This window comes from Miniopterus natalensis, chromosome 1 (genome assembly GCF_054644295.1).
Source record: "Miniopterus natalensis isolate mMinNat1 chromosome 1, mMinNat1.hap1, whole genome shotgun sequence".
In the NCBI taxonomy this organism is placed as follows: domain Eukaryota; kingdom Metazoa; phylum Chordata; class Mammalia; order Chiroptera; family Miniopteridae; genus Miniopterus; species Miniopterus natalensis.
The window spans coordinates 201321211-201384644 of record NC_142081.1 but is presented as its reverse complement, the minus strand read 5'-3'; the positions used below and the strand labels follow the sequence as shown (position 1 = coordinate 201384644).

Below are 63434 nucleotides of genomic sequence, written 5' to 3'. Positions count from 1 at the left end.
TCCCGGGGGCATGGGGCTGTGCTCCCTGGAGGGCTGGGGCCATGGGTGCTCCTGGAAGGCGGAGCACGGGTGTCCTGTGGAGCTGAGTCAGGGCAGCTGCAGGACCCAGGGCTGCCCACCACGTGCCTCAGATGTGCCCTCTTCAGCAGCTCCCAGTCCCCTGCGCCAGCCCTACCCCATCAGCCCTGGAACCCCCGGAGCCCCCATATCCTCCAGACCCCTAAATCCTCTCACCCTCCAGGCCGAGCCCCACTCCCAGGGCCTCTGCCTGGGCCCCATGCCCTCTGGCTTCCTCAGGTGGAGGAACCCTCCCCTGCCCCACCCAGCTTTCCTGGGTCAGGGGCTGGCTTTAGGGGGGGCTCCTGGTGGGCTGAGCCTTCCTGGTGTCCTTCCTGAGTCCTGTCCATTGTGGGTGCTGAGAAGAGGGTTCAGCGATGGGCTCACTGAGGAGAGTGGGGTGCTAATTATGACTAGTCCCTCCCCACTCAGCCCACGGGAGCCACGGAAGGAGCTCACAACCAAGCTGGCAGACACGGAACCTGTCCGTGGTCCCGTTCTCATTAAAACCCAGTGACCTGACTTCAGCAAGCAGGGTCGGAAAGACAAGACCCGGCCTGGAAGGTGCTGAGCTGCCAAAGAGGGTGCTGGCCTGGGCGGGGTCCTGGGTGGGGGTGTTCCTGGGTGGGGGTGGCTGGGTGGGGGAGGCAGGGAAAGGGGTCTGGGCGGATGGGGGCCTGTGGCGCCAGCATGAGTGGGCTGCCTCCCACTTGCTTGGTCCTGGGCCTGAATGAACAGGCATCACCTTGTAATTAAAACAAGATGAAAAAAAAACCAAACCCTTGACTAGAGGTAAACTGTTGAGAGTTACGCAGCAGGTGCCAGGTGGATTAGGCGTAAGACACAGGACATCCGTGGGCACATTTGGATAGAATTCGTCCTGCACAGACCGGGACGTGAGCCCCGGGGAGGCACAGGTCAGTCATCACCTTATCCGATACCCAGGCTCTGAGAGGCCCACCTCCTGTATACACCAGGGTGTATACAGAACCGATTGTGAGGCTCCATCAGGGTTACTCAATGTGACATTTCTGGGCCACTGACACCCAAGTGCTGTCCCGGGGCTGCCCATCCACTGGACCCCACTCCACAGAGAACATTCAGGTGCACGGGGGACGCCCACGCCAGCAGTAAACGAAGGGGACACAAGCCAGTCTGCGCTGCAGTCTCTATTCCTTGGGGCTGAACCTCCAAGTTAAGCGCGTCACCAGCTTAACATGGGGGTTTTCTCCTGTGGTCCACAGTCGTGAGACAGACAGACAGACGGGAGCTCAGGAGCTCAGGCAGCTGCCTGCTTCCACAGCAGACTCCACCGTCCGCGGCCAGGTCCAGCGCCCCCTGGCGCCCCAGGGAGGAGCCACGTGGAGGTCTGCAAGACCTAGTTTGAGCCCTGCCTGGAGCCCACAGGCTGTGGCCGGGGTGTGTTGTGACCATCACCTGCTGTACCCAGAGCTCCTCGTTGCCACTTTCCAGGCGTGAACAGCGTGCGGCCATTGTGAGCGATACTTTCCGTTTCCTGCAGTGTGCTGTTATCTTGCGGCCCAGTCCCGCCGTTCTGCAGACGATCTCACTCCCTGGGGCATTCCCTGGAGGCCCACGTGCACCTGTGATGTCTGCTGTCTGTATACACTCACCTTTGTCTCAGAGGGTTTTTCCCTCAAAACTTGGAGGGTGAGTGAAGGAACCACAATTGAAACGTTTATGCTCGGGCAGCTCTGGGGGATTAACAGAAGGCACGCAGGGAACTGCGACGCACGTTCTTATCGGCCCCAGGTCCTGCTCTGCTGGCGGCTGCGCTCAGGCCCTCCCTGCACTGAGTGAGGGCCTTGCCTGTGGGTCCCATGAGGAGATGGGTGGACGTGGGAGCTGAGCTCTGAACCAGCCTGACTCATGACTGCACAGAGGCTGCAGGGAATGCAAAAGCCCAGGAGGTGGCCACTGGTGGTCAGCGTGGGAGCTGCACTGCAGCTGTGTCCAGTCGCCCCCTCACAGTTCTCATGTCAGGCATGTGGTTGGGAAGGTCTCAGAGGAGAAACCAAGGTCCTGAGACTACCAGGGAGAGGCTGCCCTACATGTCCAGGCCCGGCTCTCTCCTCGGTCCTCACTCTTCCACAAGTGTCAGCATCTTGCCTGCCTGCTGAGAAGTCAGGGGAGACAGAGCCACCACGGTCACCTGTGAGTCACAGGCACCATGTGACAGAACCATCACGGGCTCCATGGGCTGCGGACCCCCTCCCATCCTGCACGAGCTGGGATCAGAAACCCTCCCTTGGACAGTGCTTCCTGAGCTCCAGTGCCCAGGGCGAGAGGAGGTTCCTGGGCACCAGGAAGGCAGAGTCTCAAGCATGTTACATACACACTGCCCCCAGAAAATCAGAAATACAGTTTATTCAGAATATTGCACTGCTGGGTGGCTGCATCAGGAAAGCCTCACAAGGGCAGAGGGCTGGCTGGAGTGCTCAGGGCGGGCGGCAGAGGGTCACCCCTGAGAGGGAAGCCCCCGAGTCTGGCAGAGCCTGCGAAGCACAGTCACAGCCACAGCAACGGGTGTGAGCAACACGCGCACGAGCAGCTGACGGAAGCTCAAAAACACAGCCCTCAGGCACACGCAACTCTCATCTGCTTGCCACACGTATGTCGCTCACATGCTCTCCAAGGGGAGCCGCGGGCACTTGCCTAACTGCTGCCTCTGCAGAAGCCCTGAGATGCTGATGGGTGGCCTGGGTGCCAGGGCCGGCGAGCCCCCTCCTCCCACTCTGCCTGCTGCATGGGGGCCTAGACTTTGGGAGGACCCCCGGCAGGGGATCTGCAGAGGTGGAATCCTAGGAGCAAATGCAACAAAGTCACCAACGCCTCAGTGACTTTGGCAAGGCGGTAATTCAAGTGTGAACTATTTTTTAGTTTTAAAGGCCATGTGTTGAGTCAAAAACGCATTCCCAGTGGCCAGGAGGAGTGAGGTCCTGTGCTGTGCTCAGGCTGAGGGGCCCGGGGACAGCAGCACATGCAGCGCCTGCCAGGCGGCCCCTCTCAGGAGGCCCTTCTCTGATGCCCACACGCGGGGCCTGCGAGGCTGGATGCACATCACCAGGGCCCCATGTCTGCTCTATGCTGACCCTCCCACTGGACCCATCCTCTCGGCTCATGCTAACAAAAGCCGCGTGTTACAATCGGCCGATACCCGCAGCGGGCCAGGTCCAGGGTGGTGGGGTGGGGCGAGGAGGGCCATCAGTCCTGTCAGGGGCAGGCTATAGTCAGGCAGTGGGTGGGGACGGCCTTGTGCATCAGAGCGGTGGGCACAGGTGTGGCTCTGGAGAGCTGGGGGAGGAGGCAGGAGGCCTCTGGCTGGATGGTACCCGATGACCAGGTGTGAACATGGCGGACGGCATCGGGAGCCATTACGGGGCTCTAGGTGGGGTGAGGGCCGCTCAGACAGAGCCCTCTACAGACACCTGGGCGTGCCTCCATGGGCGGAGGGAAGTGGGCCCATGTCTCAGACAACAGGCTTGGGTCAGTGGCAGCCCTCGGCCAAGCCAGCTCTGCTTCTTAACTAGCTTTGGGGGGACACAGACATGCCCACTGGCTCCCCGGTAGCCTGTGACCCTGCACAGAATGGCCTGTGGACCCTGCTCTGTCCCTGCGATAAGATGCCGCAGTTTTCACTCACAGGGCTGTGGCTTGAGTTACATTTCAGCTTCAAAAAACCAAACCATAAAGCGGTCTACACAATACAATCACAAACACGTAAAAAGGGGTGAAAGGCAGCCCACTGGGATGCTAGGAGCACTGTCTAGTGAGTCAGGTTACGAGAAGCTTGTTCTCACACCTCCCCCTTTACACATCCTTACAGAGAGGCCCAGGGATCCTACCTGAGAGCCTGGGGCACGCTGGGGCAACCTGGAGTCAGGCTGAGTGGCTGAGGGCTGGGGCGGGAGACGCTACCTGCGGGGAGGGGGAGAGGGGTGAAAACATGAACACTGCGCTGCTCCAGGGAGACAACACACACCCGCGAGGTCCCGCCCACGTCCCCACCACTGCGTCCCTGCACACCGGGTGCTCTGCCCTATGGCAGGAACACCACCCATGCGACAGGCGCATGTGGAGCTCACACCTCAGCCTCCACTCCTGTGCACCAGAAATATGCAAACCACTGACAACCAAGCAGCCTGACGAAAGCCCCAGGCAGTGCTGCTCAGCGGGCCGAGCTTCAGGCTGCCTCCACCTCCACTGCGTGGCTGGCTCAGGCGTGGCCTGTAGACCGGCTGGACTCTCCCCTACTCCCTGAGTCTTGGCTCCTGTCACTCAGTCCAGAGCTCTCAGCTCTGAGGAGAGGGTGGGGTCAGTGGCCAACTAGGGCTAAGGTGTCATCTCCCCCCACCCCCTGCATTCTGGGTTTATAGGGAACTTCTTTTGAATGCAAAGCTCCACTATGGCTTTAGTGACACCAGAGGACACATTTGAAAAGGTTGCTGATTTTAGTACCTGAGTTCCTTTGCAGCCACATTTTGGAGAATCTTAACAGATGAAAGGCAGAGTAAGGAGGGAAGAAAGCAGCTACAGGAGCTAGGTACCATGTGTCCTTTCACAACTGCAGAGCCTGAATCAGAGAGGGTGCGTGCCTTTCCTGAAGCTGCACAGCACTAAGTGGCCCTAGGTTGTGTGGCCGTGGAGGTGACCCAGGGGAGCAGCTGAGAACCAGGAACTCAAGCATCTCCATAGGTTCTGCTCATCCTGTTTTATTTTCTGTATTTTCAGATGGTTGGACACCTTGGGCCTCACTAATCCCAGACACACTGCCCCTCACTGGGCAGCCCAGAGGTTTGCCTGTCAGGACCTGCCTGCCCATAGCCTGTGCTCTAGGCTACCTCCTCCGTCTGGTGTCACTCTCTGCCTTAATCCCCGAGGCTGGGCTGACCCTGAAGGGCAGCCCCTGCACCCCAACACCACTAGCACCATGCAAACCAGCTAGGGCTCAACCTGGCCACTGGTCGCACAGGAACCTGCCTCCTGCTGGCGCTGGTGTCTCCCCACTGGCCTCGTGTGGCTGCCACCTGTTTCCAGGTGGTCATCTCCTGATCTGCTGCCCTCCCCAGCTGGATGAACAAATCCCGGGTGCTTCATGCTCATACACACGTGCTCAAACCATGGAGTCCAGGAAGCAGTGTCTTAGTCACGCTTCACAGTAACTCGTGGGAAAACTGTGGTCAACAGAGACGAGGAACCTGAGATCTCAGCAGGTCAATAACTGTCTGGGTCATGAGAGCAGTTCTGAGGGCCAGGCGGCCCCAGGTTCTCTAACCGCCCAGGGGTCGTGGGGCTCTCTGTCAGGGACTCCCTGGGTTTGGACTGAGCAGTGGGTGCACAGGGTCAGCTGGCGGGCAGAGGGGAGGCAGAAAATCATCCAAGAACCTCTCGAGAGTGCAGGGCCTGACGGAGGGGATGTCCCAGTGCCTCAGCCCCATAGAGACAGAGACCAGAGAGAAGCTCGGACCACAGGACACCCGACCTGCGGCTGCGATTCCTGCTCAGGAAGGCAACACTATTTGACACACTTTAGAAAGATCTCCCTCTGAAGCATTTAAGCTAAAAACACTTGACACCCAAGAAGGTGGTTTTGTCACATGGAACATAGGAGCCTCATCTCCCTGCAGCACCAGGTACATAGGCTCCAAGCACCAGAGCTGGTGGTTGCTGTGTGTCACCTGCTATGTGTCACCCACCAGGGGCAGGGCATCCAGGACAGTGTTAAACAGGGAAAGTGACAGCTGAGGGTGACCCTCGGGTATATCCTGATGTGAACAGACATTCCTTCAGGGATCCGGGAGCAGGGGCTGACTCACCCATGCGTCCACCCTGAGGAGGGCTAATCAGGGAGACTCTGGCTGGGCCAGCTGCTAGCTCAGGCTAAGGAGGGAGAAAGAAAACAGTGGGTATTATTGCAAAGTGCCGTTCAGGATAGGGGGAGCCTCCTCCCCGAGAACACAGCCCCTCCAGCCAGATGTGCCTGGAACGCAGCCCATGAATGCCCCACTGGGCCCCACCGTGGCCCCGGCACCCACAGCAGTGAGTGGGAGAGGGAGTCACTAGGTGCTAAGAATTTCAGAGCAGAGAAAGAGCAAACAGTTTTTGGCTGACATTAGAAATTTTAAAACCTGGAATAAATCCTCATTTTTGGTGCAAAACTGTCACCTGGAAATGCAGGTGTCTATGACCAGCCTGGTGCTGCCATTCACAGGGGCTGTATGTGCTGGGCCCTGCTCCCAACCAAGCACATGCCAGTGTCATGAGGTGCTCCCACCCCTGGGACAGGAGCATCGAGTGACGGAGGCCACTCTGCTCCCAGAGCTTGTCCACTAACCTCACATGGGACCTGGGTGGGGTGTGGACATACAGATGCTGCCCAGAGCAGGGCCAGGTGCCACTTCTGGATGCTGTTTCTTCATTTCCACAGCCCATCCTAGCCTCGTTCCTGTGGCCCTGCACATGACTAACCCTGTCATCTGCCCAGACTCAGCCACCACCACCACCACCTCCACCCATACTCCTGCCAGGATCTCAGTGGCTGTCCTCCTAGCTCCTGTGCCCCGGCACCCCCACCCCAAGGACCCTGAGCTCCACCAGTTCCGAGGCAGCCTCACTCCAGGGCGCCCTCTGAAAACACCTCCACCCCAGTCCTGCCTCCAGCTCCTGCCCGCCATCGAAGCCCTAGCCTTGGAGGACCGAGCTCTCTCTCTTCCCCAGGCTCCCTCTGTGGCCAAGTGTGCCCTGGGATGTCCCTCACAACGCCCACCCGCAGCCTGTTCTACACACACTGCCCTCGTGCCCAGTGCTGGCCAACTCTGAGCAACCGCGACAGCCTATGGAACTCCAGCAGAGAAAACTCTCCACGTGGCAGGGGCCAGAGTCACTACTGTCAGACCAGAACCGGTGTACCATCTGCTCTCACCCTGGCTTCCAGTAAAAAGGACTTGTGTTTACAGAGCCTTTCTCATGTTCTCTGTTTGGGGAGAACCCAATAACAGGTGAAGTGAGCAGAACTCAAAGGCCAGAGCACTCAGGACGGTAGACACGACCCAGAGGCAGTGGCAGACCACCACTGGGAGGAGACAGGCCTGGTAAGATGCTGCAGGAGCACCGGGAGCAAGGTATGCCCAGACTGGGCCACGTGAGGACCACTTTCAGGAGCATGTTTGGGGGCCTCAGTCCAGGCTGCACTTGGGAGTTCAAGGGGTCCACAGATGGCGGCCCACAGCCTGTTTTTGTTAATAGTTTTACTGGATGCAGCTGCGCCCACTGTCCCCCATCAGAGCTAAGTCCTGGGGTGGAGACCCTGGCCCACAGTCTCCACCACCTACTGTCTGCCCTCGACAGAGACACATGTGAACAGCTGCTCAGCACCTCACCGAGGGGTGAGGACAGTTCACTCAATTCCAGTCCCTTGGCCACAATTTCCCAGGGACCTCCCAGTGACATGCAAATCCATCAGCCCCTCAGTTTCTAATCTCCCATCCGAGGCCATGTGTCAGCTGAGGCCATGGTCCCACAATGTGGGATGCCTGGAGCTGTGTGTGTGGGGGGGGTCCCTGAAGAGCTGCTGATGAGGCTGGAAGGCGGGTGGGGCTGGGGCACAGGTGCCGATGCAGAGAGTCTTGGCCACTCTGGCCAACGGGAAACGGGTGCTGTCTGGTAGACCTGGTGGACAGGAGGCAGGGGGACAGGGGGAGATGGGGGGCAGTGCTGTAGGCTGGGCATGGAGAGGAGGGTGAGCTGGCAGCCGCTGCCGAGGACTAGGCCGTCTCCTCTGCATGGCGCTGTGCCCCCACCTTCTCCCTAGGACCCAGGTTCCTCCAAAGTCAGGGACAGACTGCCCCCTTGGAAGGAGCACCCCCTCTCACTAACCAGCACCTCATGTTTACCACAAGACTGTGTTCTTATTTGCAAAGCACCTGCAAGTAGTGAGCCCTACACCATGCGGGTCACAGCAGCCCCTGGTGCTGCCCGAGGCAATGCGCTGTGTCCTGCTGGCGTGGCCCCTGCGCCCTCAACGCTGGTTTCCAGCCCTGCTGTGAGCTGCCCGTGCCCGGGACCATGTGGCCTGAGCTGGTGATGACGGCAGGCCTAGTTGCCCTGCATTTTGGGCCACGTGTCCTGTGGTCTTATTTCTCTCACGGTGAAATTGTCCCCACACTCCTGACCCAACTCCCCCCTTGACAGGCTGTCAGGGGCATCCTGGATTCACCCAGCACTGTGTCCACCACTTGCCCAGACTGTGCCCGAGCCATGGCAGCCATGGTTGAGAATGAATGGCCACGTTTGTTAGCACTGAGAAGCACGAAGCCCTGAATGTCCAGAAAACACACAACATGGGGTAAAAGGCTACTCACCCGTCTCATGGGGGAGGGCATGAGGTCGACCTCCATGGGCTCCACTCTGTAAACCGACAGCAAGACACACTTACTGGGCCTGAGACTCACAGCAACTGACATGCACGGTATGCCTGGGACCTGCCTCCACCTTCCCTGTGCTCACGAGCTACCACTCAGGCCCTGGGCCCTGCCATTGTCAAATCCCTCTCATGCTCTTTACTGGCTGCAGCTGTCTGTCAAACCAAGCACAGCCCCACACAACTGGAGGGGCCATGCCCCGGTGCCAAGGCCCACACGGCCTTCTTGTGCAGGTGGCCCTCCTCTGGCCGCTGTCTCCGGCTCGTCCAAGTCCTGCCAGTCCTGCTAGAGCCACATCTCATTTGCTTTCGTTAGCACTTGCTGCCTGGACCACCCACTATACACAGTTAGTGCTCAATAAATGCTAGCTCCTTAACTTACTGGCCCAAAGGTTGACAGAGAAGCATCGCTTGGGCTTTCCCACAGAGGAAAAGGGAGGGAGGGAGGGAGGGAGGGAGGGAGGGAGGGAAGAGGGCACCAATTGCCGAATCACTCTCTGGCTATGTGCTCAGCACCAGAGCCTGGCTGCCAACAGGACAGGGTGCAGCTGTGACTGGCCAGCCTGACCACACCCGATTGATGAGCAGGAGCTGGGGGACTCCTGGGCCTGTGCAAGGTGTTACTGAGCGTCAGAATTTGGGGACCTGGAGGGATGACGGGATGGCAGGAGGGACGCAGGATGCCCAAGAGGGACCTGTGAACTCATGAATGCCCACGGTGACCTCGAACTCCCGCCCAGCCCTGTGCGCACCTCTCAGAGGCGGAGGAGCTGGGGCACAGGAGCAGCCGTCCGCTGGGCTCTGCTGCAGGAGCTGTGACAAAACACCGGGGTGAGAGTCCGCTCCCACCTCAGCACCATCCGCGTCTCGACCCTCACAGCAGTGACTTCACTTACTTGAAACTGGATTTTTCATTGTGCCGAAGGCTGTGAGTTGGGACGATCTCATACTAAACAGATGGGTAAAAGGTATTAATTAAACCATAAAAATTTACTTCCAACCCATTCATTCCAACTGGAAGGGCAGGTCTGAGACAGCCAAGTGCCCTGCCTGGCCCTGTGCCCCTTCGTCCCTCACCAGCCGCATTCACCCGCCCAACAGGCTCACCTTCCTCCCTGAGGACGAGCACCTGGCTCCGGGAGGACCTGAGGGACTACTGACCACAGCGGCAGTGCTGGGCTTAGCCCCTCTGAAGCACAATTCCCGCGTCCAAACGACCATGAAACTGAGCGTGTGGAGGGGTGTCTCCCCCAAGACAACGGGACAGAAAGCCAGCCGCAGAGAGGCCTGTGCCTCAGGACAAATGCTTGGGCGGGGTGAACAGCAAGAAGGTCGGCCAGCGGCCAGTGGGGCGCACGGGCCTCCCTGCAGGAAAACGCAGGGCCTGGCTGTGGGTGGTGCCTTCCCCTTCAGGGCCCTCACTCTCCAGATGTGGGGTGCTGGCTCTCCTCCCCGGCCCTTCTGCATCTCAGGGGTCACGAGGATCCTACAGGAAGCCACGCGGCTCATCATTGCTGCTGCTTCGCCTCCACTCCTGCCCTGTACTTTCCGCAGCACTCGACTCTGATGGAAGCTTCTGGGAGGCAGGGCTTTCTTTTGCCCCTCCGTCAGAGCCCTGGTCTCTCTCGGGGTGGGGGGGTGGAGTTAGGGCTATGGTCACGGAAGTTAGAACTTCAGTCTAGAATGAGTCCAGCAGACACCCGCTGGGCTCCAAGGGGGACCTACCTTTGCAGCTGCTCTACCCGGAGCATGGACTTCCCGAGGGACTCTTCCAGCCTGGCAATCTAAACACAAAGCAGTGGCTCCTGGTTACAACCGACTGTGCCAAGTGACAGTGCAGAGAAGACACGGGGACCCTCAATTCTTACACCTGAGTCTGAATATGAGTCATGAGGGAGTGGCCTGGGCCATGGGGCAGGGTTCAGGGGGCAGATGGGGCTGTGGCCAGGTGTGAACACTCTTTGATCACTACCCACGGGGCTGGGGATGGGCAGTGACAGCCTCACACCTGCCATGTTGCACTGAGAGGAGGCGGGGCCATAGGACGGACACCAGGCAGCTCCCAGACTCAAGGAGGTGGCTGCAGGATCTGTGGCTTCAAAGCCAGGCCCCTGACCCTAGTGGTCAGAGAGCCGGCCTGCACACGGGAGGACCAAGGGTTCTATTCCTGCACAAGGGCACACACCTGGGATGCAGGTCCAACCCCCAGCCCTAGTCAGGGTGCATGCAGGAGGCAACCAATCGATTCTCTCACATCGATGTTTCTCTTCCCCTTCCTTCCACTTTCCCTAAAGTCAATGGGGAAAAAACACCTTTACTCCTCAGGTGAGAAAAGCAAGCACGATGGTCTGAGTGGATAGAGAAGCGTCTGAACTGCTGAGGCCCTGACAGCACCCCGGGGCCAGGTGAGGAGGTGGCTCTGGGTGTGTCCTGTGGGCGTGACCCATGTCCTACGGGCTGACCTTGCCCCTTTGCCCTGACCGGCTGCTCTCCAGCTGCTCCCGCTCTTCCGCATCCTCTCTGTGTCTGTTGTCAACTGTCCCTCCAGGAGGCCGCATCTGAGTCAGCTGAGGCTGCCATGAGAGACTATTTCCCTGAAGCTTTACTTTACTTAGTTTACAAATCAAGGAAGGATGTTCGTGGGCAAAGGAGCAGGTGCTCCGAGCTTCCTGTGTAAGGACCAGCCAGCACTCATGAGAGTTGCTATTTATGAGAAAGTGCCTGAAGAGTTTGGGGGGACACCATGGGTCAGAAGTGGGCCCCAAGATGAAAGTAGCTGTGACCACAGCTGGCCCCAAACAGAGACCTGGAGGATGAGAACCGTGTAGCAGGCTGAGGGTCTGCAGGACAGATGGCAGATGCCCCTGGCCTGCCACCTGAGACGTGGTGTTTGTCACCAGGGTTGCATGAAGTGAAAAGGTCGCCCCCATGAGGCAGCAAGGTGACAGACTCACCTTTTCTCTGTAGAAGGCTAACAGTCTCTTCCTGTGCTTTTCTTGAAATTCTGAAATCTGAGAAGGTAACACAGGTCAGCTGCTGACAGTGGCACATGGCTACACTGTGCATTCCCTCCAGACACCCCTGATGTGAGCGCTGTCTGTGCCCGCATGAACGCAGTGGGCACATTCACATCCAGGGGAGCATGCCCCACTGAGGGTGGCGGAAACACAAGTGCAATGTCCCCCCCACCCTGCCGGGCGACACGATTCATGTAGGCTGACCACAGGGTGTCAATCCTTTGGCAACAGTGACTAGATCACAATGGCCTCCTGATAAAACTGCATCAACCAGGAACACCCTACGTGGACCAGGGCTGGGTGGGCTGAACGAGCTGAGGCAGAGACACGGAGAGCTTCCGGGAGCCAGTGCCGGAGTTTGGGTTCCCAGCTGCACCTTCCATTCGCGGGAGCCTACCTTGCACATGGCCTGACTAGGCTCCTGAGTTACCAACTGCACTGACCCAGGGAGGGGACGTATTTGATGTCAGGGACATTTTCAGACAGGGAAATGGGAAGGCACCTTGTGAAAAGGGGGACGGCCAGCCCCAGTGGGCCTCCAGTGCCTGCATGGTTGTGGCCATCTCCAGAAGATGGGACTGTGCTCCGAGTCCCCAGCAGCTTCACAGTCTCCAACTTCCTGGTTCCTGCATCTTCCCAGGGGTTTGCAGGGTTGCTCGACACAGGGAAGACCCCAGGCTCACCTTTTGGCCTCGGACAGCCTGTACAGTCTTAAAGTTATTGCAGACCCCAAAGAGCTTTGCTTATGTGGCTTTTATCTGTCAATGTTCCCCCCACTAGAAATTAATACTGAGAGAAATTTAAAATGTTTATTATTCTAAAATAACAGTAAGCCCAACATGTTGACATAAACAGGGAGCCGTGGACCCCTCATGTTGGAGGCCTCTGGAAATCCCACGTGGCTCTGTGACAGAGATGGTGCCCAGAGGCATGGAGCGAGGTCACAGGGCAGCCAGCCACCTCCCCGTCCTCTCTCCACACCAGTGCAGGCACGTGGTCTGAAACAGAGAAGTGTCACCTGCCTTCTTCTGAGGCCTCAAGAGGTTCCCAGGACCGACTGAAATGCTGTGTCCTTGGGGAGCCTGTTCCAGGCACAGCGCTGCCTGGGGTTCTGAGTGTCTTGTGTGAGGGCCTCCCCCCATTCACCAACAGAGGCAGCTGCTGGTCCCAGGGAACCTGGCCTGAGACGGTCTACTGCAAATGCTGCAATGAAATAGGCCCATGTCCCTGCCTGGCTCTCGCCTTGTGCTGACTCTGCGTCCTGGGACATCTATGTGCCCCCTGGGGAGCCTGCAGGGTGAGGGGCAGTCATGATATTGTGGGCACTGAGCCAGAAGCAGTCTCCAGAGGACAGGACAGTCCTGGTGGGCTGGCTGACCACGGCCTCCAGCAGGACAAGCCAATGGCCAAGAATGACAGGCGAGCAGTGCTGCCCCTGAGCCTGGTGCTAAGCCTCTTCAAAGGAGGGGCTGGTGGGAGGCGTCAACAGTGGGGGTTGGGGGACAGCACCATTAACAGAAGGGGTAGGCTGGGTGGGTGGGCAGAGGGAGGGCTCCTCTCCTGGGCAGTTCCTGGTGGACTGCAGGCCATCCAGTGACGTCCAGGAGGCCAGAGGTGCATCAGAACCCAGGAGGGCTTGGATCTACAACCTCAGAGGCTGGGCGGGGAGTGTGCCGCAGCAGAAAGGGCTCGGAAGTCAAATGCTGCACCCCGTGACCCAGGGCCCCCATCCCAACCTGAGAGTCTGAGGTCCTACTCAACTCGTGAGGATCAGCCAGACATCCAGACCACAGGGCATCTCGTTCCCACAGCAGGGCAGGAAAGTGGAGCAGAGCAAATGGTATTGGCACAGTGAGGACAGTGCAGGGGCAGAAAGCACCCACCTCCATGCCTCCAAGTCCCTGGGGTCTGCTCTCTAGGGCGAGATCACTGACTCTGGGTTGTCACAAAACTGGCTCCCACGGCTGACAGCACATGCATGCCCCGAGGAAGGTGCCACGTCCGCACTTACCTGGGAGGTCTCCTTGGAGTATTTGGTGCACAGACCATCTATGCCCATGAAGAGTGCCTGGATGCCTGCGTCTGTCTGGAAAAGAGAGAGACTGTCTCCGTTTGCTGCCCTGACACTTGCTCACAGCACGAGCACAAAGGCAAACTGAAGATCCAGAATGACCTGTGGGGACACCCAGGGTCAGCGCTTCCCTCAGTGTCTCCAAGGGGCACTGGGCTGCCTGCTTCCTGGCTGCCTGGGGCTGTGGGGTGATGGCAGTGCCACCGCCTCCCAGGACAGAAGGGCAGTGAGCCCCGCAGTGGGTGGAACCCCCAAGGCTACACATCCTGATCTGTCAGGCGAGACCCAGAACCAGGGCCAGCAGACCCAGAAGACTCAGAACCTGCCCTCCCTGTTCCTGCCTCTGCTTCAGAACCGTCAGTGTGACAGGCATCAGAATGGGAGTGTGAGCCCATCCACTTAAATTGCTTGTGCTCCCCATGTTCCACAGCAATGACAGTAAAACTGAGATCAGGGAGGAAATTCGGTCAGTGGTAGCAACTAGAAAATGTCCTGGAAGGCAGTGCCTCAGGAACTCCTGGAGCACGGAGCAGAGGGCCTTGGCAGGCCCAGCCTGAGAGCTGTGGCAGGCCAGGGGAAGCAGCTCCAAATCCATGTCTAGACCCTGGAGGGACAGGCCACGCAGGGTGTCCAGACAGCGGGGTCCCTGCGCCCAACCACAGTTAAGTCATAGGCAGTGTGGAACACGGATGGGGCAGGGGCTACAGGTCCCGTTCTGTACTAACTCAACCTGCCACCCTGGCCCATCGCCACACACCTCAGAGCCTGGTTCCTGGGCAGCAGAAACAAAAACAGTGCCTCCCTGAGGGCCTCGGGAGCCCCAGGCACGGTGCCCCTGACAGAGGGTGGTGGGCCTGGTGCTCAGGGGTGGAGAGCAAACGTTTTGTACAGATTTTCACACATACACAGGCGCACCCAAAACAAGAGGAAGAGTGCCACGTCCAGGATAAAAGCAACTGGATATGCTGTCACTGATGAACTCAGATCCACAGTTTCTGTAGCGGTAGAAGTCACTCAACATGTGAGAGACTCGGAGTGGACAGACAGGTGTGGCTTCACTCTACGTGGGCAGGACCCCAAGTGGGCTTGGGTGTAGTGAGTAGAGACACCAAGAGCCTCCACTCCTATAACTGAGTCCCTGACAGGTTGCCGGGTCTCCCTGAAGCTCGGCAGGATATTACACAGGACAACCAAACTGTGAAAAGCCAAAGATAACCAGGGAGCGATGTTATCCAAGACACAGCAAGCATTCATTTCCAGCAAAGAATCTTAACCCAGTGAAAATATGCATCACAATGGAGGCAGCTAGAGTCCCTCTGGAGGACTGTCGCTAACAGGCCTCACTGAAGGAGGAGACAAAAGGAATTCCCTTGGGGTGGAAAGTGACCCTCAGGGGCGGCAGTGAGGCTGGGAACAGGTGAGGAGCTGGAGGAAGCAGACTGTGGGAACCCAGGCAAGGCTGACTGCCTGGGGCAGTGATGTCTATGGGGTTTTCTTTCTCTATAGGAACAATAAGATACCGGAGGAGGCTCTGGCACTGCCGGGGGATCTGAGTCACATTAGACTTTAAAGGCAAGACCACAGGCTGTGGTCTTCAGGCCTCCACACACCAGTGTTCCTGGAGCTGAGGGCTGGTCATGTTCAGATCATGAAGAATTCACTGAGTTATGCACTTTTAATTTTTGCACTTTTCTGCATTTTTCTTCAATAAAAGTTAGTAAAAATGGTAACTGAAATCCCCAAACATTTATAAATTAGTCAACATACATGTGGGTCGCAGGAGCAATCAAGTAGAAGATTGAAACTGTTCTGAAGTGACGCTAATGAAAACGTGCCGCAGTCAGGACAAGCCGAGAGGGACAGGCATGGCCTGTGATGCCCGCAGTAGGAAGGGCTGGACGCTGAGGCTCAGCACCCGTCTTAAAGAGCAAACTACACTGAAGAGGAAAGAGAAGATGACAAGAACTCACAAAATAGAGCATGGGTGTGAAATAAAGATAAACAGAGCCAGGAACCAGTTCTTTGGAAATACAAATAAAAGTCAATAAACGCTTGACAAGACTGTTCAGGAAAAAAGAGAGAAGGCACAGTAACCACCATTAAGATGGAAAACGCGCATCATGACACATCTTAGCGACGCTAAAAATACCGAGGACTGCAAACGTGCTAATGACAGGACATTCGAAATTTTAGACGGCCCGGCTGACGTGGCTCAGCAGTTGAGTGTTGACCTATGAACCAGGAGACCAAGGTCTGATTCCCAGTCAGGGCACATGCCCAGTTGGGGCCGCGCAGAAGGAAGCCGATCAGTCATGTTTCTCTCGTGGATATTTCTTTCTCTATCCTTTCTATCCCTTCCTCTCTCTAAAAAAAACCCCCCAAAAACCCACAAAACTTTAGATGACGTGCACACATTCCCAGAAAAATACAACTTACTTAAGTTGGCCTGAGAAGAATTAGGAACTCTGAAAAGTCACACGCCTAACAAAGACATTACATCCCTACTTAAAAACCTTCCCACCAAATCCCTTCCCAGTTCAGACAGCGTCACCTGTGCATTCTACTACATTTTACGAATTACCCCAATCTCGCAGACAGAAGGAAAAGTACCTGCACCTGCTTTCACGAAGCCCGCCCACCTGATTCACTGAAGCTTGGAAAGGGCACCCAAGAGCAGGGACCACAGGCAGGTCCCACACGGACACGAGTGCACAATGACTAGCTCATCTAAACAGGCGCTTGAGGCTGCCTCACACCAGGTCAGATTTATTCCTGGGAGCTGGTGCGGGTTTCAAGTTCTAACAGCAAACGCAATTCACCACACCAGCAAGACAAAGCAGAGTAACCAAATGATAATCTCAACAGCGACAGGAAAGCCTCTGGTAAAGTTCAGCACCGTTCATGATAAAGAGCCTCAGCCAAGAACCTACGGCAGGCACACACAGTACTTCACGGAAACGGTGGACTTCACCGTCCACCCCGAAATCAGGAGAGGCAAGGGCCACCCGTGGTTGGCACCCAAAGGGTTACCAGTCGGAAATATTAAGAGGTTATGAAGTCATCTTTGAAGATGGTGGGTGTGTCCAAAATATGTCAACTGAGAAAACACCATTTTTGTAAGACTAAATCCCAGTAGCACACACAGCAGGGGCGCCACTCCTGGCTTCTGTCATTGGGAAACAGGATCTGGGGACTTCCACAACCTCCACTGTGATCTTCTGCATCGTTTGCATAATGTGTAATGTTGTTTTATATTTGTAATCAGAAAAAAAGCAATTGTTAGAGATTAACACATCTGATCAAATACACATCTTGGAGCCTAAGTGTAAAGAAAAGATTTCTTGTAACTAAATTTAAACCAAACAAGTTAAAACTGATGTATTTTAGAGAGAACAAAAGGCATTGTTTTAAGTCTACTGCAACAGTGATCAATTTTAAACCCATGTCCTTTCGACTCCTTCTTAACTAGATACAACTCCTGTGAGAAACCAGATTCTATCACCTTCGGGTTTTTTTGTTAATCTTCACCCAAGGATATTTTTTCCATTCACTTTTAGAGGACGGGAGACGTTGATGTGAGAGAGACACGCTGACTGGCTGCCTCCCGCATACACCCCAACCGGGGCCAGGGACAGAGCCTGCAACCACGGTGAGGTACGTACCCTTGGCCAGAGCTGAACCCACGATCCTCGGGCGGGTGGGCGTACGCTCTAACCACTGAGCACACCAGCCAGGGCTCCATCACCTTCCTAGGGAGCTTGTACCGCACTGAAGAAATCTGTGTTCAGCACGTTTTCATTCCCAGGAACACAGCACCATAAATGTACAAACAGGCTTGTCTACAGTTACAGAGGTTGTACGAAGTATTCGAGACCAAGTCCTCATTGTACTTTCACCACTCAGAAATCCCGAAAGATCTTCTAGTTCACCGAACGAAATGAACGAAAAATTTAGACACCACGAAGGGCTCAAACCTGAATCTCAGATTTAAAAGGAAACGTGCACTGGTCAATACTCAAGAGACTACAGACCTCAACTTACGTGTTCTGAAAGTAAAACTGTACGACAGGGAACTTTACAAATCAAGCATTCGTCCTTTGGACCTGTAAAAGAAAAGCCAACGTCACATCCTCGGTAGTGCTTTTAAACACATAGAAATACAGACTTTAAATTAGCCCATTTGAGCCTCAACCTGGGATCCAGGCGATGGGGGTTTGATTCCCCGTCAGGGCACATGCCCGGGTTGTGGGCTCGATCAATGACTGTCTCATCATTGATGTTTCTATCTCTCTCTCCCTCTCCTTTCCTCTCTCTGAGATCAATAAAGATATATTTTAAAAATAAAAATAAAAAATAAATTAGCACACTTCTTCCAAGAAAACCACGCGGGGTGACAGCACGCACATCCCCTCACCGTCAGCCCGGGGGAGCCCGGGTGCGGGTGGAGTTGGGACCTGGCTGGAACGAGCGATCTCTTTTCCTGTTTTCCAAGCAGCGACCCTAAAGATCCGCCGTCAGCCGTCCACCGGGCCTTTCTTAGGACCGGACTCTGCACAGCGTCTCCACGTGCAGACAGCGCCTGCGGCGGGGCCAGCCCGGCTCGACGCCGGGGCGCACAGGCCGGGGGCGGGTCCAGCAGGGGGCGCGCGGGCGGCGGCTCTCCCCACCGGGCTCCCCTCCTCCTCCCCCTCCCCCCGAAATCGATAAAATGCATCTTTTAGAAAAAGAGAAGACAACAGCTCCTCAGACGGGCAGGGCGCTGTGCCGGCCGCCGCTCCCCGGGCCCCCGCGTGCTCTGGTCCGCGGGAAACGCCCTCGGGAGGGCTGAACTAAGGCAGCACGCCCCGCACGCCGGCGGCTCGCGCGTGGGCTCCGTGGTGCGCGCTGCGCGGCGTCCCGGCCCGCGGCCCGCAGCCAGGGCCCAGGCCCAGGCCCCCGGCGTCCCGGCCCCCCGACTGCCGGGCCCCCAGCCCCAGGCCTCCTTCGCCCCAGTCCCCCCACCCCGACTGCCGGGCCCCCAGTCCCAGGCCCCCCGGCCCCCCCACCCCGACTGCCGGGCCCCCTGCCCCAGGCCCCCCGGCGCCCCGACTGCCGGGCCCCCAGCCCCAGGCCCCCCGGCGCCCCGACTGCCGGGCCCCCAGCCCCAGGCCTCCTTCGCCCCAGTCCCCCCACCCCGACTGCCGGGCCCCCTGCCCCAGGCCCCCCGGCGCCCCGACTGCCGGGCCCCCAGCCCCAGGCCCCCCGGCGCCCCGGCCCCCCGGCCCCCCGACTGCCGGGCCCCGGGCGCGAGGCCGCCCGCCCGCACGGCTGAGGGGTCCCGCCCCGGCCCTCCTGGGGGCCCGCCTCCCCGGGGCCCGCACGGCTGCGCCCGCGCCCGCGCCCACCTCTGCGCAGGCAGCCCCCGCAGTACACGTGGCCGCAGCTGGTCAGGCCGAAGCCCGCGGCGCGGCCGGGCGGCCGGAAGCACAGGTTGCAGCGCACCCAGCCGGCCATGCCGCGTGCCGCCCGAGGCCGCGCCTGCGCCCTTCGCCTGCCCCGGCAGCCCCCGCGCCTGCGCCTGCGCCCCGCGCCTGCGCACCAGGGCACCGCGCTCCCGCCAAAACCCCGGCCGGGGCGGGGCGCGCGTCTGAGGGGCCGCGCGGAGGACCTGGCGCCCACGCGCCGCGCGCACCCCGTGACCCTGCGGGCCCGGCGAGGGCGTCGCGTGAGCCACGGCGCGGGAGGCTCCAAAGGGTAGGTGAGGCGGCGCTGCCGGAGGCGGAGGCGGAGGCGGAGGCGGGACGCGGGTGCGCAGGGGGCCAGAAGGGGCGGGGGCGCTGGGCTGAGGCCGGGGCGGCGGGGGCGGCGGGGGCGGCGGGGCCGGGCGGCTGCGCTCCCGCCTGCGGTGCGACCGGCCGTCAGCACGCGGGACGCGGCCGGGCCCTGCCTACCCCGCGAGGCCCGCGGGCCGAGCCTGTGTCAGGGGAGCTCCGGGCGGGGCTGCGCGCAGGACAGTGTGTCTCCCGGGCGTCGGGGAAAAGCAGGGGCGCGCGTGACTCTCACCGAGTGCGGCCCTGCTGCCCTGGCTGCGGCCTCGGACGTGGCTGTGGCCCTGGGACGTGGCTGTGACCCCTGCGATGTGGCTGTGACCTCTGAGACGCGGCTGTGGCCCTGGGACGTGGCTGTGACCCTTGGGACGTGCCTGTGGCCTCTTGGATGTGGCTGTGACCACTGGGACGTGGCTGTGGCCCCTGGGACGTGGCTGTGGCCCCTATGACATGGCTGTGACCCCTGAGACGTGGCTGTGACCCCAGGACATGGTTGTGGCCTCTTGGACATGGCTGTGACCTCTGGGATGTAGCTGTGGCCTCTTGGACGTGGCTGTGACCCGTGAGACGTGGCTGTGGCCTCTTGGATGGGGCCGTGCCCCCCCAGAGACGTGGCTGTGGCCTCTTGGACATGGCTGTGGCCCCTGAGATGTGGCTGTGGCCCCTATGACGTGGCTGTGACCCGCGATGCTCTGTCCAAGCTGAGGTGTGCACTGGGTGTAAAACGGGACCCCGTTCCCAAGACCCCACATGGAAAAAGTAGTGCAGCAGCAATTTGTGCTGGTACATGTTAAAGTGGTGACATTTTTGATATAATGGGTTAGATGTATGTCACCGGGGTTGATTTTTGCCGCCTTTTAAAACCTTTTTTGTGTGGCAGCCAGAAAACTTAAATTTTGCATACGTGGCTGAGACTATTTCTGTGGACAGTGCTGACTCACACCAAGTTTGGAATAAGAACTGAGGACGGGCTTGCCTACCCCACTCGGGAGCTGTGTTGTCAAAGCAGCCTCCTCTGAGTGCTACAGGTCTGCAGCGTCACCTTCCGCCGCTGATGTCTGAAGCTGCAGAGGAACGGTAATCCTCGCCGAGTGTGGTCAGCAGGTTCTTGGAAACTGACGTTAAGCAAAATGACATAACAAAACTAATATCACCGTAGGCTAATTGATACCAACACGAGTTAAGTTCCTGCAGCATGTTTCTGGTCACAAAAACATCATCAAACTTCTAAATAAAGACCCAAAACACTTCTAATATTAAACATTGAGATAAATGTAAGCTATACATTTAAGAAAGATTAATGAAAACAAGTGAGATAATGATTTTCCAACCCGCTTATTCCAGTTCAGGGTCAAGGGTAGCCAGTCTATCCCTACAGCTCAGGGCACAAGGCGGGACCCCACCCTGGACAGGTTGCCCTTCCATCGCAGGGGCGCCCACACCTGCCCACACTCACTCAGACTGGGACAGCAGGACGCGCCATCCACCTCACCTGTAATCTGTGCACATCACTGGGATGTGGGAGGAAACACACACACCGCAGACAGTGGTCCCAGTTGGGAAGTGACTTTTTTCTCATCGTTATAATAAAATGACGAGCAAAATGACATTATTTGAGGACCTGCTGTAATACGTATTTATGAGTGTATTTTGATTTATCAACTCAAACATTATGCAGATTAGCAGGTAGTTATTTGTCTTTATTGACATTTTAGACAAGCTTCTTGGCAATAAAGAAGTCTTTAAGGTACTTCATTTGGAAAATTCCAACTGAGATAAAGATTAATGTTTGTGCAAAAGCCCACCATAAAACATTGCTGTTTGTGTCTTCACTGGTCATTCGAAAATTTTCTTCACGGTCCTAGACATAAGAGAAATAGGCAGGTTTAGTTAAAATACTTAATGCATGAATTTGAAAGGAAGGTTCTGTATGCATTCAAGGTTCTGTATGTATTTAACGTTTCCGTTAGCATCTTACACCAAAGGGTCATCTCTGACTTTCTAAGCCAGGTGTGGTGTTAGCAAAGGCAAGGAGCAAAAATCAACCATGTAAGACATTTTTGTATTTTGGTGTAAAATAGCAAGTATTCGATCTATTGCTTCATACATCTGTCACTCTTAAGCAAAGTGAACATTACCCAGTAGCGGTAGAGTCTCACGGTTTTATTCTTACTGCACTGTAAGCTGGGCACCGTCAGGCACACCTGCCCTCATCCTGTTTTCCAGATGAGGGGACTGGAGCCTGGAGACGATGCGAGGTCAGTGAGTGGTGGGGCATACCTGAGCCCACATCTGACCAGAGTCCACTGAGTGCGGTGACCCAGAAAACACATGATGTTGCAGGAACAAAGCTGTGATTTAGAAAGTGGGCAAATGGAGCCTCTTCCAATACGTGGGTTGTGTTTGGAAGCTCTTATCTATTCATTCTGTAAGCAAGCACCCCAGAGGTGAACGGGCGGCGGCCTCCCGTCCTAGAGGAGCCTGCAGTCCAGAGGGCAGAGCGCAGGGTTGCCCTTTCCCACACCCCATGTGTCCACACAGTCTGGCTCAGAGAGGAAGGCCAAGGAACAAGCAGTTTATTCTTTCCTTGGTTCAGGGACTTTGTCTGCAGAATTACGTTCCTGGCAGGAAGAGAGAAAATGAGCTGAGCAGGCAAACTGACCCTTTGATAGTTTTGCTCTTTGACTATTTGCTCAAGTTGCTCGATTAGATGTTCAAGCTTGAAGCTGACTTCATTCACCTTGTCCTTGGCCTGAGCGATGGCGGCTTCGAGGTCGTGTTCTCCCACACGGATGTCTAAGTGGATCCGCTGTGCAAACAGTGCGAAGGAAGAAGCAGGTTTTTAAAACAGCTCCCTTTTCCCCTCTTTCCTTTCTCTCCTTTTCAAGAGCAAGCAGCCCCTCAGTCTCTGTCTGCCCTTTCCCTCACTGCCACTCCGGTCCCTGTTTTACCCAGCAGTCTTCAGTGTAATAATAATGTACTAAATGGTCACCTACTGACCTCAGGATACTTACAGCCCCCGGAGCGTCAGATTTACTATCAGGCAAATGCATTTGGTCCCGAGAATCTGATTGCTCTCAGCAAAGTCTCTCTTTTTAAAATTATTATTGTTAAATTTATTGAGTCTCTTTACACACAATTGAGTTTCTGATGCTAAAGTACAAATCCTCCTCGTTTGTTCTCAGCACATTTAGGAAATAGCCAATCACCATCTGCCGTGAAGAGTTTTATTTATCGGAATTCCATTATTAATTCACCCTCAGCCCTCACTTGTTTTCAAGCCTGAATAATCACAGTTCTTTTAACCTCCCTCACAGTTCTTATTTTTCAAGCCCTTTAATCAACTTTGTGGCGCTCCTTTGAACCCCGTCCAAGCTCTCCAGCTCCCTCCTTGGTTGCTGCGCTGAAATCTGGGCGCAGGCCTCTAATAGGTTCCTAGCCAGCCTCGGTGTCATGGCTCCGCATACCGATGTCATGCCTGAATAGTGCTGAGGTTGTGTTCATCAGCAGGGACGTGGGGGCCAGTACTTACCAGCTTACTCCCTCCGAATGACACAAGCCTTGTAGAATTAGACTCTAAGCAAATGATGTGTTCGCCAGGTGAATGAGAAGTAAAGTAGAATGTTCCCTGCGGGCCATATAGCTTTGACAGTAGTACCTAGGATTGAGGGTTTCTATAGTTAAGTTTATTATCCTCTAGTTGCCATTCTTAAAAATAAATCTCCCCTAGATATCTAGTAAAAATTGTGCAATTCCTAACGAAGAAACGAAATGGGCAATAAACGTGAAAAATATTCAGATTTACTAGTAATAAAAACTACTGTACAGTCCTGGCCGGTGATTCTCAGTGGTTAGAGCAACGGCCTGAGCACCGGAAGGTCAAGGGTTCGATTCCCGGTCAAGGGCACTGGGGTTGCAGGTTTGATTCCAGGCCCTGGTCAGGACCTGTGCAGGAGGCCACCAGCTGGCACGTCTCTCTCACGTCGCTGTTTCTCTTCCACCCCCCCTTCCACTCTCTCTAAAAATCAATGGAAAAAATGTCCTCGGGTGAAGATTAACAAGGAAAAAAAAAGTGTTTCAGATCACCCAAAGCCATACGCTCATGCTCTTTCTTGATCTTGATTTGACCTGATGTAACCTCTTTGTTTTCTTGATGTTAGTGTTTTACAATTTATGGAGGTGAAACTCCCATAACACAAAATCAGCCATTTCAAAGTAATTCAGTGCTGTGTAGCACATTCACAACGCTGGGCAAGCACCACCTCTATCTAGTTCCAGAACATTTCCATCACCCACAGGAAAACCTTCGTAAGGTTGGTGTCCCCAACCCTCTGTTGGTTGGAGAATGAAATAAACCAATAAAATGTCCTGGCCAACAGCAAGTGCTGTCACTGTGCAGATTCCAGCTATATGACATCCTGGAACAGGAGAAACTATGGAGACAGTAAAAAGCAGTGGCTGCCAGGGTTAGGGAGGAGAGAGGGATGAATAGGTGGAGCACAGACGACTTTTAGGGGGACGAATCTGTAAGATACTATAATGGAAACCCATAGGACATACAGTGCGAGTGAGCTTTGACGTAAACCGTGGGCTTCGGGTGATGATGTGCTAGTGCAGGTTCACTGACTGTAACACCTGCAGCGTCAGTGCTGACAGTGGGGAGGCTGTTTGTGGGGGCAAAGGGCACATGGGAACTCTGTACTTCCCGCCGAATTTTGCTGTGAACCTAAAACTGCTCTAAAAATACTCTATTAATATCATTGAAGCTCATGTATATATTACACATGGGAAAATTCAGCAAGTCTTTTTCTGAGTCAGTTTCAGTTTGCAGAAAACTAAAGGATCTTGCCGTGTACTTAATTCCCTTTAACAGACTGTTGTTTGGGAAATCTTATTAAATAAGACTGCATTCAAGGGTTGGACTTTATCACTGATTTCTAATTTTCAATGAATAACAAAGAACTCTTCTCTGAAAACACATGACTGCTTGCTAGTTATCTGTCACATTCAGTGTCTGGGCTTTAGCTTCATGTCAGGGCTCTGCACAGTCTGCTTCCAGTGGATGTTAAGTCAGCTCACCTGCTCTGAATACCTACTATGTGAGTTTAAATCTCATTGTTGCCATTTGCTGATGGTGAGATCTTGTACGTCATTCAACCTCTCAGAACCACAGTTTTTCTTCTACAAAATGGAACAGGAACATCAGACATGGAATAATGGAAAATGGGGCACAGAATGCATGTGTGTGGGGGACACGTGCGTGGTTGGCATGGCCTGCCCTGCTCATCCTGCCAGCATGCTGTTCTCCTAGGCTGTCAGTCACATGCATAGGAATGGGGCACACGATCGGGGGCGACTTAAAGGACCCCACACCCCCAGAGTCCCTTTGGGGGTGCTGATAAGGACCTTAAACAGGGATCTTAGCTTGTAAGAAATGCTGGAACTGGAGCCATTTCATGTCATCTTCTGAATGGAGAGGGCCTTTCTGAAAATGAGGCCGGTGGGTGAGAGTTTTGTCTCTCCTAGGCCAAGAAGAGGGTGGGGCATATATTAGGCCCATGGTAGGGTGTATTGGATATTTGCAGAATGAATGGAAATATTTCTCCTTCCTCCTAGAAGCCTGGCCCCTGCGGAAGCACTGGGACGCCTTGGCCCTGTAGGTCCCCTCTGCCCAGCAAGCCCAGTAAACCTCAGTTTATATTGTTTTTAAACTTTCTGTGTCCAGGCATCAGCTAGATGAGGCTCACTGGAGGCAGGCACCTTCTGTGTCTTTGTGCAGTGCCTCTGTTCAGGGGTTTGTGCCTTAAAAATTTTAAGTGCTGGCCAATGAGTGCCTACACAGAAATTTAGAAAGTTTGTGGGGGTACAAGGAACGTGAATTTTAGCAAATGAAAAATTTTAGTAACGAAATGTAAAAGAATGTTTTACCTCCTCGTTGTAAGTAGTGACAGTCACAAACAGCCCCAAACCAGGAGCAGATTCAAGGAAGTCCTGTCTGACCATGTCCCATTGCTGTATCTTGAAATTCCCTGTTTCAAAAATATAAGGTAAGACACGTTATAAAACAAATGTAAGAAACATATGATTACTGATACATGAGCTTGTGTTTTTCAATGCACTCAAAGCACAGCACCCTGCTTTTGGACAGTTTACACCTGGGTGAGCAGGTCACATAGCAGTGTTGGGAAAGTGGAATATATCGGAGGATTCGAGCTCCTGGTCCTGTCTCTCTTTCTCGTCTACAGTTACTTCATCACTCTGAACCTGAGTGTCCTGTGCAGTAAAGAGGGGACAGTTCATAGTCCTCTGGAGCCTCACAGCCATGGGGACCGTGGAAGCAGATAACCTACAAAAGCTTTCCACCCAGAATATAACAGCGTGGGTGAGGTGCAGACCCCTTCCCATGCCTCCTCAGTAGTTCTGCCTTCAGTGTCTCCCGCCCGTGACCTATCCTGAACACTCCTGGCGTAATTCCTTCCTGAAGCTCAGGCGTCTTCATGTCAGATTCTTCCACCATCTCCAGAGGCTCCTGCTAAAGGCTAGATTGCTGGAGGGGCCCCCAACCTTCTCCCTGTAGGACTTGATAGGCATCATATGGCTCAACTTTCTTCTTGTAGCCTTCAGACGTACGATAAGAATGAAAAAACACCTAACATTTATTGAAAAATATCTAACGGTACCTTATATACACCAGGTACTTTGTAAAGCATTTAACATTCATAATCTCGTTTATTCTTGTGACATGCTCTTAGGAATGTATTTTTATCCATCCGTTCATTCACCCAGTCGTTTGAGAAGTGTGACGGCACCTTCCTTGGCAGTAGCATGTTTTAGGAGCATGTGCAGAGGTCATGGGGCTGGAGCACACTTGGTGTTTGCAGAAGAGCAGAGTGGCTGGAAGGAAGTTAGCAGAGGAGCGTGGCAGGGGTCAGGCCAGGGAGGGCCTACAGGTCTGTTATGAGGATTTGGGGAAACAGTGGGTTGGAGGAGTGAAATGCTGTGGTTTCGTTTTGAACTTTTTTGGTATGGAGAAAGGAATGAAGAGGGTCAAGAAGTGGGAGCTGGGAGGCCCTGGTCATGACAGGTGGCATGGGCCAGGTGCCTGTGGTGGCGGCTGTAAAACGTGCTGGGTTCTGTATTATTAACCCCACTTTACAAGTTGGGAACTGAGTCTGAGAGAGAGAAAGTCACAGCCAGAGTCACCTAGGAATAAGGGATGGAGGCAGAGGCAGAGGGACCACCGAAGGCATCTACTTCAAAGCCCGGAACGTGTTCCAGCACACACTGGCTCCCTGGGAGGCAGGAGGACAGCCCTGACAGGGACCTGAGATGGGGGCTCACACCCATGCCAGCTGTAGGTAGGGGGCAGCCTCGGAAAGTGGGGCGCTCCAGGGGACACCAAGAGGATATTTCCTGGGATGAACAGCTGCAGCCTGCGCTCTGAGTGACTGCAGCCTCAAGTGTCTTTCGAATAGGCCTGGCCTCTTCCCTTCCGGAGTTTGGTAACAATGTATAATGTACACTCTATACTTTTTAGAATGGTCCACCCCAAGAAGGTCTTTTTAAGAGTACCATTGATGATTCTGGGAAAGATGGAGCAAATCCATCCACCCTATTCCTCCTGCTAGTTACAACTGAAAGCCCTGGGCAGCTGTCGGAAGACTGGAAGGTGGAGAAACAAGCTCACTGGCGAAGGACCTCACAGCTCACAGCACAACTCAGCAATGCACTCCATTTGTTTTCCCCATGCCTATGCGTCCTCACCTGGGAGCTAGAACAATGTGCAACCGCAGACCAAATGTGACAGAGAGAGAGGAGAAAGTGAGAAAGCCCTCTCAGGAAACGTTTCTCTCTAGTCCAAGGATCTGGAATAGGTGATCCTGTAGGGTGAAGCCCCTCCAAGTTTACCTGCCCTGCTCCAGATGAAAGAAATTACACCACTCCCCACTGGAAGCTTCAGATGTGGAGATCTGTGGAGCCTGTCGAGATGCCTGCCCTGCACTGAGAGGACAATAAAGAGGCAGCATCTCTTATCAACCAGAGAGCTGAGGGAGGATCACAGGAAGGAGCCGGAGGAAAGGACCTTTAAGACCATGGCTGAATCCTGCACACACTTCTGAGCAGCCTATGCTGTAACTAGCCAGAATCAGTGTGACAGGAGCTTTGAGAATCCACCTGTGGGGGGGAAATACTGCCCCAAATCCATCACCAGATGCATCATGATAAAACCTCTCAAAATTAAAGAAAAAATATATGTGGAGAGTAGAGCAAAACAGTGCATTGCTGGTAGAACAACCCTTTGAATGACAGCAGATTTCTCATCAGAAACACAGAGGCCAGAAGGAAGTGGCACATTTTTCAAGTGTTGAAAGAATTGTCAAACAGAATTTTATATCCACCAAGCATATCTTTCAGAATAAAGGCAAAATATTTTTAGATCAAGGGAAACTAAGAATTTTACTAGGATACCTGCTTTAAAATAATGGTTAAAAAACATTCATCAAACAGGAAGAAAATTATAAGGAAACATGGAATATCAGAGTGAAGAGAGAACATTGGAAACAGTGCGTATCTTGGAAAACAGTAATAGAGTATTCTCTTTTTTAAAGGTTGTTTGACAGGTGAAACAAAGAAATATAACATCTTCCCTGGCTGGTGTTGCTCAGTGGTTAGAGTGTTGACTCCCAGACTGAAGGGTCCCGGGTTCGATTCCAGCCATGGGCACATACCTCAGTTGCAGGCTCAGTCCCCAGCCCTGGTCAGGGTGGGTGCGGGAGACAACCAGTCGATGTGTTTCTTTCACATCAGTGTTTCCCTCTCTCTCTCCCTCTCGGAAAATAATGGAAAAGGTATCCTGGGATAAGAGTATATATGTGTATGTGTGTATATATACATATGTTTATATGTATATATATATAAATATATGTATAAAACAACATATATATATAGAAAACGTCTGATGTGGCTTTCAGAGTATATAGACAAAGTTAAGACAACTAAATTGTAAAGGGCAGGAGGGCAAAGGGACTTACAGGGTGGGAAGGTTGTACATTCTGCTTGAGATGGTGAAATATCAATCCTCCTAGACTGTGGTAAGTCAGGCATGTGTGTTGTAATCCCAAGAGCAACCACCAGTAACCACTATACAAAGAGAGAGAGTGGAAAATACTGCAGATGATGCAAAATGCAATATTGCAAAACATTCAAGTGACCCAGGGAAGGTGGGGAATGGAAAATGGGAACACAAACCAGACCTACATCCTGGCACATCAGCAATGACATTGCATGTGACTGGTCTAAACAGAGATTGGACAAATGGTAGAATGAATGTTTATTTTATTTTACTTATTTTTTCTATCTCCATTTATCCCCTCTATGCCCTTTTCCACCTCCACCCCCTGCCACCCCTGCTAGAATGGATTTCATTTGTTTTGTTTGTTTGTTTTAAATATGTCTTTATTGATCTCAGAGAGAGGAAGGGAGAGGGGGCGACAGAAACATCCATGATGAGAGTCATTGATCAGCTGCCTCCTGCACGCCCTCTACTGGGGATTGAGGAGCCCGCAACCCGGGCCTGTGTCCTGACTAGGAATCGAATTGCAATCTCCTGGATCCTAGGTTGATGCTCAACCTCTGAGCAACGCTGGCTGAGCAGAATGAATGTTTTTAATGACCCAAAACTATGCAGTCTACACGAAAGTCACTTTGGATATAATGCTACAGGTAGGTTAAAAGTAAAATTATGAAAAGATCCACCATTCTGACCTGAGTCAAAGAAAGCTTGAGACGCTTTACAGATAAAGGAGCAAGGAAATGACCCATGGCAAAGATGATGATCATAATTACATGATGATTCAGTGTCAGTCCACTCAGAAGACGTTACCATCCTAAATGAGTCAAGCAGAGACTTGAACCACATGAAGCAAAACAATGGAGAGGAGGAATGGACAAGTACAGTGGGGATTCCAACACGCCCGTCGTGGGCAGGAACCAGACAGGGCAGCAGGGAAATAGAGACCAGCAGGACCCACCTGCCCTTTGTAGAACATCCCCCAAGGACAGGAGCGCTCACAGCTCACCCTGCATGGCACCTGTGCGGAAGCAGCTGGGCGTCCTGGGGACGGGCTGGAGACTTCCCAAGCTTTACTCTGTGCCCCCCAGCAGCCCACCCCCTGAGATTGTCAGCTGGCCTCCTACAGAGACAGCACGTTTCTACCACTGAGTGTGCTAACCCCTTGCGACTCACTCCCCTTCTGCCTGCCTCTGGTTGGAGTGGTTGGGATGTCCCTGCTTTGCCAAGGGCTACCCTCCACTCCTCTGGGACTTGGCCCCTGTCACTCTTGCACCCTTGCCCACACCAGGCTGCCAGCCCTGTCTGGTCCCTATCCCATGTCGACACTCTGCAAGGTTCTGGAGGACAAGTGACATGCTGTGTCCTCCTGTGGGCCGCTGGGGCCTGGCAATAAGCCGAAGGCACATTTGGCTCTGTGGTAGAAGCTCCGTAAGGATTTGTGGGGTGAGTGGAAATGCCCCCCAGTACGCATTCAATACAGGGTTTTGAATGTGTGTCAATGGCCCATTGTTAAAACCCCAGTGTGCTTGGCACACTGCCTGAGGAATCAGACCGCAGAGAGGTAGTCTCTGTTTGCTTTCACCACCACCCCCAGCCTGGAGCCACCCCCCTTCCGTGGGAGGGGAGCATGAGGAGAGGTGTCATGCCCCTCGGCTACCACCAGATGGTGGAAGAGAAGCACTGCTGGGGCACTGCTGGGAGAGCCAGCTTTGTGGGGTGGATGGAACAGAGCAGCCCAGGTGGCTCAGTGAAAGTACAGCAGGGACAGATTGCCTCCTTGAGCCTCTCACCACATGGTGAGACAGCGGCAGGGGCTTCTGGCTAGAAATGGACACTCGGGCAAGACATTAAACTGCATGCCTCAGTTTCCCCATTGGTAAAACCAGGATAGTAAAGGTGTATGTCTTAGGGTCTGAAGGGTGAGTTAAGCCCTGGCCTGGTAGCTTAGTAGTTTAGAGCCACATCCCTGTGTGTCGAGGTTGTGGGTTCGATCGCTGATCAGGGAACATACAAGAATCAACTAGTGATGCATCAGTAAGTGGAACAACAAATCTGTTTCTCTCTTCTCTGTTTCTCTCTCTTCCTCTCTCTAAAATCAATAATTTTTTTAAAAAGAGTGGCTTAATATTTGTAAGCTGCTTAACACAGAACTTGGCATACTGTAAGCACCATGCAAGCCCTTGACAGGTGATTCCAGACATTATTATGGGCTCTCAATGTGCAGTGTTTTCTGTGTTCCCCGTAAAGCTGGTACAACAGTCCCCACTGCCACAGAGCAGGAACCTGAGGCCCGAGAGGCTGGATGACTTCTCTGAAACCATCTGGACAACAAAAGGCTGAGCAGGATGAAAACTTAGCTTGGTTCCCGAATTGAGGGCCTTGCGCCCTCACCACAAAATACGCTCACCCCACAGCTGGGGACTGTACGCAGCTAGTGGGCCAGCCTTGCTGCCCAGGCGCCCTTCCTCTGGGGTGTCCGTTCAGTGGACACTGGCTGAGAGCTGTGCGCATGCAGACCAGTTACCCCAAGCACACAGACGCCTTTCCCAGCTGCTTGGACATGCCTCTTCTGGTCTCCCTGTATATGGTGTGCGTGCTGTTCAGGCATCGGCCCCGTCCTGTGACCCTGATGTGCTTGTCCCTTCCCCTCCTGACCCTGATTCTTGAGGCTGGAGCCATGGCCACTTGAGTTGGTATTAGAAAAAAAAATGCATTCATTGTAGGAATTTTAGGGAGTAAAAATCCCCTCTAGGAGTTTTCCGTATTCAGCACGATCCTTTCAGACCTTTTTCCTGTAAGTACATAATATATAGTTTATAAAAAATGAGCTCATACTGCACCCACTCACAGTCTGTAACTTGGTTTTTCCACCCAGTTTTTTGTGACCATCCTCCTATGTCCTTAAACATTCCTCTAGAACCTAAATGGAGGTCTGTCCAGAGCTGAAGAAAGCTCGAGAGCTGAGTGCAGAGCTCTGCAGACACGAATTGGGCGTCTGGTGTTTGACAAATGAGTGAAAGAAATGAAGGGGGGGGGCCCTGCAGTGTGGGGGTCAAAGGCCCAGTCTGGTTGACCCCTGGTGCAACCTGGACGTGGGAAGCAATTGCTTTCGAGTAGCTATGAATGCAAAGTTATCCCTTTTAGAATGCTCCGGGTTCCCCAGGGATCCTATGTTTTCCTACAGCCTGTGAACCTTTCTGAGATGCCATGTAGGGGAGGGCAGGGAGGTGCTGCGTGGTGAGAGGCAGTGCATACGCACACATCACACACGCACCATCAGTGTATAGCTCACCAGTTATCACACCTGGATCATCCTGGTCAAAACATGGTCTGCATCCCAAACACCCTGCCACTCACCCCCCAGCCCCCAAAGGCAACCACTGCTCGACTTCTAAAGACAGGTGATTTCTGTCTGAACCTTATATAAGCTTGTGTCACCGTCTAGTCAGCCTGTGTTTGTGGGGCCTGTCTGCTGCCCACTGTTTCACTCTGCGTAGGTAACTGTTTTGTTTTGTTTGTCTGTTGATGGGCATTGTGCTGGGTCTGGTTTTCTGCCATTACAAATAGTGCCACCACGAAGATTCTTGTGCATTTGAGCACATTTTTGCATTTCCGTTGGGAATTTGCTGTTTGCCGGGGTCACTGTTGTGCCTATGTTCAGCTCCTGTAGGTGCCATGCAGTGGAAGTCCAGGGCCTGAGCCTGCGAGGGCACCCATGTCCCTGCACACTTGCTGTTCTCTGTCTTTCATCTGCATTCACTGGCGTGTGCATCTTGCTGGGCTTTGCTCTGTGTCCCCTGAGGACAAACAAAACTGAGCTCCTTTCTGTCTGTTTCCCGGCTGCTTGGGACTCCTCTAGTGAGGTATCTGTTCATCTTTGTCCTTTGTTTTGTCCCAGCCACATCGACAGCCCTCCGTGCTGTTGGCTCTTTACATTCATTCTCAGGTACTTGTCACATTTCACCAAGGATGATGGTCAGAAGTGCAGACACTTCCCCAAACCAGTGTCTACTGTTTTTCATTCAAGACCATCTGGGATTTCTGTTAGGGAGCATTACTAACAGCTAAGAGAAACACTATAAAAGTGCAGAATATGCTTGACCCTGAAGCTTCTAAGCAAGTTCCCGAGCTGGCGCGATTCTCAGGTGCATGGGTCCTGTTTCCTTGACTCCCTCTCAGCCCCCAGAACGGGAATGCCGGCCTCTTCTCTGCTTCTCAGGAGATGTCCTTCCACTGGGGGAGGGGCATGAGCCAGAGCTGCAGCCACACTGCTTCTCTGGTAGCTTAGGCCAAGTGACAAGGTTGGAAAGAGAGTCCAAGAGGGTGGGAACCAGCATTGACGAACACCTGCAGCTGGTCACCTCTGTGCCAGGTGTAGCTTCAGTTTACAGATAAGGAAACAGCTCAGAGCCACCAGCTCTTGGGCAACAAAGGCAGCTGCAAAACATGCCTGGTTGACTCCAAAACCCGGCCTCTGTTCCCCTGTGGTGCTCCGAGTGTCTCCATTGGGGGAGGCAGAGGCCCAGCCCTTGAATTCCTTGCAGTCTGTTTTTAGTCTCAATGGGGAAGATCACATTTTCAGGTAGATTTGATGCTTGGCTCCGAGGTCTCTCTGGAACTTTCTACATAGGTGTATTTCATTGGACGCCATGGTACCTCAGAGCTGTGAAGAGAGAAACGAGTAGCTGGAGTGTGCTTTTCCTGAATGAGGGAAACCAGACACGGTCTCAGGTCCCCAAGATACCCAGAAAAACGTAAAGTGTGTTCCATCTTAGCAGAGATCTAAAAATTAAATATGAGCATGTTCCAAATCGGCACTCCTAACCAGATGAGTTTACAATACCTGCGTTCATGATCAGGTGGAATTTGGGGATTTCACAGGCGGCGGAGGTTTTGCGATGGTTTAGTGAGACAGGGAACGTGGAGCTGTTATCTGGCACAGGTGGCACAGGTGGCCGAGCTCCCGGCCCGCAGCAGTCAGGATGGTGTCCACACTGCCAGTAGGTGAACCAGGCCAAGGTCCTCACTTCAGATACACGGGTTTGCAGCATACAGTGAACACAATACACAGTAAACATGAAGCGAAACCTTTTCATAAGAGGGATTTTAAGGAAATGTTTAAGACCTGTATCTTGTGGCATGCTGTTATGTTATTGGGCCCTTTAAGGAACGGCTGATGATTAGAGACAGGAGTATGGTTAAAATAACGATAAGAGCAGAGACTTAGTTGATGGGCTACGTGCTCAGATTCCGGCGTTGGGGACTCGTGTGTTCCTTTAACTCTTATGATGCTGATTTTCTGGACGTCCGCTTGACACTCACCTCCGTTCCCTTCCCATTTCCATTCCTTTACTCTCGACCTGTCCTTATATTAAAAGAGTTTTATTTGGAAGCAGCATATCGTTTTGTCTTTAAGCCCAGTCGGTTTTTGTCTTTCCATTAGAGCTGTGTTCGTTTTGCTTGGTGCAATATGAAAATAGTTGGGTTTAAGCCTCCTGTCTTGCTTAGTTTTCTATTTTCCTGTCCACCCTTCTTTCTTAGCATGTTATACATTCTGGGACTTTAGGACCACGTACGTCATCTGTTAAAGAAAAATTTAAGCATCGGCCTGACATGTTTCCACATTGTCCCTGTAGGTACAGTTGACTTTAGTAGCTGAACTCTGAACCTAAGCATTTGCATGGGGGGGGTGGCTCCAGAGACCGCAGCGTGGGGACAGCAGAGATGGAGACTTGAGGAGGCAGGGAGGAAGGGGCAGTTGGAGGAAGGGGAGGACCCGGGCAGGACAAGGAAGGGGGTAGACCCAATGTCCTTGGGGGACAAGGACTGAGAGGCTCCTGATGTGGGAGGAGGGGCTGGCCAGACTGAGACCTGTGCTCCTGCAGCTGCAGGACACCGTATGGCTGGATCAGCCTCCTGCCTCAGAACCGCTAGTGGTTCAGGTGATTCTCAGACTCACTGCCAACGAGTGTGTCCTGGACAAAGTCCATCCAGCCGGTGGGCCTCAAGGCAGCAGGCGGAGGGGGGTGGGTAGGCTACTCCTATTTCTCTTACTCCTCCGCCACCCCTTCAGTTATAGGCTGAAAAAGTCACAGGCTACTAGGAAAATGGTCATCTACTGCAGAGCCCTTCACGCAGGGGTTGGAGCATCCCTGAGATGAAGTTGGGGTCAGGGAAGTGTGTGGCTGGTCCCACAATTTTCACAAATATTAATTCAGTCATCATCACGCCCATAAGGAATAGGTGTCATTGTTATTTTATCTGTTTTACAAATGAAGCAGAGAGGTTAAGTTGCTTGCCCAAGCTCACACAGCTGTTAGGTGGCAGGACTGGGACCGGAACTTGGGTGGTCTCGTTCACACTCCGCAGTCCCAAACAGCCTCTTCCCTCTGTGACCATGACAGCAGCAAGGCTCTGACATGTCCAGGGCTTCCCTGTGTGCCCTCCTTGCCATTGACTCATCCCCAAAGTCTGCCTCACAGTCTCTCCCTGTGCCTCCAGGCTAGGTGCGTTATCTGACTTTTGCAGGATGGGTGTTAGTCTTTGCAATAGAACGTGCCAATGTGAAGGCCAAGAAAGTAGGAGAGTTTGCCACAGTTGACATAAGATGGAGCTGGACACATGGGTAATGATCGGCACTGAAGAGAACGGCTAGGTTTGCATCCTGCTCCTTTTTTTTCTTTTTTTGCATGAAAATCAGGGCAATTGATGTTGATTCTGACTTGAATGTTGAACATACTGGGTTTTCTATGCATTTCGGAGGCCCTGCCACTTGTTCTTTCTCAGCAGGCCAGTGAAGCCTGTGTGGGGCATGCTGGGTGGAGGGTGGGAGTGTGCAGAAGTCACCGTGGAAGTGGCAGGCTTCACGGGCAGCCGGCGTGGGTGGCAGTGTCAGGCTAGCATAGGCACAGCCCCTCACCACCCCGCCCTGAGGGACATGGACGTTCAGAAGACACATTAACATCTGCTGTTTTGTCTGTTTTGCTGGACTTGTTTCGAACCCTCACGTGTCTTCGGAGATTCAGCCACACTGAGCAGAATTAATAGCATCAGAACCTCTTACTGAAGGAAACCTGACAACCAGAAAAAAACACCAAGCTTGCGTTCTGTGGTGTCGCGTCTGGGTTTCCTGTTTATGAATTACACAATTCACTCTCAAACTATTTCATGTTGGGTTTGCATTGCTTGATAAACTATCTCACGAGGATACCACACAGCGTGACTCTCACGGCCCAGCAGTGTATCCACCAGTGGCTAGCATGAGACCACCGCGTGGTGTCCTGAGTTCAGCATCCGACAGAGCCCCTGGCACCTACCTGTGATCAGTGTGTCACTGGGGATGTCTTCTATGAGGCACTTCTCCTCTTGCTCCCCTACGTGGAAATAGAAAGCAGTCGAGAGTGAGAACCAGAAACTTGAAAGAATTGTCAGCACTCTCATTTCTGTTGCTTTAGCTGCTCCCGGCAGGACTTGCTTTGAAATGGATCCGTTGCAAGTGCTGCTGCTCATGGAGTGTTTGTGTTTCCTTGGACACATTTGTAAATTGATTTTTGTGAGAAGTGACATGTGGTGGCTACCCCTTGGGCAGGCGATTGCGGCAAGTCCCAGGGAACAAGACATCTGAACCCTGGGGCCGTTCCAGGCAGGATGACATCAGAGTGCCTTCTGATCTGTTGTTTTAAGGGTTTAGAAGTGTTCTAAAGAATGAAAGACAGTGCGGGCCTGGAGGAAACCGCAGCGTGCGAGCCCAGCAGCTGCCCGGTGACCAAACCCACGTGGCCGTTTCTGATGGTCCCTGCCGCTTGGCAGGAGATGGGGGACATGAAGACTGTCCTGGGGGTTGAGGAATGAGGAGGGGAGTCCAGAGGAGGGACACGGTGTGGAAGTCTGACCAGAGGAGCAAGCAGCTTGCTGAGATGGGACATGCTGGACTCGGAGGGGTGACAGCCTGAGCTTAACTGAGGCCTTGCCCTGAATGAGACTCTCTGAGTCTGTTTCCTCATTAAAAACAAACAAAAAATAAATCAGAAGCGCCCAGCGTGGTCCATTAGGTTGTTTCAGTTCTGGTATCCGGTGCATTTTTTTTAGCTTTTCTTCTTTTTTTTTAAATTCTTACCTGAGGATGTTTTTTCCACTGATTTTTTAGAGAGAGGGGAAGGGAGGGAGGAGTGGGGGGAGTGGGGAGAAGCATCAGTGTGAGAGACACATCATCGGGTTGCCTCTCGCATGTACCCCACCTGGGGCCAGGGAACAAACCTGAAACCCAGGTACGTGCCCTTGACCAGGAATCAAACCCGTGACCCTTTGGTCCGTGGGCCTGTGCTCCAACCACTGGGCACACCGGCCGGGGCGAAGTTTTTAATCTTACATATTTATAGTCCCACAAAAAGTTGCAGAAACAGTACTGGGAGGTCCATGTGCAAGTCACCAAGCTCCACCCAGTGACGACGTTCCACATGACTGAGAGACCACACAAGTGCATCATGGGGCCAGAACTGGACGTGGCACAGATTCCTTCAGCATCTTTAAAAAAAACAGTGTGTGTCTACTGTACCTGCCATTAGACCTTTCCCAGGGAGTCTCGTTGACTTTTCCTTCGAATGGCCATACTTTCCCATTTCTTTGTAGCCTTTGTTGGACGCCGGACATTTGGGCCTAACAGTGTGGTAGTGCTGGAGATCACATTACCCCCCTTCCCGGGTATGCTGTTCTTCGTCGCTATTGTTTGATTGTTGTAGATCGTCTGTGTGTTGAGGACCATCTGAGGTATAAGCCTATGGTCTTCTCAGGCCTCTGCTGAGACGCTCCCTGGGCATGCAGTCGCTTTCTAGTTCCCATATGCGCAGTTGTTTAAGTGCGTTGTCCTACATGTTTAGCTCTGAAAGGAGGGAAAGGTGAAAAACTGGGGGAGGGTAGAGAAAAGGGTGCCAGCTCTTTAAATCCCCTGGAAGTCACTTCAGCTGGAGGGGGCGGGTCTTGCGACCCCTTTGTCTGCATCTCTGATCAGAAGCACCAATCACCAACCAGCTCACAGATCCCTGACATTTGGAAGACAGGGTCCTGTTTGCCCACCTCGGTTCCTGCAGGCTGCATGTAGGCTGCACAGCCACCTGACCCCTGACGAGTGAGGGATGGGTAGCTGCTACTGTGCTAAGGACTGAAGTTGAGCAAAATCAACCACAATTTTACTGTCCAAGTCTTCCCCTGGAAGTTGCAGGCCTTCCAGACTCCAGAGCTCCACAGGCCTTGCATCAGACAGATTCTGGTAGTTGTCCAGGGGGACACGTGCTTCCTGCCCCACCATCTGCCCCTTGCTGCTGGGCTCCCTCCATGTAAGAACACTGTGGAAAGGGTGTTTGTTTCCGCTGGGCTGTCTCTGCCTTTAAGCTTTTCCAGACGACAGAGAGGAGGTACTTATGTGCTGACACATCTAGAAGTTCCTCCAGTGCCGTCGTCTTGGTGTTTTTTTTAAAATATGTTTTTATTGATTTTAGAGAGGAAGGGAGAGGGAGAGAGAGATAGAAACATTGATCGGCCGCCTCCTGCATGCCCCCCACTGGGGATCAAGCCTGCAACCCAGGCATGTGCCCTGACTGGGAATTGATCCAGTTACCTCTTGGTTCATGGGTTGACACTCAACCACTGAGCAACACCGCCCAGGAAGTCGTATTGGTATTAAATGCATTGTTTGTTCATCTGAAAATGTGTAAAAGGTTTCATCGCTGAAAGATGGTGTTGTGTTCACAACTCTGGGCTGACAGTTTCTCTCAGCATGTTAAAGGTATCATTTGACTGCCTTCTGACTCCTTGCTGCTGTTGAAAATGGCTGTCATTCCAACAGATGCTCCTTTCTGGGCGATCTGCCCTCTTCCTCTGCCCCCTTTGAAGGTCCTCTCTCATGTTGGTGCTCAGCAGTTTCATGGCATGGGCATGGGCATGGGTGGCTGTTATCTGTCCCATTTGGGACAGATTATGCTTTCTGGTTCTGAACATACCTTTCTACTTTAGCTTTCTCCATTGTCCCTAGTACATCTTCAGAGTGTCGGATTTATAACATTTTAACACTTCTCATTTTATCTTCTTGAAGTTTTCCGCCTCTCTGTCTCTGTGCCGCATTCTAGGTAACGTCCTTGGTGACATCTTCCAGTTCACTAACTGTTCCTCCAGCTGTGCCTGGATCAGCTAGTAACCTACTGACTGAGGCCTGGCAGTCCACACAAACTTTTGTTTCCAAATGTATCTGTTTGTTCCTGATCACCCCTTGTTGCTTGGTCATTTTTGTCGTACCTGTTTTGTGTTCTGTTTCTGACAAGTTCATTACCTTGGGTCTCTGAATCTATTGGTTTGTTTTTCCTGCTGACTTTCAGTCGATTATAGTGGCTTGTTTTTTGTTTAACTGGTGACTTTCAGGTTGCACTCATTGCTTGATTTTTTCGGGTGGGAGACCTGAGACCCACACTGGGATAGGGAAAGCTTCCTCCAGAGAGAACTACACCTGCTCTTCCCTGAATCGGGGGACATCACTATCCCTGAGGGCCCGTTCAACATGGGAGCACAGGCTGCCTTCTGAACTCTGCTGCTGGCCCATGCTCGGCAGCAGCCCCCAGGGAGCCTTCCTTTCCCAGCTGCTCACATAGTTTGGCCCAACCCCAGCTCCTCTTTGCTCCATTCTCAGTTCAGTCTTCTTGTTTGCTTATTTTGGAAAGTGGGAGGAGGGCGTGAGAGTTCTCCCCTACCTCTTGTGGAGAGGGCAGTGTCTCAGATGGTGTTGCCACCCAGACTTCAGGGTCTGGCTGTGTGGGGGGAAGGATGTCCCCTCAGAGCGCCTGGGCAGCCCAAACCACCCATGGCAGTCATCTGGGTTATGCATCTAAACATCCTTCCTGTAGTTTCAGTGGAGTATGGGCAGAAGTGGGGTAGATGTGAGTGTTCAGCCCACCATCTCTGCCAGGACTCCCTCCCAATCACTTCTCAATGCCCTACCCCTGCCATCTCTGATGCCAGGCCTTGGTGCTCAGCAGCCTGGTGAGGGGACTGCATGTGAGCAGTGGGTCCAAACACCATTTTACACTATTCTGATGCTTGATGTGTGCTCTTCTGTGAAGTCTACAGGAGACTGTACTCTGGGGGGGGGCCTTGTCTGTTCACTCTGTCCAGGAAACGCGAGACGAGGGCCACCAATGTCAGAAAACATAGTCTTTATTCAAGTGCACAGATCAGTAACGTGACAATGCCAGGTGAGGTGTCCCAGCCTGCCTCCCTTTTTTATCTCCCGGGGCGTTGCCTGCTTGGATGCCAGGAGCAGTGAGCGCCCAAGGCAGCCTTGCTCTGAGGAGCAGGCATGGGTTCAAGGCTCCTGTGCCAGCGGCCACCTGGGCACCAGGACCGAGGTATTTCACAGCCAGCGTGTGGGGCTTGGGGCTCCTGGGCCCGGGGCGGGTGGCTGTCCGGCAGGGCACCCAACCAGGCACTGTGTGTGCATCCTCTGCTCGGAGGACCATGGCGCATGGTGGTAAACACACTGAACGTGGTTTAGAGCAGACTTGAGTCTCCATGAGAGCGGACCTTAGGATGTGGGGCTACAAGGGAGAACTTGCAGAAAGGATGCTCCTGTTCCTGATGTCCCCTCTGGCCCGCAGGCATGCCCATGCAGAGGGGTCAGTCGACAGTGCTGCTCAGAGGTGACAGGGCTGCCGGCTCGGCCGCTCACTGTGTGGCCCCAACCCAACGACTGGGCCCACCAGCCACGGTCAGTCGAGGGGCTGCAGGCTCAGGGCTCACACACAGTTGTCAGGGATGCACTCCGCCTCCTCTTCAAGCTCTGGACAGGGCGCCCCGTGGTTGGCAGGCTGCACCCGGACGTAGCGAGTCCTGATCTTGGCTCCCAGCTTCCCGCACGAACCTTCACACAGCCCCCAGGATGACCAGAGAGAGACCTCACAGTCTAGTGGCGTTTCTGGAACTGAACCAAGCACAGAAGAGCCCCATGAGCCCCATGGAGGAGGAGCTGGGGGCAGAAGGGCACCCCCAGCGCATGTCCCTCCTACAAGATCAGCTCTAGACCAAAGTGGAGAGGAAACACTTGCTGTTCACAGCACGGTTCAGTCAGGCACAAGAAAAGGCCGCCAAACTCCCTCCTAAGAAACCACAGGAACAATTTGTTTCTATACGCAGAGCGGATGCCGTGCTCATCCCCACAGTCTGGGACTGTGGGGACCGGCTCTGGCATCGTGGTGGCAAGAACCCTAGGGACTCTTAGCCATGTCCACATTCCCTGGAGAGGGGGACACTCCTGTTGTGAGACACACGCTGAGGCCTCTACCTCCTGCTGGGAATCCAGCACTGACCTGCTCCAGGGCTGACCACGCAGGAGCACAGCCCCACACTGACACAGGCCTCCACTAACCCCCACTGTCTCCTGTGCCGTGGAGGGCACAGAGGTCCACTAGTGAAGTCCTTCCTGTCTGCCATGATAGCCCTTGTGGCACACTAATGACGGGGCCTCCTCTATACCTCCTTCCAGGCTGCAAACGAGTGAAATCTTTCACTTAACAGTGTTGGGCAAGAGTCTAGTCTTCAGTGTAGAATTTGAATCAACCAGCCACCAAATCTCCCAGAACTCTAGTTGCCCTCACAGAATCCTCTGAACCCCCATAACCCCATTGTCTTGTACCACACACTGGGAACCCCCAGACCCCAGAGGTCTTGTACCGAACTAGTTTTGAAGTCGCCCAGAGACACGGCTTCTCGTGGCCCTGTGAGCATGGTGCCTGGCCTGTCTGAGCACCTGTGGCCTCTCCCTGGTTTGACTCCCTTCCTGACACCCTGGTGTCGCTGGTATCCTAGCCCAGCCTTGTGGTGGGCACATCACCCCCAAGAGCCTGGCTTAGAATTAGGTGACCTCAGGTGCAAGTTGGGACTGCTGCAGGGAAGCACTGTGGGGTGGATGACATGACCAGGGCCCTGGACCATCTCCTCTTGTGGGATGACATTTGGCAATTGGCTTGGCCTCTGGAAGTGTGGCGGATGTCAGATGTCATTACTGCCACTTCACAGATGGTCCCTCTCAGGACACTCACTTTCAGGACTGTTCTAAGGGTGGGAGGTGAGAGCCGAGTGCAGGGTCTGGGGACCAGCAGCTGCCTGTTGCAGTGAAGGCCGAGTGCATCCCCATGTGACACACTAGCCTGAGTGGTCTCTGCCCCCCATGTGCCAGTGTGGACGTGGCAACCCCCATGGGCCTGAGCCCTTGGCCCAGGAACCCAGCTGTTGAGGGCAAGGAATGCTGCAGTGGGGGTGGAACCTGGGCTTACCTGAGAGGCTGTCCACGATCTCATTGCCCCTGCCTACCAGGTCCATGGCGGGGGGCACAAAGGCCCTGGGGCTCTGCCGGAGCCGCACCAGGGTCACCCTGGCGATGGGGGGCAGGGCCTTCAGCCGTGGGTAGTAGAAGGAGTTTGCCGGGTGGCTGGGGGAGGAGGATGTTATCTGGGGAGGGCGGGAAGAGGGGTGTCTGCACGGGCCCGGAGCCCAGGAGCCCACCTGCACCTGCTGTGTGCTCGGCCAGGCCGGAGCCAGTGGAGTGCAGCAGGGCAGTGTGGGAACACCCCACCTGGGCCTTCGCGGCTCATTGGGGTGCCTGGCCCACGGCCTGGGGAAGAGACCAGGAAGGCCTCCCTCCTCCAGGCACCCACCTCGAACCCCCCATCCTATAGCATAGCCAGCTCCCTCCTGGGCAGGGCCATACCCTGCTCAATGGGACCCTCCGGACAGGCATGCCATCCAAATAGGGCAAAGCTGGGCAACAGGAGCTGCCCCCGAGTGGCCAGTGCTGGCACAGCCTCCGGTTGTCCCTCACCTCGGTCACTGTGTCCTGTGGGATGGTGGCGAAGTTGGGGGAGGAGAAGGTGAAGCCGCTGTCTGTCCCTGCGTCATGCGGGTAAAGGTCCACTGCGACACGCTCCCGCCAGCGGCTCCCATCACACAGGTCCAGACTGTCGACGCCCACAAACCAGTCCGGGCTGGGGACAATTCGGACCACAAAGGACACCTGGGGGGCCAGGTGCTCAGCAGGGTGGCCACCACAGCCTGAGCCTCTGCCCTTCCTCCCACCGTCTGCCACTCACCAGTGAGTGCCTGGCGTGGACCTCGAACTCTGCAGAGGTCTGCCCGGTGCCACTGGGCACGGCGGGTGCTGAGAACACCTCGTGCACGCTCTGCATCTTCTCTCCGGCCGCCTCGATCTCCTTCATCAGTGCCCAGGCCTCGCCCCGCTCCACGAAATCCCTCAACCCATTGCTGGCATACTGGTTCTCCCGCCACATGCTGTAGTCGGAGCTGTGTGCTGCCCCTGTGGGCCCGTCACCCTGTGAGCAGCCGCCCCCCATGAGCTTACCCTTCTTCCCATCCATTGCATATGGACGTCCTGCGGCCTCAGGCTGCCCCAGCACCTTGCTGCTGTGACTGGCATCCAGTGGCCCTCCCCATGACTCTGTCCATCCTGCTCCCCCCATCCCCAGAGCCCAGGCCTTCACTGGCCAGCAGGCAGTAGGCACCCAGCAAATACTTATTGCACTGCAGTGAATTGGATTAGAGTGCCCTCCACACTGTGAGATGTGTTACAGCTGCCAGGTGGCTTTCCCCTCCTGGTGGACATGCCAAGTGCAGGGACGGGGCCGCACTTACCCAGCAGGGAAGACCACTGCGCGGGCGGCCGGAACAGTGGATACTGCTTGGGAAAGGCTGTCTGGCTCCACTTGCCCATGAAGGTGATGCTGTACTTGGCCAGGGGCCGGGCCGTACACACGGAGTCTCCCCCCAGGGGCTGGCTGGCCACGGAGCCAAGCGCAGCCAGGAGAAGAGCCCAGAGGGCCCTGCCCTGGGCGGCTGGGGTCAGAGTTTCCATCACCTGGGAGAGGAGGGAGAGCACCACATGCTGATGCCACAGGTCCCCAAACACTCTGCAACGTGCCTGCCTCAACAGGACCTAGGTGACAGCCCTAAATATCCCTTCCCAGCTCCTGAACAAGAACCCATTTGGTCCAGTGCCTAAGAGGTCACCAGAAAAGACCAGGGAAAGTCAAGGCCTTGGCATGTGCTGCATCCGTCTCAGGCTTGGCCTGACCCCCATTCTGGAAAGTAAAGCTGGTTGAGTTACAGCTGGATGGGAGGTGTGTGTCTAGGAACCCAGGGTGCCCCGCAAGTTTAGAGCCCTGATGCTGGGTGTGGCACCCCCAGTTACACACCTCTGGCTCTGCGGTCCGAGGGAGTCCAGAACCTGGAGGGTCAACTTTTGGACTCACTGTGCCCAGGACTGCATGGCCAACTCGTGCCTCCTTCTGGGGTGCTGCAGTTTTCTGGGTGAGGGATGGGGGAGCACCAGGAGGCCCGGGTGACTTGGGAATTGGGGGCAGAGGCGCACACGCAGTACTCACCCAGCGGGAGCAGCAGGAAGGCAGACAGCTGGGCTGTGGCCTGGGATAGTCCCAGCAAGAGCCCAGAGCTCCAATTTATGCTGAGGTTGGCACCGCTGGCCAGCAAGGTCCCAGGTCCCCCACTGAGGCCGTCAGGGAGCGGGCGATAGGACACGGGTGAGAGGAAGAGGCTCGGTGCCCTGCAGCTGCCCTGGTCTCCTGGCTCTGAGGCTGAGGGAGGCTTCTCCAGCGCTGAGGTCACTCTGCTCTGGTCGGGTGCCTGCCAGTTGCCGCACCCCTTTCTTTGTCTTCTCCTCCCTCCCCTCCCTTCCTCCCTCCCTCCCTCCCCTCCCTCTCCTCTCCCTGCTGCTCTCTGCTTTCCCATCAGGCCTTCCTAGTGTCTCCCTGGAGGTGGTGCCAAAGCCAGCGTGTTGCAGCCACCACCACAGCCTGGTGGTGCGCATGCTGGAGCTGCTGGGAAGTGGGGCCTTGGACTCCGGCTGCCCTGAACACAGCCGCCTGCTCACATCACAGGGCTACACAGAGCTGGGTGGATGTGGTCCCTCCAGGGAGTCAGAACCATGGAGACCAGTGCTCAGGGATGAGAAATGCCACTCAGAGCCCTCCCGAAAGGCTGCCCTGCAGCTCCCCTGGGGCAGAAGGCACCCACCCAGACCACTTTCCTGCGAGGGGCAGAGTGTGAAGGGTGCCTGGCATGCAGGGCGTGGCTGACAGATTCTGAAGGTTGTCACTGCTCCTGTCGGGAGAGTGCTTCTGGACCCCGAGTTACGAGGCCTGGGAGCTGAGAGAGAGGACAGGATGGTCGTGCCCCTCAGAACCCAGGAGGGGTTGTGCTTGAGCAGAAAGCATTCTGACTTCTGCTAATGCTCCACATATTCAAAAGAGGGGAGAAAGGCATCATCAAGAATAGATGCACAAGTGATGTCTCCTGCATCTCGGATAAATACGGCAAAGAAGTAGCTGTGAGCACCGTGCTGGGACTTCAGGTCCTCCCTGAAGACAGCCTGGCTCAGTGGCTGACGTGGACTCGGGACCCTCACACCAGAGAGCTGCTGTGTTTGGGTGATGCAGAGCCTCTCAGAACTCTTAGCTCACTTAGAAATAACAAAAGCGTACCTCTCACACATTCACAGAAATAGCATAGTGTTTTATAAAAACAACTCTATCTTTCAAAAAGAAAGCCTTCGTGAGAAAGTGGCTGGGCTCTGCCTCCCTGCTTCTTTCCTGTCTGGCCCCTGTGCCTGTCCTACAGGTGTGTCGTAGTTGCTATTGGTGGGGCCCTTGCTGGAGGGGGGCAGTGCTCTCATGGCCTCAGTGGACCCTTGGATGTACCACCAGCCCTGGGGAAGCCCCACACCCGATGCCTTGTTCCCCTTGGAGAAGCGGTGATCTGGGGTCTGAGGATAGGAGAGGACATGCTTGGGGTGTCACGTCTGCTCTCCCACGGTTCGCCTGGGCACAGTCCAGTTCTCACCTGCTGTTCAGCAGCCACTGATGGCCTCAGGGCCCGCCCCACTCTGCAGTAGGCCCAGGACGACTGAAAAGTAGCCTAGCGTCATCAGGAGGCTGCTTCCCCAGCCCCTCACCCCCCACGGGAGGGCTCTGCAACTCTGTGGAGCCCCACCTGGGATGTGCTGCCAGTGGGGACCAAAGGCCAGGAGACAGGGCCCATCCTGGTCCAGGATGGAGGTGGGGGCCTGGGAGGAAGGTGGCCAGGAGGCACTTCCTTTGGTGGTGGGGTGTTCCTCCTCATGACCATGCCTGAGGGGATCTTGGGACACAGTGGGACGGGGTAGGGGCTGTTACTTGCCATGCTCAGAGAGGGACATAGGAGAGACCAAGAGAGGTGACCGGTGGCCCCTTGGTCTAGGCCTCAGGTGGGGAGCCCAGCTGGTAGGGAGTAGGCTTACTCTGTGAGTCCTGGACTCTGCTGCAGACCACTCTGACCCTCAGAGTCCTCTTCTGCAAACCAGGTTGCTACATCCTATCTCCTGCTGAGGATAAAGTGTTGAGCACCTTCTGGGCGTCAGCAGTGGGGACACAGAACTGACCTTAGTAGACAACAGCCCTGCTCCCCAAGGCTTCGGGAGGAGGGGCTGGGGGTTAGGGAGAATACATTTTTTAGATGGGATTCTGTTATTTAATGAATGGTTAACTGGTCGACACTGATTCCAGGGTCCCTTCCACTAAGTCACTGTGCTCAGTCCCCCCTGTGTTGGTTTTAGGGGAATGAGGCCCAGGGGTGTGGCTGCAGGCCAGGACTGCACCCCCACACTCCTGTCTGCACCCCATGCTCCCTGCCTGCCCTCCTCCCCCGTGACTCTAATGGCTGCTGTGGGCATCCCTTATGCCCTGACCCCCGACCTCAGTGCCTGCTGTGGCTCAGATTAGAGTAGGTACAGGATGAGCACTGTGGGCCCACCTCAAGGGTGTTTGCCATTTTTAAAGGTGTCTAACCCAAGGGTGTTGCTAATGGTGGGCTTTGGGCAGCGGTGAAGTCCTTCCAGACTGGGGAGGAGGGGTTTGTGCAGCTCAAACTGGCCTTGGAGGCTGTGGGGTTTCCAGGAGCCCGAGTGTGTGAGTTGCTGAGGACAGGCCTGGCACAGGGAGCGCTGGGTACTCTGTGTCACCTCTGTCCCCGGTTGTGGCCCTGCCCTGGAGCCCAGAACCCACAATGCTCCAGGGGCGCTCCACCTCCAGCTGGACCAGGATGACCTTGGTCACCCCTCCATGTGGCTTCTGGCCCAGGGGCCCTCTAGGTCTGGAGTGACAAGGCTCATTCAGGGCCGTCCCTGGGCGTGGCACAGGCCTGACTTGGGCGGGGTGAGGGTGGGGGACACAGACTCAGCACATAGACTCAGGCCTGTGTCTGGCTTTCTGGGGGGACGCTGCCAGCCGCACAGGCACACATTTGTCTGCTCACTCACCCACTCAGCAGACATTTACCAAGGGCCGCTCCTGTCAGACACCACAGGCCGCACACAGCTTTCCCAGGGCGGCCCCAGTCCTGCAGGCTGAGCCTCCAGCCTCCGCCCCAGCCCCTGGGTCCCTCTGCTCAGCATCTCTTCCTGCACCGGCCTGGGCCGGGGTCCTCCCAGGAGTCTCCCACTGTGTCCTCCCTCCAGGGTCTCAGGGAGCACCTCCTGCGCAGCGGCCAGGGGAGTACCTGGTCACCGCCAGGAGCCACACTAGTGTAAGCAGAGAGACTTGCCTCAGGTGTAAGCCGCTTACAGAGTTGTTAGGGCTGGACAGAGTGGGCTGAGCTTCCAAAGCCGCCAGTGGCTGCTGGCCCCATCTGCCCCAGAATCTGCCCACCTTCCTCCAGCTCAGCCCCACTCCTGACTCAGATTTCTCTGCGCACCCCTGACCCATCTGGAATCCCAGGTCCTGGGCTCAGTTTTGCAGCCTCTGCAGTTCAGGTTCAGGGAGGTGTTGAGCAAGGGCTCCCCACACCCTCTCCTTGCTGCAGAGCTAATCCCCATGGCGGCCTTGCCTGCAGGATTGCTCTGTAACCATGCCCCCCACCAGCCATGCAGGGGGACAGGGAACCCAGGACTCTGGCCAAGCGTGGCCATGACCTCCAGCTCTGCTCCGAGGAGGCCGGGCCACACTGTGGGCCCAGGTCTGGGTGGTGTGCCATTCTGGCTGTGAGCACAGGTGTGTCTGCCTCCCAGGGACACAGGTCTGCCTGTGCTGGGCTGCATTTACCCGGTGTCTTCATCCCAGTTTAGAAGCCAGGACTTTGGCAAACATGGCAAAGTGGGAATTTTTGAAAATGCTGCCCTTGGTAAAAGAGAAAACAGGCAAAAATGGGCAGAACAAACTTTTTCAGCATAGTGAGTCCTCTGTGTCCTGGATAGGTTCTGTGACTTTAAGCAAAACAACAAAAGAAACCAGTTGTACCCCAGGCTAAGGGATGTGAACTTGGATGAAGTCCCTGAGCAGCCCGGCCGGCGTGGCTCAGCGGTTGAGCATCGACCTAGGATCCGGGAGATCAGGGTTTGATTCCCGGTCAGGGCACATACCCGGGTTGTGGGATCCATCCCCAGTTAGGGGCGTGCGGGAGGCAGCTGATCAATGACTCTCATCATCAGTGATGTTTCTATCTCCCTCTCCCTTCCTCTCTGAAATTAATAAACACATATTAAAAAAAACCCAAACAACTTCCTGAGCAGCTCACCAAGGTTAGAACAAAACACCTTCAACAAATGACCTGACCCAGGACCAGCTGTTTATGGAGGGTAGCCAGAGGCTGGCAGCCGTCTTTGGGTTTTATCAAGAAAAGTGGCTGAGTCTTGCTAAGGACTGAAGAACAACAGTTATGAGGTATTTGTCTTTTCCATCTTCAGCGTCCCGCTCAGTGGTATCAGATACACTTGCTGGTGTGGGGCCATCACCACCACCATCCCCAGAACTCGCTCCATCTTGTAAAACTGGAACTGTCCCATTAAACGCAGCCCCCTTCTCTTCCCCCGCACCCCCGCTCCACTTCTTTTGGCTGTGACCTCTGTAGAGGCCTTGTGAAAGTGGAATCAAAGCAGTGTTTGTCCATCCTTTCTGAGGCTGAGTAATATTCCATCGTGTGCATGGATCGCTTCGCTCATCTGCTCATCCATCCACCGACACTTGGGTCCTTCTGCGTTTTGTCTGTTGTGAGTGATGCTGCTGTGACATGGGTGTGCAAATATCTCTTCAAGGCCCTCCTTTCAGTTCTGGGTTAAATACCCAGAAATGGGATTGCTGGGTCCTAGTGTAGCCGTACTTTTAATTTTCTGAGGAACCTTAGTGATTGTACCATTTTACATTCCCACCACCGGCATACAGGGTTCCGATTCCTCCACATCCTTGGCAGCTGTGAGGTGTCTGAATTCACCCCAGGCTCGTCCCACTGCTCAGTTCTGCGTAGCCTTGAAAATTAACAGGCCACATTCATGGTAAAAACCAATCAATAGCCTGTCAGTCCCAGGATGGAACAGGACTGGGCTGGAACTCTTTCAAAGGAAGTTGTCTCTGAACTGTCTGGTGGTTTCTGGGAGGACCCCACTGCACAGCTGCCTGTATTTACTCAATGCCGCACTCACCCAGTGTGAACACTTCTCCCCAAGAGAACACAACCCGGGCGCGGGCCGCTCCTGCGGGCTGGACAGGGTGTCCGAACCCCTGGAGGTGGAGGGCTCTGTCCCTGAGCTGTGGGAGCAGAGGGCCGTGAGGTGCAGGAACAGTGGGTGCCTTTGGTCAGTCCTCACCTGCCATCGGGGCCACTGGTCCCCGCACCCACCGTCACTGCAGTCCCTGCTGTGGGCAGGTGTCTTCACTGCTTTTACTTTGGGGCCCTCATTGCTAGAGGAGTGAAGGTTACTCACTTTTATATGTTCATCTTGTGTCAAATTTTTTTTATTGGTCTTTTAATTTTTTAGACCAGGGTAAAGGGAATCTCTAGATTTACAATCATGTCATTAGCACAAATAACTTTGTCTATTTTTCTTAATGTTTATGACATTTATTTGATTTTCTTATCTTACTGCATTTGCTAGGCGTGCCAAGAGAATGCTGAGTAACCATGGCAACGGCCAGCACCACCCTGCATCTGCAGGTCTTGGAGTGGTTTTGTGTTTCTGTGTAGAATGAGCATGGCCTCTGTTGTGTGCAGAGTCTTTGGTTTCTTCCTCTATTTTAATTAGTGTTATTAATAATGGTTGCTGGGTTGTGCCCCGTTTCTTGCCAGTACTTACTGGTTTGGTTCTCTGAATTTTCTGTGCTAATTGCTAATGAAGTTACGTCAGCCCATCCCTGAGCTGCCTGAGTCTGTGCAGACCTGCCCCGTCCTGATGGATGGACCTGCCCAGTCCTGATGGGCAGGCCTGCAGGTTTCCTCCTGGGTTCTCTTTGCTCATCTCTTATTGAAATTCTTTCTCATCTTTATTTATAACTGATACTTGTCTATAGTTTTCTTTGTACCACACCAGGTGTTTATACTGGTTTCATGAGATGAATTGCAGAGTCTTTCATCTTTTTTATTTGTCTTGGAAAAGTTAAAATAACACTGGAATAACTTCTCTCCCACGTTAAGATTAGCTCATTCTTGGTGGTGAGCATCTGTCCCCAGAGCTTCCTTTAATCACCTTCCCAGCTCCTGTATTCTGCTATTCACGCCTTCCCCTATTCTAAGTCATTTTGGTAATTTACATTCACTAGAAAATTACCTGTTTGCCCCAGATTTTTAAACAGCTGCCCAGATTTGCAGGTGGTGGCATTGAAGCATCCTCCCGGTGCTTCCCCTCCTCGCAGCTCCTGTGTCGGTGGTTCCTAAGTACAAGTGGGGTTCTAAGTCCCACGTTCTAAGTAGAGACCCTCATTCCTCAATCAGCCTTCAGCAGGAAGGGGTGTGTTTCATTTGCTTTTTAGCAAAACATAATCATTTCTCCCTTTTACGTATTTGTTTTCCACTTAATTTCTGGTTTTATCTTCATTATTTCCTTTCTACTTTTTAAAATGTGTTTTACTGTCCTCACTCTCATTTCCTGAGATGGGCGCACAGTCCCTCGCTATGCCAGTTGAGCCCCTGGCTCTGCCGAGACGTGTGTATGTTTGTGGCTTCCCTGATAGCTCACAGGCTCAGATTCCACGTCCTGTTTTATCCAAGGGTTACCTAGGAATGTGTTTCCTAGTTTCCAAATGTTACTACGGAGGGTGTGTGTGTGACATTTTTTTATTTGTTTTAAATTTTAGTGGATTATAATAAGATCATTTTCATTAATGTACTTTTCTCAGCCAAGTATGTAGCACTGTGGCCTTTGTAGCAAATGCTGTTTTCTCTCTGAGGATGTGAAGATTGGTCTCTGCACCACGTCCGTTAGTGTCTTGGTGGCCAGGAGCCGGGCTGTGAGGAGACGCATGAGCGTGCCTCCGTCTGTTGGTCTGTCCTGGTTTACCTCTCACTAGACCATGCGCTCAGCATCTCTTCAGTTGTCTGGCACATCGATGTTCACGGCTTACATCCTGGTCACTCACTCAATGCGCAGATGAGCGTGGTGCCTACACAGGCCCCTCACCATCCGCTTCCTCTCCACGTAGTCTTGTCTTGGCATCCATCTTGCAGCCTCTGTCTGACTCATGGCCCGTTCGCTGGTCTTTCCTGGTGTCCTCCTTGCACAGGGTACGTCGGTGACTATGCACTACGTCTTCCATGCTCACAGGGACTCCTGGGCTGGGCTGGGATGCCTGGGGCAGAGCCCTTCTCCCTCGGTGACCCACGATGCGACTGTGCCATCCTATGCCCCGGGTTACAGATGAGAACTCCAGGCCTCAGTAACACTTTCTCTCTCAAAGCCACACGCTCTTTGTCAGCAGGTACATAGTTTTTCCCTGGCCTGTTGCACCTTGCACCCCAGAGGGCTCGTGGGTTTGTGAGTGTGAGGTAAAGAGAGAGCGGAGGCCCACGTGGAGGGTGTGGGTCACAGTGGCTGTGATCACAGCAGGACCCATGAGCCCTCTCCTCTGCCAGCACTCATGGTATCACCTCCTTCACCCTCCCTGGGGCTCTCCTGGGCACATGAGGTCAGTAGCGCAGTGTGGGAATGCAGCCACGACATTCATGTACGTTAGCCCTTGGCCACTTCCACGGTATCACAGCAGGCGTGAGAAGTTGTAACAGAGCGCACACGGCCCTCAGAGACTTTCTGTCAGACCCTGTACTATCAGATGGGGAGGAGCCGAGGCCCAGAGAAGCCAAGTAGCCTCCTGAGGTCACACAGCTGGTGAGTCAGGAGCTGAAATCCCCTGGCTTCTCTGGCCCCCAAAGCACATGGCCTCCCGTGGAGGCCCATAGGAGAAGGCTACTCCTTCCCTGGATGGCCCTAGCCAAGCCCTTGCTGGGTACCGGGCTCCCTTCTAGGTGTGGCTTCACGGTCTAGAGTCAAAGGCAGAGGGCATGTTGGGGTGGAGGATGGTGGGTAAGCTGGAGGGTGGGCAGCCTCAGCCTCATGAGCCTCCTAAGTGGGAGGCATTCGCATAGGTGGAACATGCTGTCTTGAGTGACAGGAGTGGAGGGCAGCCCTGCTGGACCCAGGGGTGTCTCCTGTCCAGTACTGCTTCCCTGGGTGGGCTACACTCTCAGATAGCCCCTAGGGCTGAGACACAACCCTCACTCCTTGTCACTGCCAGAGCCGCGGGGGCCCAGCCAATGGTGGTTCTGATTGCCAAGCCCTCCCCCTCAAGGCCAGGACTTCCAGAGTGGGGCGGAACCAGGAGAGGGGAGCCAGGCAGTGTCACCCTGTGGAGGGCCCAGGGAGCTGGGCCTCGTTCATTACACATGGTGGCCAGAGCCGTCCATACACCCACATATCAGATCTGTATCTGCAGGGTCTGTGCCCACCTGATGGGGTGGAGTGTGTTGCCTCAGCCAGCTCTAGGCCCAGGTGGCCAGCCTCAAGGACTCCTCATCAGGCCTCCATATAGTGATTAACGTGTCATCGGCAGGGGGCATGGCCCCTCACCTGACCCCTGAGGAGGAGGGACGTCCCTTCCTCCCTTGGGATTCCTGCCCTAACCAGCCTCACTCCAGGCATGAGGATTGGCAGATAGACCCACATGTGGAGCTGACCAGCATGCTTCAAACCACCGACTGCAGGTCTAAGGAGACGTGGCCGCAATGCAGTTGGGGGCTCCTGGACACGAGTGGGAAGACTGCTGAAGTTTGGGCCAGGTGTGCAACTGGGAGCATCAGGTGCGGGTGTTGTGTGGGGATAAAGCATTGGCGTTTGTGGAAGCTGGGTGGAGGGTACAGGACAACGCGACCATTTTTGCAACTTTTCTGTACATATAAAATTATTTCAGAAACAGCCTTTTTTTAATTAAAAAGTGTCTTGCCCAGCCAGCGTGGCTCAGAGGATAAGCATTGGCCTAGGATCCAGGAGATTGCGGTTTGATTCCCGGTCAGGGCACATGCCCAGGTTATGGGCTTGATCCCCAGTTGGGGGTGTGCAGGAGGCAGCCAGTCAATGACTCTGCCACCACTGATGTTTCTCTCTCTCCCTTCCTCTCTCTGAAATCAATAAAAAAATTTTTTTCAAGTGTCTTGGCAGTAGAATTGGTGGGGGGCAAGGTGTTTGTGAGTTGCCTGAGCGAGCCCTATCCCCTGTCCCCCTAGGCCAGCCCCTGGTTCTGTCCAGAAGACACTGAGTTCACCTGGTCACCAGAGGGTGGCCGCCCTGCACTCCCACCCCTTTAGTCCCAACACAGTCCCCAGGACCCTGAGGTGGGCCCCACAGCCCTGCCCCGCTGGCTTCACCACCCAGATGAGACAGTGCTGGGCTCCCTCTCAGAACCTTTAGGTGGTGGGGGCAGAGCTGATCTTTTCCTTAAACCTTTCTGAACAAGACCTACGTTCTTTGCTTTAGGACAACCTTTGGGAATTCCTAGAAGGAAGGGAGCGGGCACTTTACAAGAGCGACCAGGCTCCCCTCCCCCCTGGCTCTGCTCACCAGGATCTGCAGCAGGTGCGACTCCAGGGCACCCTCCTGACTTGGGCACATGGCACTTTGAGCATGGAGCCCTGGAGCTCTGGAGCATCTGGGTGCCCAGGCAGCTCGGGTGCTGTGGGTGAGGGGCCTTCCAGGTCAGCCCAGCTGGGTGTGGCATATGGGGGCGAAGTGGACCTGGGACAGTGGGGTGCTGGCCTTAGGTGAAGAGCCAGCCCGACCCAGTGTCCGATGGAGTCACAGCAGGGAGGGGTGAATGAAGGCCCCCTGGTGGGTGCCTTGCAGATCTTGTGAGCTCCTGTGCCAGGGCCCCTCCCTCTGGCTGAACCTTGAGGAAGTGGGGGCAGGATTGCCCCTGGGGTGGGGCTGGGCCCCCAGGCAGCCCCAACTGGGCGGGACGTGCTTCCTTCCACTGGCTCTGGCCTCGGGCCGGGTGAGCAAATGCTGACCCACATTTCCACTGTGCTGGCGTGAAGTAGGCCACAGTGAGGCTGGAGCCATGCCGTCCGGCCACAAGGCTGTGAGGCCGCCAGCACATGCTCAGACTTTCCAGGCTCAGACATGGGTCCTGGGGGACAAGGAAGGCCTTTCCCTGGTCCTCCTGGGGGTGCTGGCCTTGCTGGGCTCAGGGCAGACAGCCCTGCTGGGGAGTAGCTGGGATGGGGGCTGTTGGTTCACCCTGGCTCTGTCTGGGAGCCTGACTGCCGTCTTCCGTGTGCCCCTCTGCTCACTCCCACCAGAGCTAGCCTTTCAGCTGCCATGTGTCCTTCGAAAGGTGCTTTTCCTGTGGAGACCCAGGGCCTGCCATAGTGCTCATGAGAACACGGTAGTGCTGGGACCGGAGAAAGGAAGTTCACTGGGCAGAAGAGAATCTGAAGGTTCAAGCCTAAGTCCCCCAATTCCGGGTCCCTTCCCAGGATCCACCATCAGCCCTGCTGGCTGGTGAGGGCTGCCAAGGCTGCCGGGCTGACTCAGAGCTTGGATGGGGCGGCCCTCGCAGCAAAGCCTCTTGGCTGCCTGTGGGTCATGCGGGAAGGGATTATCTCTCCACTGAGGCATGTGGGGGACGGCAGAGCCTAAGGCCATCTGGTGGGCCCGTCCCACCCCACACTCTGCAGAGGGAGAAAGTGAAGCCTCAGGAGGGCGTGGACACGCAGGGTCAGGGAATGGGAGCCAGGGAAGGGCCTGTGTAGAACCCTCAGCCCAGCCTGGCCAGGGAGGAGGAGGTGAGGGGGACACGCAGCCCCTGAACACCTGTTGGAAGGGGGCTGGCTGTGCCTGGAGCCCCTGCACCCTCTACCCACCTGATCCCAACACTGTCGGAAATGTGTGCTGGGGAGGCCTGCGCACACCCCAGTTTCGGTGTCCCCTCTGTGTGTCCTGCGCTGTGCCCTGATAGGGGCACCCCCTGCCCCCTAGGCCGTCCCTGTGGAATTAGAGCTGGTTCAAGAACCAAGAACCAGGCTCTGTGGGGTAGGGTCCCAGAGAGGCTGCAGATGCGCGCTGTGGACACCCTCTGGCTACCTCTCCATTTCCCCTGTGGTCATGTGTCTCGACTCGGGGTGTATTGACTGGCTTTTGTGGAGTGAAGGGCAGCCTCAAAGCCGGCTGAGTGAGGCCTTCCTCAGGCCCAGCCGAAGGCCCTGGCCCAGAGCTGCCTGGCATATGAGTGTTACCCGGGATGTGACTGCTACCTGGGACATGTGGCCTGCCCGAGCGCCCGGCCCTGCTGCTCCCCTGCTGCGACCTGGCCCTAAGTCTCAGAAAGGACCCACTGTGTCTTCTTGGTGACAAAACCCGTAAAATCCGGGACAAGGAAGGTGCAGAATGGACAAGAGGAGCCGCAAACAGGAAGTCCTGCCCTGGGGAGGCTCCTCCCGCTCCGGGGGTCGTCACAGTGCCTGCACTGCTGGTGAGAATCCCAGCTTTTCCAACTGGATGCAGCAACCGTCAGCTGCTGTGGGGAACAGTGCCTGACACGTGCACAGGAAGAAGAGGGGAGCCCCGGCGGGTGGCCCAGTCAGTTAGTGTCGTCCCCATACACCAAGGTTGCAGGTTTGATCCTGGTCAGGGCACGTACAAGAATCAACCAGTGAATTCATCTGTAGGCTGGACAACAAATCATTGTTTCTCTTTCTTGCTCTCTAAAATCAATACATTTTTTTAAAATAAAATTTTAAAAGAGGAGGGGAAGGGGTCTGTCCAAATCCCAACTGCCAGTGACCAGCTGGGTGACCTTAGCTTTGACTGAGCTTCCCTGTGCCTCAGTTTCCACATCTGTCCAATGGGGGTGGGTGGTTGTGCAGATGAATGAGTGACCGTGTGAGAAGTGCCTGTGGCAGCAGCTGGTGCCTGACGACTCTGAGTATCACCTGCGTTAGTGGTACTGTCTGCAAGTCCAGCCTGTGCGCTCTTGGCACGGATGGTAAATTGTCCAGAACCCAGAATAGAGTCCAGATGGAACTAGACTCTGGGATGTGGGAGAGGCCCCTGAGTGAGAAACCGGGGAGATGGTGGTTTGACTCAGACATAAAGATAACACTTAGCCTGGTCGGTGTGGCTCAGTGGTTGAGTGTTGACCTAGGATCCAGGAGATAGAGTCCTATTTCCGGTCAGGGCACATGCCCAGGTTTCGGGCTCGATCCCCAGTCAGGGGCGTGCAGGAGGCAGCTGGTTGATGACTCTCATCATTGATGTTTCTATCTCTCTGTCTCTAAAAATCCCCCTGGCTGGTATGCTCAGTGGTTAGAGGATCGGCCTGCACACTGAAGGGTCTCAGGTTCGATTCCTGGTCAAGGCATGTTCCTGGGCTACTGTTTGCTCCCCACCCCCAGTCAGGACGCAACCAGTGTCTCTCCCCCATGATGTTCTCTCTCTCCCCCTTCCACTCTCTGAAAAGCAATGGAAAAAATATCCTCAGATGAAGATTATCCAAAAAAATAAAAAATAGAAAAAATAAATCAATGAAAACATATTTTAAAAAAAAAGATAACACTTAGAGGAATGGAGAGAGGAGGTCCTTCAGGAACTGGCTGGGGGCCTGGGGCAGAGGCAGGGGTGCTGGGAGGGCTGGGCAAGGAGCTGGGGACCCTGCCCAGGATGAGGGCCACGGCCACCATGGGGCGGGGGTGCGCCTGGAGAGGAGGTCCTGGGCGGGCGCTGTCTGGGCACCCAAGAGGCGTCCAGCCCCATGACATACTCAGTCTGCCGAGAATGTGTCACCGTGAGCTCACTCTTGGGGAAGGTGGTTTCCGCTGGCAGCCCGCCGTTCACAGCTGTTCCCCATCAGGGCTGCGCTGCCCGGCTGGGGTCTGGCTGACCCTTGTTTTCCAGCAGGAAGCCGAGGCTGCTCAATTGCAGGCCAGGTGTGGACGCCCCTCCTCTGGTCGTCACCCCTGCCCCGGACCAGCTGCAGAGGGCAGACCTGTGGAGGAGAGACAGGAGGGAGCCGGTGGAGGCTGCACGCACCACACCCTCTCCTGCGAACATCACTGGCTGGGGGAGAGGGGGGGGGGGGGGTGACAGGATTGAGAACCCTCAGCCCCCAGGGCAAGGGGCCTGCGCCCCTGCTGAGTAGTCTTGGGCACCCAAATCCAGGTGGATGGGCCCCCGTTTAGAACACTGGCCAAGAGCATTCCAGCTCCCTGTGGGTCCCCCCCGTCACGGTCTACAGGCCAGAACATTCTGGATGGTTTAGACCCTCTGCGTGGCCTGACCCACCCCATGGGGACTTCCCGTCCGCTCAGGGCCTGGTCCCTGCCTACCTCCCTTGTCTTTATTTCCTTCTACACAAGCCCAGGGCTGAGCCCTTGGTGCTTAAGTCCTGTGCCCCCAGCTCTGTGAGGTCTGCCCAGGGGGCCATGTGGGTGCAGCTTTCCCAGGTGCCCTCACCCTTGCACATCTGGCTGGGCCACGTCCCTGCTCCCTCAGTCCTACCCCACTTGGGCTGTGGACGAATTGCAGGGGGGACCCAGGGTAAGGGGCAGTACCAACTCAAGCTGGGATGAGTGGGTTTCCCTGGCTCCCCCACTGGACATCCTGGGCTAGAACACGCTCTGTGGGATGGGGACTTGCTCTCTGCCCCACTGACCTCTCCTCCTGCCCACAGCTTGGGGCCAGAGCGCCCCCTGCATGAGCCCGGCCAAGCTCCCAGAGCCCACCCCTCTGGGCAGCGTGGGGTCCTCCAGGGGCCAGGCCTGTGCCTGGCCATCCAGGCAGTGTGCACGGCCAGATGCTTCAGGGACAGAGGGGGCGCCCTTCCGGGGAAGGGCAGAGGGACGTCCCACAGGAACCACGCAATGTACGGGCTCTGTATCTGGTCCATTTTACTTCACGTCATGTTCTCAGGGTTCATCCTGCCCATTCACAGGTTGGCACTTAATTCCTTCCTGGGGCTGAATGGTGTTCTGTCGTGTGGATAGAGCACATTGGGAGTCCACTGAGGACGTCTGGGCTGTGCCCGCCTCTCAGATGAGGTGGGTGACGCTGCTGTGAACCTGTGTGTTTGTGTGGACATGTTCTTGATTCTCGGGGTGTGTGCACAGGAGTGGAGCTGCTGGGTGGTATGGGAACCCCGTGTGTACCATTCTGAAGTCTGCGCATTGCACCCCAGGGCAGCGAGCGAGAGGGGTCCACCCATCCACAGCCTCGCTGTCTCCTGTCATCAGCTGGCTCTCAGTTCTGGCCCTCCCGGGGGTGGGGGGTGAAGCGCTGGCTCGTTTGAGTATCATCTCCCTAGTGACGGGCGAAGGAGCATCTTTTCATATGTCTGTTGTTCTACTTCGATCCTTGACCAGAAATGGTCCTGTGACCTCCACCCAGCTTGAGGACACGTGCTGTCTGGGGGGGCGACCCGAGAGGCTGGCCTAGCGCCGTGTAGCTTTCACCTGCCTCCACCCATTGCAGGGGCCCCTCTCCCCTCTCCCTGACGCTGGCTTCTTGTGCACATAGCTCTACTTTGCTCTGTCTGGGACAGTGACCTGTCCATTCACACCAGCACCCCACAGTGCTGAGCTGTGTCCTGAGAATGTCCGTGAACGTCTGGTCCCCGTGGTCCCCTTGCTGCTTTTCTGCTCCAGGATTTTCTTAGCTGCTCTTACTGTTTGTTTTTCAATATCAACCTTCTAATAGACTTACTGAGAGATAGATTCTTTGGCGCTTGTTGTCAGGGACACTTAGATGAGCCAGGACAAGATGATGTCTTCGAGAGATGGAACGTGCCCTTCCTGGGGTGAGCCATCCCCAGCAGTGTTCAGGGCTCCCCCACACCTGGCACACGTGTGTGCATCCAGCCGCTTTGGACACCCCTTTTCTTCCTCATCTCGTCCCTGTGAACACACACTGTGTGCAGCTACCTCCTGAGTTCACCTGTGGCTTCCAGCTGTTTCTGGTCCTTCCTGGGGCTTCAGGAGGTTACAGGCAGGGGAGGGTATGCCCTGGGTTCTTTCTGGCTCCTTCCAGCTAAGACCTGGCCCAGCACTGGCTGAGGCAGCAGCCCGCCCAGCCCCGCCCTGCGCCCCGTCCTGCCTGGCTTGGGGCACACGTGGAGTCCAGAGTGAGGCCTGGGGCACAGAAGGCCACGCTGGCATCACCCTGGGAGGTCCTCCAAGCCAAGGCCCCTTCTTAGCAATGACACGGAGTCGAGCACCTGTGACCCTGCTTCTCATGTCTGTGTCTCCATGGAACTGGTTTGCGTCTGTGGAGCTGTGGGCTTTGCCAAGAGGGTGCAGTGCCTGGCATGGGGTGGGGGTGCTGGAGCTCAATGGGCATGAGAATGTAGGGCCATGAATGGGGGCCTGAATGTCCCTCCATGGGGCAGAGCCTCCGCCCAGCACCCACCATGTCCAGGGCCCCATGGGAGCCTGCTGGGCTCATCTCACCAGGCCAAGCCTCCCAATGTGTTTACCAGCGGCCCCTTCAGGGACAACAGCCTCAGAGAGGGTGGGTGGCCCCAGGGGGCCAGACCCCATCTGGTGCTGATCAGGCAAGATGCAACAGGCCCCTCCCCGCACGCCTGTCCTCGCTTACCCAGATGCCCCACCCATAAATGCCTGGGCTGCCTGCCACCCCCCAGGCCCCACGCGAGGCTCCCACCCAGTGGCCGTGCCTGGGCAGCCCCCCTCAGCAGCTGGGCAGACTTTAACTGGGTGGGTAGGCTCTGGGCTCAGTGGCCAACAGGGATCGGGGTTCTTGAGGCCCCAGGGGTAGGGCAGCAAGAAGCGACCTCTTCCCTGTCCCCCAACCTTGAGCTCTCCCGGAGACACCAGGTGGACATGGAGACCTGCACTGACCTCTGTGTCCCTCAGCCCCCCCACCCCCACTGAGAAGGGGCTGAGAGCAAGAGTGGGGAGTGGGAGCCCCCAACCAGGCCCTACTGACCAGCTTGGGCCTGAGGAACATCCGGCCCGGCATGTGGCTCTCATTGTGGGTGTGAGGGCTCCTCCCGCAGGATTCTTCCTCCCCCATCCCCTGGGCTGCAGACCCCCCTGGTGCACCTACCCCAACCAGGCCCCAGCTCCCCTGAGCTGAACACAGGGCCCACAGGAGCTACCATGGCTCTGCCAGGGCAGAGCAGTAGCAGCCAATGCCACCAGACCATTGGGTCACATCGCCACTCCCTCCCTGACTGCTGGGCACCTCCATTCGTTCATTCACTGTTGCCACAAGAGTGACCACAGTGGTGACCAAGTCCCTACCCCCCATAGGGACTACATCCTGGGGGCAGAGACCAGCTGATGAGAGCTGGGAGGACAATGGCCACTATGGAAAGAAATGGGCAGGGTGACAGGGCCGTAGGGGCAGGGACCCACAGCAGATGCACTGGAGGGCGGGTCTGCTCAGTGGAGGGCAGCTAGCTGTGGGACGTGGGCACGGGCCGCCTGCTGGGGGAGAGGCACCGGATACCCAAACACAGCGATAGGCCCAGCAGGCACTCAGGGCACCCCCTAGTGGGAGGAGGCTCCCTCAGGCTCAGCACTGACCCACCTCTGGGAGAGTGTTGCAGAGGCTCCCTGAGGGAGAGCAGGGCTTGTCCTGGGGGCCTCAGAAGAGCCGGGGTGCCCCCCTCCAAGAGGCTGTGGTTTAAGCACCCCGTCCACTGGATGGGGGTGGTGAGAGCAAGTATCTGCGGCCACTGGTGGACAGTAAGGGGGAGGCAGGTGAGGAGACAAGTGAGGAGGGGGCATGTGAGGGGAACAGGTGAGGCGGGAGGGTGACGGTGCAGGGGCTGGCCCGACTGGTCCCGCCAAGGCGCCAGGGCGACCTGAGCCCGCGTCACCCTGTACTCTCTTCTCCTGTGACCCAGGGAGCCGAGAGCCTCTGCTCCTCGTCATGTTCTCCGCCGCGCCTGGCTGCGCCCCAGGACTGGTTTTTTTCCCCCCAGCAGTTTGCAGGATCTTCCATTTGCTCAAACACTCACCACTTCTTTGGCAAGCTGGCCTCCAGCCCTGAGCTGGGCTGCCTCATGGGCTTCCCCGTCCTGGTTACCAGGCCCACAGGGCGCTGCAGGGGACTATGCCCTAGGCAGACAGCGAGGCCATGGGAGGCTGTGTCCCCCACTGCTCCGAGGGGGACCGATGCTGGAGGTCCCCTGATTCCCACCCACAAGATGGAGGTGGCCTCTTCCCCTGGCCTCACCTCGGCCTGCCCAGGCCTTTCCCCCGAGTGGTCAGCCTGGCCCCCATCCGGAGGACCACCTTTGCTCTCCCTGCCCTTCCAGCCCCCGGCCTCTGCCCTGTGCCTGGGCAGCGGGGGCAGGGCCAGCTCTGTTCTGGCCCCCACCAAGCTGCAGCACCCAGGGGACAAAGGCCCAGCTCACACCAGATGTACAGGTCAGGGGGCAGGCGAGGGGGAGGAACTGGGAAGAGCTGCTTCCTGGAGCAGGGATCCCCAGAGACACAGCAGGGGGGGCCTTCCCCGTCCATGTGGGGGTGGGAGCTGTGTGTGTGGGTTGGGGGGTTACCCTGGCCGACCAGGGGCAGAGGGGGGTGGTAAGTATGGTGTAAACAATGAAGTAAACAGTAGGAAGATGTGGTATTTACAACTCATGTTCCAGATACAATGTCTTCCACATGCAGACATTAAACGCCAGCAAGAGCCTGGCCCGCGTGGCTCAGTGGTTAAGCGCCGACCCAGAAACCAGGAGGTCACAGTTCGATTCCCGGTCAGGGTGCACACCGGGGTTGCGGCGGGCTCCTCAATCCCCAGTAGTGGGTGTGCAGGAGGCAGCCCATCGATGATGTTCCACCCTCATCAGTGTTTCTCTCCCTCTCCCTTACTCTCTCTCTGAAATCAATAAAAACATTTTTTTAGAAATTCAGTAAGAGAAAAAACAGCCACAATGTGCCAAATAGAAAATAGAGTTTAAACAGGTAACTCCTGGGATACGGGGACATGGCAGTGTGCAGTGTCACTAGTACTGGGAGAGAGCGAATAAGCTGGCCCAGAGGAGGCCGCTGCACCGACGTGACGTAAATCCCGAAGCCTGATGGCTCAGGGTCTGGGTGCTTTGGGTCGCAGCACTTTCATAGGTGCTGGGTGTAAACCCCTACAGCTCACAGTGTGGAACTTTGTCCCCAGGTTGGCCCCAGGACTAGCCCAGGCTGGACCACTCTTTGTAAAAGCCAGGGTGGGGAGACATGAGCAGGGACGGGTAGGTAAGGAGTGATTTGCGGCCACAGCAGTCCTGCATACACTCCCAGGTGCAGATACCACCAAGAGCAATGGTGAGTTTAAAAAAGGAAATGAGCCCAGCCGGCGTGGCCCAGTGGTTGAGCATCGACCTAGGATCCAGGCGATCCGGGTTCAATTCCTGGTCAGGGCACATCCTAGGTTGTGGGCTCGATTCTGTCGGGGGCCTGCAGGAGGCAGCGGATCAATGACTCTCATCATGGATGTTTCTGTCTCCCCCCTCCCCCTCCCCCTCCCCTCCCCCTCCTGTCCCCTCCCCCTCCCCTCTTCTCTCCCCCTCTCCTTCCCCCTCCCCCTCCCCCTTCCTCTCTCTGAAATCAATAAAGACACATTTTAAAAAAGAGAACCAAGCCCTGGCCCGTGTGGCTCAGTGGTTAGAGTGTCAGCCCACGCACCAGAGGGTCTCAGGTTCAATCCCCAGTCAAGGGCATGTAGCTGGGTTGCAGGTTCAGTCCCTGGCTCCCATCGGGGCGTGTGCAGGAGGTAACCAATGGATGTGTCTCTTTCACATCGGTGTTTCTCTCCCCCCCACTTCCACTCTCTCTGAAAATCAATGGAAAAAATATCCTCGGGTGAAGATTAACCAAAACAACGAAAAAAACCCGGAATCTGCTGCCCTTGTAGGAGAGAAGAGGGTGATTTATGCATCCTGCTCGTAAACAGGAGACGCACTGGCTGCCTGGGGTGCAGCTGCTGTGGGTGGGGCTGTGAGGTGCCGCCCTGGCCTTTTGCTCCTCCTGGTGCAGGTCCAGGCCTTCTAGCAATGCGGGTAGGGACACTGTCTGGTCTGCGGAGGGCTGTAGGGGGCAGCAGGTGGCCAGGCTGTCCAGGTGAGGGATCAGATCAGACTCCGGCAACAGAGGTGGACAACTGTTTGGGCCTCAGTGCACCAGGTCTGAGGGTGAGGGACACTGACTGGGCCAATGCATTCCTGCCAGGGCCACTAGGTGAGGGGACCAGTCTCTGTGCCTGTGACCCAGGCTGGCCTGAAGGCCGGGTGCCAAGGGGAGAGGCTGCGGGGCAGCCGGGAGCAGTGCTGGTCACAGGGTCCAAGGTCCTCCTCCAGGCGCCGGGCGCCCGCCCAGCACTCCAGATGGTTCTTTTCACACAGGAGCGCTGGCCGCCAGGGCGGAAAGCCCTGAGGAGCCTTGCAGCTGGCCCTGTCTCAGCTCTTCTCCCTGATGTTGTTTTTTCTGGAACATAATTCTGCAAACCCCCTGGGCCCTGGCCGAGAGCAGCGGGCGCCTGGGCGGATTGGGACCTACCCCCTTCCTGCCTCCTCTGAGCCTCTTCTGGGCCCGAAGGCAGGGAGGCGGGGGTGAAGGGGGCCCAGCCTGGGTGGGCACTGAGGTCGCAGGGAGACAGCTG

The 63434-nt window shown here is 55.4% G+C and overlaps 3 protein-coding genes across 3 annotated transcripts; all 3 read right to left on the bottom strand.

Moving 5' to 3' along the window:
• Positions 1-3196: 3196 nt before the first annotated feature.
• RNF212 (ring finger protein 212) lies at positions 3197-19078 on the bottom strand. The gene is made up of 10 exons (XM_087829270.1): positions 18970-19078; positions 17627-17688; positions 13526-13600; positions 11452-11508; positions 10223-10281; positions 9394-9446; positions 9250-9301; positions 8439-8484; positions 5895-5958; positions 3197-3372 (listed from the first exon to the last, which is right to left on the bottom strand). The coding sequence occupies exons 1-10, from the start codon at positions 19076-19078 to the stop codon at positions 3197-3199; spliced, it is 753 nt and encodes a 250-aa protein (XP_087685396.1).
• Positions 19079-21103: 2025 nt separating this feature from the next.
• On the bottom strand, positions 21104-35905 carry LOC107524135 (transmembrane emp24 domain-containing protein 11). Its single transcript, XM_016195900.2, has 5 exons — positions 35782-35905; positions 25321-25421; positions 22925-23050; positions 22055-22201; positions 21104-21253 (listed from the first exon to the last, which is right to left on the bottom strand). Exons 1-5 carry the CDS (start codon positions 35903-35905, stop codon positions 21104-21106), a joined length of 648 nt encoding a protein of 215 aa, XP_016051386.1.
• A 4026-nt stretch (positions 35906-39931) lies between these two features.
• SPON2 (spondin 2) lies at positions 39932-43986 on the bottom strand. Its single transcript, XM_016195899.2, has 6 exons — positions 43900-43986; positions 43151-43373; positions 42592-42815; positions 42324-42515; positions 41779-41953; positions 39932-40427 (listed from the first exon to the last, which is right to left on the bottom strand). The coding sequence occupies exons 2-6, from the start codon at positions 43368-43370 to the stop codon at positions 40243-40245; spliced, it is 996 nt and encodes a 331-aa protein (XP_016051385.1). The 5' UTR covers positions 43371-43373; positions 43900-43986; the 3' UTR covers positions 39932-40242.
• Between the last annotated feature and the right edge of the window lie 19448 nt (positions 43987-63434).

Coding starts and splice junctions, on each gene's coding strand:
- SPON2 (XM_016195899.2), bottom strand. CDS start 43,370: ATGGAAACTCTGACCCCAGCCGCCCAGGGCAGGGCCCTCTGGGCTCTT. Junction 42,516..42,591: donor TCCACGCCAGGCACTCACTG/GTGAGTGGCAGA, acceptor CTGGCCCCCCAG/GTGTCCTTTGTGGTCCGAAT. Junction 41,954..42,323: donor CACAGGACACAGTGACCGAG/GTGAGGGACAAC, acceptor CGCCCTCCCCAG/ATAACATCCTCCTCCCCCAG.
- LOC107524135 (XM_016195900.2), bottom strand. CDS start 35,905: ATGAGAGTGCTGACAATTCTTTCAAGTTTCTGGTTCTCACTCTCGACT. Junction 22,202..22,924: donor CATTCGGAGGGAGTAAGCTG/GTAAGTACTGGC, acceptor CTGTTTGCACAG/CGGATCCACTTAGACATCCG. Junction 21,254..22,054: donor AAGAGCAAAACTATCAAAGG/GTCAGTTTGCCT, acceptor TCTTATGTCTAG/GACCGTGAAGAAAATTTTCG.
- RNF212 (XM_087829270.1), bottom strand. CDS start 19,078: ATGGCCGGCTGGGTGCGCTGCAACCTGTGCTTCCGGCCGCCCGGCCGC. Junction 13,601..17,626: donor CAGTTTTACTTTCAGAACAC/GTAAGTTGAGGT, acceptor TCTCTTTTCCAG/ACAGACGCAGGCATCCAGGC. Junction 3,373..5,894: donor TCCTCAGGGTGGACGCATGG/GTGAGTCAGCCC, acceptor CTCCTCCCCCAG/CTCTCCAGAGCCACACCTGT.